Source organism: Stegodyphus dumicola, chromosome X1 (genome assembly GCF_044657685.1).
Source record: "Stegodyphus dumicola isolate Sdum_Otavi_A_Nest chromosome X1, ASM4465768v1".
Lineage (NCBI taxonomy): Eukaryota > Metazoa > Arthropoda > Arachnida > Araneae > Eresidae > Stegodyphus > Stegodyphus dumicola.
The window spans coordinates 34,657,190-34,718,265 of NC_140780.1; the positions used below are offsets into that span (position 1 = coordinate 34,657,190).

General features: G+C 32.0%; 1 protein-coding gene and 1 non-coding gene across 3 annotated transcripts; both read left to right on the top strand.

The window, feature by feature from the left end:
* The first annotated feature begins 6,950 nt into the window (after window positions 1-6,950).
* LOC118189709 (uncharacterized) lies at window positions 6,951-57,791 on the top strand. 2 transcript variants are annotated; one of them, XM_035360367.2, is made up of 12 exons: window positions 6,951-7,100; window positions 7,476-7,559; window positions 14,471-14,490; window positions 19,133-19,178; window positions 19,274-19,449; window positions 27,107-27,235; window positions 27,358-27,507; window positions 33,791-34,121; window positions 37,709-37,810; window positions 46,000-46,167; window positions 47,421-47,474; window positions 53,691-57,791. In XM_035360367.2, the coding sequence occupies exons 2-12, from the start codon at window positions 7,484-7,486 to the stop codon at window positions 53,693-53,695; spliced, it is 1,257 nt and encodes a 418-aa protein (XP_035216258.1). In that variant the 5' UTR covers window positions 6,951-7,100; window positions 7,476-7,483; the 3' UTR covers window positions 53,696-57,791. The 2 variants fall into 2 exon arrangements, with proteins under 2 accessions (XP_035216258.1, XP_035216259.1); XM_035360368.2 differs by having other exon boundaries at window positions 6,993-7,061.
* Window positions 38,699-38,772, top strand: TRNAA-GGC (transfer RNA alanine (anticodon GGC)). Its single transcript has one exon. It is a non-coding gene; the product is annotated as a tRNA-Ala (tRNA).
* Window positions 57,792-61,076: the final 3,285 nt, after the last annotated feature.

Below are 61,076 nucleotides of genomic sequence, written 5' to 3' on the forward strand. Positions count from 1 at the left end.
ACTCTCATTAATAAAACCTCGTATCAAGCGAATCCCAGGGCCATGAATTCTACCTGAAAAAGTTCCATAGCCGGATTTTGGGGAAAGCAGAGATTTTGAGCAGGACTCTCAGGACTTTTATTTATTTAGTTAGTTTTTTTTGTGTGTTATCTATGCTATTGTGTCGCTTGACAAAACCATGGACTAGGAAGCTAAGAATGAAGAAATGATTAGAAGAAAGAACAGTGAAGACGTGATTAAATGACGCGAAAATTATTCGATAATCATAAAAATGAGCTCAACGCGGAAGAGCTATAACAACTTCAGAAGCAGGAACGAGAGATGGTTTGGGATGAAATGTTTTATAAAGTGAAAGGAAGAAAAACGACCCTAGTTTTCTCTGGTCCGAAAAATTTGGGTATGTTGCAAATTTTTCACATGAAGATTTTCTCCTAACGTAGCAGTAGTAAGCTACACCATAAGCATTTGCAGTGCCATTGCTATATCTCACTTTGAAAACATGTAAAAACACAAGTAGTAACAAATGACATTGAGAAAGACTGAGTGAAATAGAGGCCCAAGAGTCTCAAGCAGAATCGAGTGACACGTAGAAACAGAGGCGAGATAAAAGAAGACGTACCCTAGAGATAGTTACCTTATATTTTAATGGAAGGGGATTTCGCATCCAAACAATAACATCTTCCTCATCATTTTCTACTTATGCCGTCCACGCTCCTTTTACAAGCAAAATTAAGTTTTCGGCCATTTTATATGTTTAATATTGTGTTTACTTTTTTTCGTTTTTTTTATTTAATGATTCCATCGGTTTGGGGTTAGAAACTTGTGCACAATATACTCTTATAAAGTTTAAATAAACAGTCACATGTAGTCCAGGAACAAGGTAACCCATTTTACATTAATTCCTAAGGAGAAAATTATTTGATTAATGAACATTTCGGTTTCAGAACTGTCTTCATTAACGAATTAAATTCATGAACCGAGGTTTCACTGTACATTCTAAAGACATTTCTTTTAAACATAAGAAAAGAGGCAAAATATAAAAATCAAATAGATATTTTCCTTTAATTCAAGTAATTATTCTAAAACATGCGTATTTTAGTTTGATAGTTATAGTGCTTTCAATCATTTTAAGCAATATTTGTAAGATCGTATGGCAATTACTAGTTATTATGATTTAAGCCTTTACTATAACTTCTTTTTTCCGAATTCCTCACCAGAATGCAAATTAGGTTTTTGTGTATTTAAGCTGAGGGTTTTGAACTTTTAGTTGAGAGCTTCTTTCAAACCCACCTTACTGTTAGTATTCTCACCAGCTCAGCCTAAAAATGATATTTTTACTTAAGCATTTCACTAGGCGATGTTAAAATACGGACTAGTAAAATATCTGAGTCAATTTATTTTAGTTTATTTAATATGCGGTCTTAATAGACTACGTTATCAAAGTTTGTCTGTTATGATAATTTAAATATCCACAAATGGTGGAAGCTATTAAGCCTATTCGCAGAATTTTAGTTATCCACAATAGCAGAAGTCTTTTCATAAAGCAAACAGAAAATAACTGACAAAGATAGACTATAACAAGAGAAGTGGGAAAAGGAATATTTTGCTGTGCAACATGGACATAGTTCATTAACTTGTTTGTTTTGCCGTGAAAGCTTTACATTAAAAAAACATAATATTGATTATCATTGCATTGCAAAACACAAATTACTCAGGGGTACCGGGTACATCACCTCGCAGTTCTATAATAAGAAGGGAAAATTTACTTTCTTCAAGAAATCTTTGCAGCAGTAACAAAATATAATATCGATGGCGATTTTACGATATTCTGTAGTAACAAGGGCATCATATGTTTACTTGAAATTATTAGAAAATTTTACTGACGTAGGAACTGTGTAAGAATGCTTCATCAGTGCTTCCAATATATTATTTGGTAAATTTAATAATAAAAATCAAATAACTGATCAAAGTAAAATTTGTTATTTACAGATCTTGTTGTGTTAGGTACACTCAAAGTATTGCAAAACACATTTCTGAGTTCACATCGTAGAAAAATTTATACTTTTTTAGCTTGGTCTTTGATTCTAGATAGTGATTTTGACACTTATTTCAGCAAAGATCTTGGTGTAGCAAACAAACTTTAGTTCAGGAAGAATTTTTGAAATTTCTTCCGATGAAGAAACAGATTAGAGCCAAATATTATCTGTATATTATTAGTGCATTTCTGAGAAGAATTATACTGTTATAAAAATAATTTGTGCTGCTTGAAATTTCTTCCGATGAAGAAACAGATCAGAGCCAAATATTATCTGTATATTATTAGTGCATTTCTGGAAAAGAATTATACTGTTATAAAAATAATTTGTGCTGCTGAGACGGATGTAATTAATGACGCGATATAGAAAAATGATTTATTTTCTTATCTAAGCAGAGATATAATTTAACAAAGTCAAACTTTCACTTCATCCTTCACCGAGAAAACTTAGCAGTATGTATCGCTCTGCCTGGACTAGATACTGTGATATAAGCTGTAATAAATGTAGCGAATTTCATCTGTTCATGAGAACAGAGTCATAGAAAACTTTAAAAATTGTTGAAAGAAATTAACTGCAGTGCTAGTGACATTCTGTTGCATATATTAGTGCGGTGGCTAAACAAAGGAAATGCTCTCGATAGTTTTTTTCCCCTTCATGTTAGAAAACTGCAACATGTAAAGAGAACTGAAAAATGATGGGCAGGGGCGGCTTCCCAGTCGATGCAATTTTTGTGGCTGCGCCAAGCAGCAAAATTTATTGGAGGGAGGAGTTTTAGAATTTAATGAAGTGAAGAGAAACAAAATTTAAAGATGGCAAGATTTTTGAAATTTAGAGCAGGCACTGAACAGCAAAATTCAAGGCCCACAGAGACCGAGCCGGGTGGCAAATGCCTAACGCCGGCCCTAATGATGGGTGGTGCTGTCCCCTAGCCATTCTGTGTTATAGCGGACTGTAAACAAATTATTTGCTTTTGAAGAGAAAATAAGCATTTATTATGACGAAATAGAGAAACAAAACCTGCATGAGTTTGCGCCTGCTCAAGAGATAGTTTTCCAAAAGGAAATTTTAGCTATTAAAAAAAATAAAAATTGAAAATAATAATAAATGCTGTCAATTCACGATCCAGTTAGCTTCTATTTCGTTTCTACATACATTAGGGAACTTCAAACAACTTTCTTTAATAGCACAAGAAATCCTTCATTTCCTTCAAGAAAATAACCAAATTAAAATTTCACTTGATTGTGGAAAAGCACATCTGCCATCTCCTTTATTGTATGTATTCTGCTAATTATGCAAAAATTCCTATTTTGCACGACATTAATTTTAAAATTTTCAATAATCGCCCAACTATTTACTGAACGTTATTCCTCGAGCGCAACTATAAATTCTAAAAGTGACTACTTAACTAAAGCCACTTACTCTGAATATAGAGATTAACCTTTAGAAGTTAGCTTTGATGGTTTGCAAGTTATCGCCCCTCTTACTTACTTGCTTACTTACTACGGCTACAAGATAATCCTCACAAGGTGACAGCTATTATAAAAATTAATTTTCCACGGCTTGTAATGGTACAACTAAAAACAGAATAAAACAAACATTTCAACTGCTCGTCTACAGTAGCTCATTGTAAATCTACAATATATTAGGAATCTTACATTTCCAAAAACAATTTAAGCTACAGAAGTGTCGGGTCAGATTCTACACTTATTGAAACATTGACAAGCATCAGGCGTTCACAACCTATTGTGATGGGCACCTCTGTAGGCAAGCAGCAACACCAGTAATCGAGAATTTTACCTCTGAACTACCGGTTATGATTTCATCCCAGTTTTAACCTACGTTACTTGCCTAATAATTTGCATAATCTCTGGATTGACTGAGTACGCGATGAAATAAGGCAAACAGGAAAGACAATCAACACAAAGCTACCTGTTAATAAAATTTAAATCATAAGTAGCACAACTTTAAAATAAATTTTCTGGTAGATTAAAACATTTATTGTATTAATATATATTTTGAGATAATAGCGGAGAATTGCTTACCTCACAATTGTATGAATCCTCAATAAAAACCTCATTTTCACAAAGCTAAAGTTATTTTTGTAGTTTTTACTTTATGCTGCTTGTAAACAACAGAAAGAGGAGCAATACGCGAATCTGTTGTTCTCAAACCGAGATAAAGAGTAATACATTTATTTTACTTTTATAATTCTTATAAGCTCTTGCAGAATTATTTACGTTAATTAGTAGATAGTTGAAAGCCATTTAAATATATTTAGAAAGAAATAATTTTAACAGGATTCTATTTATTACCAAATTAGTTGCAAGTCGAAATGAAATCGGTAGAACCGATTAGTGCCACTTTTCTATTGAGAACAAGCCTTAAAATTTATAAAAACAGATAGCGGAGAAAAATATAGAATTTCAAGGGAAATGTATATGCATTTCATAAGACAAGCTGACGAGGTCTTCCTTCGTCTCGAGCAAGATATTTTTCAATGATATTAAATATAACTGATATGTACTTCTTATGTGCAAAATAAAAAGAGTTAAGAGAAAGAGTAAATACTTATGAGGTAAAGTAGGACATATAGTCTCAGAAAAAGAGAACGGTCTTGATTTATATTTACTCAGTTTATGGTGTATATATTAGTACAATTCGTGGCGATATCTGGCAAATTATTATTTCCCGGATACGGAATTTATATGTTCTCATCGAACAATTAAAGAGCCGCATGATATGGGAATAATTCTAACATTTAAAATAAAATATGGAAGAGATATTGATGGATTTGGAAATGAAATCTGTACTTATGACATTCAAATGCAGTGTGATGGAATACAACGACAACAAATACGACCACTAATTGCTTTACAGTAGCAGTAATTTTATTATAAGAAACAACTGCATACGAAATGATTTATCCCTTGTACCATAGAACTGTAAGCCTCTAAGAATGACCGAAAGTGATTTAAATTCGTTGTCTACAGAAATAAATATTTATGAGGCGTCAGTTAATAACTTCGAATCTCGAAATGAAAAATCCACTATTTTGCACAAAACTGATGTCATCTCGAAGCGAGAGGAATTCTCGTTTTCTGAAATTTTGTGTATGTGTAGAGAATTCATTTGGCAGATAAAGCAATGCGTTGTTTGGCCTCACTGAAGAAATATTTTAATAGGAATTCTCAAAAATACTAAAGAAATACTATTAGCTTTAAAAAATAATAAAAGATTAAGAAAAAATAGCTATGAAACAAAAGAATATATTTTTATAAATTTGCGTGATTTTTATTACTTCACTCTTTTAAGTACTTACACTTCACACTTTTATTACTCACTATTTAGAGTTAAAAGAGTGCACGAAGTTCTTGGTTTCTCAAACCAAATCTCGTAACTTGAAGAAAAAAGTAATTAAAAATTCAGAAATTTTTTAATTTTGAAAAAGCGAAAAATTCGGAATAGCACAATCGGCAGGGTATGTGTAATGAGTCTCGTAAATAGAGATTTTATCAGCATTCTAACTCAATAATATCATTCCGTAAAGCATCCTAACTGTTCAGTTTTCTCTCTCTCTGATGTTAATTTGCAATTATAAATATCTGATGTAACTCACAAGGTCAGGTGTTTCATAGAGTTTCTTAAGATCATTAAGAATTATGAATAATCATATGTATGATAGTTCAGAATTCTTAATTAAAAACCTAACCTAATGCTTTATATCAAATATTTAATATTTTCAGATTCTGTCATCATAGTTGATTGCGGTAACCTCAAAGAGAGTAAAACTGAAAATTTGGGGTACTTTACTGAATTAAGGTATTATTGAATTAAGAAAAATTTTATTGAGAGAATTAGAATAGTTATATAATTACCCTAATTCTGGCAATAAAACTTTCGTAAACAATGCATTAATGAATAAGTGACTTTTTATCGCAAGTCAATTATTATTACTATTTATAATTATTAATTATGATTACTATTATGTATTAATAACACTAATATGATAAGAATTTGCGCTTTATTTTAACTATGCTGTCTGCTTTACTAGTTGAAAGTATTAGTAGATATCATTGAAAATGATAACTTCCTTGACGTGATTAAATGTAACTACAAATAAACGGAACAAGTATTTAACGTTTAAAATTTTTTTTAAAGATATCTACTTTGTATATTTCCTTAAAGAATGGCATTTTTATTTGGCGAAAGTAATGGAAGTCCCCTAAAATTTTTAAAACCTACACTAAGTTTTCGCTTTACCATATGCATACAGTCTGAACTGATAGTTTCTTCTTGTTCAAAATATTTTAATAAAAAGATCAAAAACAGATTTTACTACTGTGTATAACTATATCATGCTTAGCTAATGTTGTCTGTGTGAGATAGATGATTATTATCATGATTTTTTTTAAATATATGGAAGAAAATGTCCACAGCAACAAATTAAAATATATCAACGAAATAATGAAATAATTCATAACGAAATAATTCACAATAGTAATTCAATAATGAAATAATTCATAACGAATTAATTCATCAAAACTCATTAAAATAAAACACACACACACACACACACATATATATATATATGTTTAACAAACGTAATAAAATATATATTCGGAATAGCACAATCGGCATTGATTTATGTATATATATATATATATCACTGGTCTACCTATAACTTTTATAAATATCTACTTTTATGGATTGAGGCTTAAAAGCAATTGTCATACATCTTGAGATTTTAAGAGCTAATATCAACAGAAAGGGCTGTAACGAAGATCATTTCATATACATGTATTTAATGATGTTATCCAACATAATTACAAGCGGAGGATGGGAAGAATTCTGTCCTGATAAATCTGGTCCATGGAATTGATTTTCAGTGATGCGCTATAAACCAATGCGCAGAATTGTGGACTCCTCTCCTTCTTTTACGTCACTGAAAGTGACACTTTTGTGTGGCTTCACTGTGCGGCACTTCTCTATCGTTCGAAGACATCTTTTACAGAAGACTCGAGAAAGGTAGTGAACATTTACCATATTGAACGCGCTTTCAGGCAGGTATGTTTGCTACAGAGTCATGTCTTATCACTTTTTGACTAATTTAATGCAAACTGTAGTGTAATTTATAGAACAGCTGCAATGCAGTACTGTTCTACTGCGTAGTTACTTTCCTATACGTAAGAGATGGCTCTAGAAGCTTTTGTACGCATTGTGCAATATGTGACGTAATACTGAATTTTATATGCATGAAAATGGCATATACTTCATAAAAATATTCAGAATAAATTATCATTTACTTTATAAATTCAGTTTATAAATTCAGAATGTACATTAATTGATTTTTAGCACTTGATATGTTTCACGACAAGATAAATTAAGATTAAAAAATTTATTGCTAAGTTGAAAGGAAATAAATATTTCATTTATTTTCAGAATAAATCATGAAGTATTGGTTTCTGTCGGTGTTAATCATATGCACGAGTTTCCAACAGTATCTGACGTCTCAAGATCCTACAAGTAAGTTTATTTGAAAGTTTCAGAATTCCACATTTATCAAGCATATTGTTCTAATAAAATATACGCAAAAATACTTATTTTCTTATATATCAATATAATTTAGATATCTGAAAAGCAAAATAAGCTTCCTAACAGAAGGAAGTTCATGAAAGTAATTTTTATGACTTTATAAATTATATCTAGCAAAACATTTAAGTTTGATTAACCTGCTATTTCGGTCTAATCATTTTAATCTCAATGCCTTGTTTTTCTAATGCTTATTATACTTTATTTACACTATATATTACATTTACATAATTTCTGTATCATATACGTTAGTTTTATGTATTTTAAATTTGCCGTATCATTTAATAGTTTCATCACTATATAATAAATGTAAGTATCATGATAGTCTATGATCTTTGCGATAACGTAATGAGTGGAATGTTAAAATAAAATTGCAAAATGTTTTCTAATAAGACTCAAAGAAAAATAATTCTAAACCTAAGCATATCATAAAATAATTTAAAGTCTTTTATGAGAAATCCCATACACTTTTCTTTAATAGCTACTACACCAAAAATTAAAATTGTTAATGAGACTTGACTTTCCCAATTATCAAATATATGTAATTCATAAAAATGGCCCGTATGATTTTGTAAAAGAAAGCAAAATGTTGAGACAATGTTAAACAAAGAATGAGTGAAGCATTCTCTTTCCTTTGTAATCCCTAGACTCTAATTCGTCTTTTACTTTACGTAACTTGTAATTTGACGAATATCGAATATCGGCAAACGGGTTCGATGCATGGTCAGATTTTGTGTCTTTCCTCATGTGTAATGTAAGTACGAGCCTTTAAAAAAACGATCTGCATAAAAGCATCTCTTTCCTTAGGCTGATAGCCTTCGTGCGATTTGCAGTACTCAATGAAAGAAACTTTACGTAATCACTTTCCAAATCCTTCACTGATTGAAATTTTAAAAATCGATGTATGTTTTAACGAAATGTTTACGTAAATGAAAACTGCGCCTTCTTATGAAAACATATGGTTTTCATAAGAATACGCAATGGTTAGCTTCCTTTCATTCAACTGCAAAGCAAAACAGACGAATATTCTCTTTGTAAGTAAAATGAAGCAATTTAATGTAAATGCTTTCGAAAAGTTTTAAATCAATTAATGATAAACCGTTAAAAGGGGCTATTTTTAATTAATTTTCTTTTAGTTATTAGAACTATGATCTTAACATTACTAATTTTAAAAACCCTCTTTATTTATCATATAATATTGAGAATATGAGGCTAACTTAACATTTAATAATCCAATTAACTAAAAAAAAGTTTTAGGTACCAGAATGTAACATATTCTGAGAAACTTATGATAGTTTTTTTTTGGGTGGGGGAAAAACTAAATAAATTTAGCATGAATTTCTTACACTTATTCAACAGCCCTATGGGATTTACATCTGGCTAAGAGAAAGTCTTCAGAAATGAATTCAGGTAATAGAACAGTGATTCTACTGAATATAAATGAAATAAAATTTCATTAAAGCTGCACGAAGCTACTGAATCATAAATCAAAACTTAATGAATAAGAAAGTTACCTGTTGTCATTATTTCCTTGATCTGAATAAGGTTAGTCCATAAATCATCACATCTAAAAGAAAGAGTGCATCATCTATCGTTTCTCAAGCACTTGGGCTCCTTGTAAAGGACAACCCGACTTTTACCTGACTCAGTTCAGATTTTGATTGAAAATGTTCGAGAAACGGAATACAAAAATTCTTTCCCGCTCTTCCTCTACCATCAACCTTTCGAGAAGGCATTCATCTCGGTGGATTTTAAGTCGCAAATACACTATACGTTCATAAACATCCATGTCTTCCTTGCCCAACGATCCAACAGGCGGCTTCTCCAACAGCTTAATAACGGAAAGGACAACGATAGCTATTTCTTATAAATTTAGATGCACAATTACATATTTGGCTGCATCCATTGTCCACTGTAAAAAGTAATATACCAGGTGGGCCTGAAGTTTCCATACGTAGGCTAAGGTAATAATTTATCAAGTACAATAAAAAAGAAAATCGTTAGTTCTTGATGTGCAGAAAGTTTTGCTCCACCCTGTGTAATAAGAAATCTTACCGTATTAAATCCAGAGAATACGTCGGAATTCGTTATTATTTCTTGAACTAAAAAACCGTATATGATACTTCCAAAGCTGATGATATTTCAGGATATGCAACGTTGAAAGCTAATAATATATCGTATCCCAAGTCAGAAATTGTTCTTTGTCTCTAAATTAGATTGAGAGACAGGCATAGATGCAAAACATTTACAAGTGGTACATAGATTTTAACAAAAAATTAAATGAAAAAACAGGTTATTCGTTAAATAAGAGAATAAACCAAAACAAAGAAATTTGCGTGCCTGTGGTGTAGTGTTCTTCCGTTCTTCCAAAGTTCTGGTGTTAGAAGTTCCATTCTTAAAAATAACTAACACAACAGTGCTATCATGCTTGGATAACTACTGAGGTGCTCAACTAACTATCCCTTAGAATTCAATATTAATAGACAGTTTTTTACGCATAATATAGGGGGTTTCGTAAATTACCATTGCGACTGGCAAAGACTTTAGCACATTTCAAAAGGTTTGCGAAGAAAGCCTGAAATGCAGTTTTGGTAGAGTATGCCATTAAATGATGGTTACATTAAAAAAGTTCACTACAGAAAAATGAAGGTAAGCAAATTAAAGAATTTACTTAGAACTGTCCTAATTTTTGGAACACTTCAAACGTACTGGCTATGTAAGTGTACTTTGATACGAAATAAAATTTTGCATAATCATATATTTTCTTCTAAGAATTGTTTGTTTACTGAATGATTATCTTGGATATAATTAATTTGTCCTTTACATAATGCTCAGGTTGTAACATTCCAAACCTAGATATAACTGCAATGCGTCTGGAACGTTGAGAACTGGATAAGCAAATAATCGCTTAGTTCAAAATGATAGAAAAGTAAACTTACGAAGGGTTGAATACGATTTATTATTCACAATAATTTAACAGAACGACTCCTTTCTTGGAGTTTGCGATAAAGCCTCCACTTGGGCTTAAACTCAGGAATACTAGGAATTAAAACTTAACTAAACTTAAATAAAAAGATACAGCCGAAGATATCAAGATTCTAACAGAGTTGGGTCTTTAACGCTAACTAACGGCGAAGCTATCAAGGGCCTAAAGTACGGCCGAGAGTAATAATATCTTAAGAGAGAGTAGCCTAAAAGCCTAAAAAGGCGCTCGCGCGCTGCTCAGAATATCTGGCTCTTTCACGAAGTGAATAGAACTTCAAAGTTCAAAGTTAAATACTTCTCCTCATTTGCATTTGACCGGGATTCTGAAAATACGTTCTGGCCGGAAGTTGTTAGCTGAAATTCAGAAAGGACAGGAAAAAAACTAAAAATTAACTGTCAGAGAAATTAAGGTAAACCTTACAGGGTTTCACTTGTAATGCAATAATGAGAGTACTTGAGTATGTTAGAGATGCAATCTTGTGATTTTACGGTCAATATTATTTCCAATAGTTCGCTTCAACCCGCCTAACCATAAATTATTATAAATAAGCAATCAATGTCAGAATAAAGAGAAAGTTATTTTACCTATCTCACTTAAAGTATGTATTTTGACTTTATACTTATCGTAAAAGACACTAGAAATTATTTTTCCCTTTATCCAGATCATTCCCGGATTAGGAATCATTTAAATAAATATCTTTTAAAGGCAGTCTAAAATTATGCAGTAGTAAATTAAGAAACTGAGGAATTTTGCCTTAAATTTCATACTTCCTTTGACTAGCCGTTGAATGGTGTACCGTATAATAATGCTATAATATATTACTCGTGTGAAAAACAATATAGCTTATATCAGTTGAAGAATAGTTGAGTTCAATCAGAGTAAAAGACATTAAATTTCAGACTTCCTCTGAATAGCAAACTACAAGTAATAATATTATACTATATTACTGATGGTGGAAGTAATAAAACTCAGATTAACTGAATTGAAAATATTAAATTTTTTTTATATTATTATCATTAAAATTTATAGAGTGCTCTACATCGGCTTCTTTATAGAAACTGCTTGCACCATTCCAACACTTTCAAAAAAGTGTTGGAAAATTTTTGCAATCTAACGTTATAACATTTTTATATGTATTGCTTTATTTTAATGTGAGTAATATGTTATTTTTAGTATGGAGTTTCTTAGAACAATTGTACTGCATTCAGTTGATGAAGATGCACATTGTCCAAATGAAACTTCTGATATGATTCGATTAATTCTCTGAAGATTAAAATAATAAATATATATATTGTTATTTTTTACCCATATATGGAAGAAAAAAATTTGCTGATTTTCCATAGATAGCTGGTTTGATTGGAATATTATTCAGTTAGATCAGATTTAATAAAGTACAATGAATTATTGCATCTGTATATTGAGAGATACGAGTAAATAACTTATCTAGCCCCCTTTCCCCCCAAAACCATTCACATATATTTGGACATTTTACACTATTACACATACACATACAATATATACATGCAGAAATACTATGTGTATACATATATGTGCAATTTTAATAACCCATTTTAAAATGTTGCGCAAAATTTACTTTTGGAATCATACCTTTCACTGGAAAATCTAGCGCAAATGCAGAATGATTATTCTCTTTAAAAATGCGTGTGTAAAGAACTATTGTAGCTAGTAAAAATATTTATCAAATAAAATAAAAATTAAAAATTCACAAAATAAAAATTATTAAATTATTTTTTTAATTTAAGAATAAAATAATTTTAAAATATTCTTTTGTACAAAATATTTTAAAACAAACTGCGTTTAATTATTCATATACACACATATATACGTATCTTGTTGCATCTTAGAGAATTTAATTACTGCAACAGCCTTCACCAATCTTTGCAGCCATATAAAACGACCTAAGAAAAATTTAAAAATCACAATATCACACTAGAGTAAATTGGCACATGCTGGCAGTCATGGTAATGAGATAGAAGTTCGTCTTGTAGAAGATGCTGCAACGGGAATAACGGCAGATCACTGAGATCTTATAGCTGTATCACAGCTCAAGAAAGCAACTGACACCTTTGTGATTTAGTGATACAAAGACCGAAGAACATATTACCAGACTGCATATTTAGACACACACCGAAATATTAATAACCCGCAGTTAGTAAGATACATCTCGGGGCATGGTCCATCCTCTCTTTATTTTGCACGATTTAGAATCACAAACACAGAAATCTGAAGCTGCGGAGAAAAAGGAAATACAGGCTAAAACTTGACAAGCTGCTCGTTAATCGATAGTCTACATATAAAAATTTCAACAACAAATAAGCAAGCATACATTAATCAAACAGCGGTATTTAGTTGAAAAGGTCACCCAAGCCATAAAAATAAACTATCCGCACTTGGAACAGACTTGTGTCCCACTTCATAATAAGTGTAATATAAAGTACACTTCCTCTGCATTAAAGAAATTTTAAACCGTTTATTATATCAGGACTTTTGAATAACTCTGAAAATATGACTTGGAAAACAACTATTTCACCTATATATTTCACTATATGCATATATGCATATATATATATATATATATATATATATATATATGTATATTTTTTATGAAGATATAGGTAGACGAGGCCAATTAACCATATGGTAGAGAGATGGTGCCCGCGTTCTCCCGTCACTCACTCATTCTAGCTCTAACGATCTATATTCTCTAGCTCTCGAGGCTTTCTAAATGATTCCCAATAGACGTCGACGATATTCTGTACTGACTATGTTGTCAAGATGTACTGACTATAATTAAGACACAATAACACGCCGAATAAATACTCAGAAGTCAAACAACAAAAATCAGCGTTATACCTACAAAATTTTCACAGGACTAGTTTCGATGGTTTTACCGAACCATCATCTTCAGCTGCAAAACCGCGGTTGTTGTTTGACTTCTGAGTATGTACTGACTATGTTCAGGCGTCCTATGTACTGACTATGTACTGACTATGTTCAGGCGTACTGACTATGTTCTGTACTGACTATGTTGTCAAGATGTACTGACTATGTTCAGGCGTTCGCGAGAAGAGAGTTGAATTTGCCGGGGGAGTTCATTTCGCTGCGCGGAGGACACGAAGAACTCATCTAAAGCTCAAACGAGTGAATCCAAATTCCACTGTTGTATACTCTGTTAGTCTCGGTTTACCTAAGTAAGATCCTAGGATAATGTCTGTCAAGGATTTAATACTCCCTCATAGCTATCCGTGTATCTATAGCTCCAGAAGTATCATTAATATAAAATGTCTGAGACGTGGTAGGAATTCAGTTGTAGTCTTCTCCGAATTCTATTGAATTAGCTCACCGGTAAGGAAATTTGTAGCAAAATATCCATTTGTATAGCAACCTGGAAGGGAATTTACGTCTTACTAAAATGCTATCTTCTTTTTTATCATTATCACTTAATAAAATGCTTTTTTGCTTTAAAATTCTAATTATTTGCACATCTACACAAACGATACATTTATGCTTAGTTTTGTAACTGCTACTTAAATGAATTTTATGTCCTGACGCAATCATTTTATTAAAAAATAAAATTAATTCTAAAGCTGATACTTTGTAATTTTTCAGTAACTGCTTTTCTTAGATTCTTATTAATTTCAGTTTTTTATTAACTTATTATTTCTGTATGTAAATAACATTGCTGCAGAAATGAATAACCACAAAAAGAGATTAAAAATGATATTTCTAAGGATTATATGCATTTATAATTTCAAAAATACGTGAATAGGAGTAAATGTGCATGTTTATTTATAACGTTACCATATAATGCTAGTTATGTTTTTCTTTTCTATTGTAGGAAATGATGCAGATCAAGAGGTAAGAATAATTTTTTCTTAGTTTTTAAACTGATAGCTTTTTAGCAAAGAAGAGTCGTACAGAATTCCTCATTTTGTAACATACTGTGCTTAATCATTTAAATCTTTCCTTAAGCTTCTAAGTATTTTTAACAAATATAAAGTTTATTTTAATTTAGGAGAGGTAGCTCTAAACTTCCCGATTAAAGATTCAAAAATTAAGAACGGTTAGGACAATAAGCTGAAGGTAATAATTGTCTTGTGGCTCATGATCTCATTGCATCTCCGGGTTTGCTGAGTTATTTGGTTTCGGAAAAATAGTTGCTATATGTGCCTAAATTTAGAAATAGTTATTCCATCTTATTCCATTAGCAAGGAATTTTGTGTTTATGAACCACTTAACGTGATTTAAACCTTTACTACAATTTCTCCTTTTCGTAGCGCTCACCAGGATGCAAGTCAGTTTGAAGTGTGTTTAAGGCTAGGGTTTTGAATGGTTTAGATACAGAACTTTTGGCAACGGCACTCACAGTTTATTTTCTACCAGACAGCTCTGCTGTTTATATTCTGATTTGAAACATTTTGCTAGACGATGTTAATATGCGCCATTAAAGTTTTGAGTCAGTTCAAGTATGCCAATTTATGAAGCCTCCGACTACAATACTTTAAATTTGAATTTTGTTATTTAAATTCCCTCAGTGGTCGAGTTTTTTTTTGTACTCACAAACTGTGCTTTCTCTTCATTTCAAGAGTTTGTAAAGTCTCAGTCTCTTTCGTAACATGCACTAAGTCAAGACTCTAAGCAGAACTATGCAAATTATCGCTATGTCTAATTAAGCACACAAAAAATATAACAAGGGTATAAAAGACCATTTTATTAAGAACTCAAATAGCTGAACAGAATCCACACCTGGTTCTTAAAAATCCAGCTAGAATTTATGGCGTAAACTGGAAAGCAAATTTTGTTAGCTTAATTAAATGTAATTCAAATTCAAATAAAATCTAAGTATTAAGTTAGTTAAATGCTACGTAGAAATATTCAGTGCGCAATTTGGCTCGAATTTAAACTGGCTTGACAGCGCTATTTGCAAGATTAAAGTAACGCTATAGACAGCAATGCAATCGTAGAATATCAACTTGTAACGTGGCCTTCAGCAGGCGGAACACACTCTATCTTAGGTAATCTAAAATCTTCCTTTATATACTATCTACATCATTTAAATATGCGCGAGCTAAAATTTGTATTCTGGCAGAAAAACGGAAAGGGCGAAGTGACAATAAAAATGCATAACATAAAATACCTGGTTATTTAAAATAAATAAATAGCTTACAAGTTAATAAAAAGAGTTATTTAAAGCCTTCTTATGACTTCGTTGTAATATTTCAGACGAAAAAAAATTCGCTTTAGGATTCTCTGTGTTGATTCAGCTTGTTTGAACTATTTTGTTTTTAATAGATTATTCTGTGTACGTGCTTCCACATTTTTTATAATAATGTTATATGTTTCTGTGAATTACGGATTAAAAAGAATTTTGACGCATTTTATACATCACTTGCATGAATGTAACCTTAAATAGTTCAACTTTGAAGCTCGTTAATGAATAAAGTCTAGTGTTTAAGTCAGTGTAACTCCTTTTTAAGTGTTCTTAAGTCAAACGAAAACTAACTTGGATTTTTAAATGCATTTTTTTAGGTTAGGTAACTTTGACGTAATATGATATCCTAAAAATTTTCTCTTCCCCTAAAATTGTTCTTAAATAAAGTACTTGCTATGTTCTTCTCAAAAAGTATTTATTGCACAAATTATGATTGAGTAATTACAGGAAAAAAAGTTAAAAGTCTTAATTATTGCGAGAGACTAAGATTCTATGTAGTATGTACATTAATGGCAAAATACTTCAAATGTGCTGGTACCGAAAAGCGATAGCGATTACATTGCTGTGCATAGCAGCTGAAAATAAGATATTTTAAGATAGCAATTTATTATTACACCTTACAGATGTTACTTATACATCGAATTTATATAAATATTTTTAAGCATGCCAATATTAAAAAAATTCCAACCAGCTTTAACTTATAATGTTCGTTGATAGAGAATTTATATAAATTTCTAAAACAGCTTTTTGATAATTCCATGTAACAACCTTGAATCAAATCTTTGATAAAGACAACGAAAATTTGAAGCCATTTTCAAGAAAGATTAGTTTTACAGCTACATATTAGTTTATGACAAGCTTATGTACAATATTTTGTTGATAATATATGTTCTATTAATGCTGGGATAAAACATTCTAGTGCCTGAAGTTAGAAGTATCTCTGCCGTCCTTCAATATGCTACTAACTTCGGGGAAGTAATTCAGTTCAATTAAGTTTTTGTGACTTTTGCCTGCCTATCCAGTCTAGAACCTCGGGCGACTGGCCATACAGACTACCCCTTATCCAGCACTGTTTAAGGTAGGCATTGTGTTTCTAGATAGATAGATGTACGGATATTTCAGCTTTTGAAGGAATTAAAAAAAGAAAAAACTCCTTCCGATACAGATTTGATGTCAACTGAAAGTGAAAAAGAGTATGTTATGTTTTTTTAATAAACGAATTCAGGTTTGGTAGATATAGCGAAAAGTGGAGTAACTTTGTAGTTCGAAATCAGGATTATGGGATTCACTAAAATTATCGCAAAAATATTATGACATGTGGAAGGGACAGCAAAAGCAATTTTAACAATATTTAACGGAAATTATTTTTCCGTTAAATATTGCAACAAGCAATTTAACGGAAATTATTTTTCCAGTAACTCCATTAATGTGCATTGATTTAAAAACATGTCTTTGTTAGCTTAATTAAATGCGATGCTCTTGCACAAATTAGAGTGACGATAAGCAAAAGAAATTTGAAAAGTCCTGAGCCATTAAAGAAAATTTAAGCCAAGTTTTAAATAAATGGAATTTTCGTGAGGCATTTATCATAAAACTAATACCCAATGGTATACTTCTGTAAATACTAATCGCTGTCTTCTAATATTAATTTTAAGAATCAAATCCAAATACCGATCACATGTTAATGCTAATTAATATTATTTTGAAGTGTATGATGTTGAATTCAATAAAAGGATAAAAATCAAATCAAATGAAATTTACTAAGCAATTCGTCAAGTTAGAAATTAATAACTCATCTTCAGATCTCAGGTGTAACAGAAGCTGTGTAAAAGTGGCTGGTCTGAAGCATATAGGTTAAAATTTAATTAATCATGACTTAATATGTTCCATAACAAATCTTAATGAACGGTTCATGGAACCCACGTTTCTTTGAACTTGTAATCAATCAATGAATACAAATATTTTAAGAATGAGTTCGCTGCCCAAGTAAGAGAGGAAACTAGATATTAAGTAGCTATAAGTTACTTAAATTATTATTACAACTCAATTTTAACACCCGATTTACTAAACTAAAAATACTTATAAAGCGGTTCTACCGAATCGGAGCAAAATAATTGAATCCCATCATTGCTTGTTACCCTCACTTTATAGACATGAGCTAGCAATGAAAAATATTTCATAGAGAAATCACAAAGGGAGAGGAAACGAGAAAAAAATTAAGATTTTACCATTACCATAACCCAACTCAAATTTTTCATTATTTTCTTTAATCGAAGTAAATTTCAAATACAACTTTAATCGTGTGCTAAAATAAAATAATTCACTTTTTGTATATTATCTGATATGCAACTTGGAATCGAAATGTCTTAAAAAACAGGAGAAAGGAATGACATCCTGGCATATGTAAAATGAGGCAAAAAAGGTTTTGAACTGAAAATAAGGTACTAATTTATCCATGTAAATACTATATACAGTTCTACATTAAATATATTTTACAGCAGTAGGTGCAGTTGTAAGGTTTTAATTTAAACTAACCAAATTTCTTTTTATTTTAAGTTACCCTTTCCTGTAAACTCTTATTTCAACTTTTCCCTTCAGAATGAGCGCGCGGTTCAGCTTTATGCTAATTTGTTTTGGAGCCAAGTTTTTGTATTTACGAGTAAAGGTTAGTGAGAAACTTCTCAAGTGTGAGAGAGTTTTTAGTCTCAGACCACTTCGGCTCGGTGGACGTTCGCCAGACTAGTTAGTATTTAAATTCTTACGCCTTAGCGCTATTACTCTAATACTTATTGAAGTGATTTAACTTACTAGTACTTAGCTAAGGCTTGCTACGCACCAGAGATAGGCCAATCTCGCGTTTAAGCTCTATGAACAGCGACTATTTAAATGTCTACTGAAGCTTTACTTTAAATTGTTTGATTGTTCAGTTTAGACACAAGCGCGGTCATTATTTTTTTTGTTATCACTCCCGAGCTGGGAGTTGCTGTAAATAGTGATTTAAATAAAAGGGTATTTTACACCCTTCTTACGTTGTAGTTCTTCTAGCACTCACAAAAACAAAGCTGCGTTCAGCTCACTGTTCGAGATTAGGACCTTGATACTGTCACCAATATGTTTGCCAAGAGTACGCATAGGACACATAGTCCTGACACAGTTACAATATAAAATAAGCTTAAGTTCATAAATAAAGATATTATTAATTTTGTTAGCTTACTATCTAGACAAAAAAAAAAGGCTGCGTTTATGTGCTAATTATTTCAACAATTCTTGTTTTCTTTTTATTTTTAGGCCTATGATGAAGTAAAAGAACTCGAAAGTCTTAGGAATGAAAACAGTAAGTAATGACAACTTGCATTAATGCTTTTTTATTTCGGATGTATTTCATGCAGTTGAATTTAGGTAATGTACCATTCTATAAAAAATGTTTAGGCAAGCATAACAATACAGAAAGTGGCCCACAAGATAGTGGGAAAGAACAGCAAGCAGTGCAACCAACAGCAACTCCCAATACTGACGAAAGTGATCCGCAACCAAATAGCCGTAGTGCCATTTTTCGTCACAGAGGGATAACACAAGCTAAAAAGAATAAATACTGGAATGCACAGGTCAGTGGATAGCATTTTTATAGTCGAAAGCAAAATGACTTTCTCATTTCATTAATGCTTATCAATAATTCCCATTCTGCAAAAAGTTTCCAAAAGTGATACTAGTTTTTTGCACCTTCATCAAAGAATGTCTCTTACTGTGCACTTTTGAAAAATATATTTGCTTAAACTGTAAAAGATAACTAAACACACGCTATTTGTACAGAATGTCTTTCTTAATTAACATTTACATCATATAATATGAAAATTATTAGCTAAGAATAATTCAATAAAATTAATTGCAAATTATACAGTCATGGTTTAATGAATTTATAAGCAAAAAACAGAGAAATAGTTCATTAACCTCAGAACTGTTGGTAATCAGCTTATAATGTTCCTCAATAGTTTATCTAAATAAATTATAATGTTCCTCAATAGTTTATCTAAATAAATTATAATGTTCCTCAATAGTTTATCTAAATAAATTATAATGTTCCTCAATAGTTTATCTAGATAAATTATAATGTTCCTCAATAGTTTATCTAGATAAATTATAATGTTCCTCAATAGTTTATCTAAATAAATTATAATGTTCCACAATAGTTTATCTAGATAAATTATAATGTTCCTCAATAGTTTATCTAGATAAATTATAATGTTCCTCAATAGTTTATCTAGATAAATTATAATGTTCCTCAATAGTTTATCTAGATAAATTATAATGTTCCTCAATAGTTTATCTAGATAAATTATAATGTTCCTCAATAGTTTATCTAGATAAATTATAATGTTCCTCAATAGTTTATCTAGATAAATTATAATGTTCCTCAATAGTTTATCTAGATAAATTATAATGTTCCTCAATAGTTTATCTAGATAAATTATAATGTTCCTCAATAGTTTATCTAGATAAATTATAATGTTCCTCAATAGTTTATCTAGATAAATTATAATGTTCCTCAATAGTTTATCTAGATAAATTATAATGTTCCTCAATAGTTTATCTAGATAAATTATAATGTTCCTCGATAGTTTATCTAGATAAATTATAATGTTCCTCGATAGTTTATCTAGATAAATTATAATGTTCCTCAATAGTTTATCTAGATAAATTATAATGTTCCTCAATAGTTTATCTAGATAAATTATAATGTTCCTCAATAGTTTATCTAGATAAATTATAATGTTCCTCAATAGTTTATCTAGATAAATTATAATGTTCCTCAATAGTTTATCTAGATAAATTATAATGTTCCTCAATAGTTTATCTAGATAAATTATAATGTTCCTCAATAGTTTATCTAGATAAATTATAATGTTCCTCAATAGTTTATCTAGATAAATTATAATGTTCCTCAATAGTTTATCTAGATAAATTATAATGTTCCTCAATAGTTTATCTAAATAAATTATAATGTTCCTCAATAGTTTATCTAAATAAATTATAATGTTCCTCAATAGTTTATCTAAATAAATTATAATGTTCCTCAATAGTTTATCTAAATAAATTATAATGTTCCTCAATAGTTTATCTAAATAAATTATAATGTTCCTCAATAGTTTATCTAAATAAATTATAATGTTCCTCAATAGTTTATCTAAATAAATTATAATGTTCCTCAATAGTTTATCTAAATAAATTATAATGTTCCTCAATAGTTTATCTAAATAAATTATAATGTTCCTCAATAGTTTATCTAAATAAATTATAATGTTCCTCAATAGTTTATCTAAATAAATTATGTTCCTCAATAGTTTAAATAAATTATAATGTTCCTCAATAGTTTATCTAAATAAATTATAATGTTCCTCAATAGTTTGTCTAGATAAATTATACTGTTCCTCAATAGTTTGTCTGGATAAAATGTCAAGGAACCTAGTGAACTAAGTAGCGAATTATCGCTTAGTTAAAGTAGTTGATACAGAGACTTAAAATACCCCTTTTAATCACTCAAAGAAATAATAACGGATGGGCCCATCTCGGGCTTGTAGGAAAGCCTCCACTTGGCTTTTAAACCAGGATAAGGAAATGAGAAACTAATCTAATTCTAAATTAAATAGACTTAGTCGAAGCTAGACACAAATACCTAACGTAGTTGGCCCTTAAATTAACCTAACCGGCTATTCTCAACAAGCACGTACAATACGGCCGAGTGTAATAGATTCATGAACGAAGTAGCCAGAAGGCAAATACGCGCCATTAAGGACTCCTAAGCACTCTCTCTCAAAGTAAGCTGAACTTTCCTTTAAGTACTTCTTTTAACTCATTTGCATTCAACGCGATTCTAAAAACTCATTTTGGCAGTGGAAAACAAGAATTGGAAGGAAAGGGTTTCAAAATTAAAAATAACTGTTATAAAATTAAAAATAACTGTTATAAAATTAAAATACACCTTACGGGCTACTTGTTAAACAATGGACCTGAAAATTTTGGTAAATGAATCCACCTAGCCTTTATTGTTACAAAACCCGGCTAACTGTGGAATCTGCTTTTGTAAAAAACCATACATTTCATACGTACATAAGAACCGGTTTAAAGTCGTGCAACAAATCACAATTGAGGCATTCCCATACTTTCCAGACATTTTTTCAGACTCAAATGGATTTTCAGAGGAAAATATTGCTCTAAATACTGGAAATCTTGTATAAACTGAAATTGCAGTTCAACAGATGATATATACTATTCATGATGTAATAAAATTTCAAAGCTGAATAGCACATCGTTACATTTTACGCGTTAACAATCGATACGACTGCAAGATAATAACAAAGAAAGGCATGCTTTTTTATTGTAAACTTGTAAATTTCATTAAGGGTGAATGTGAATAGGGAGAGAACAGATCAGGGCCATTTGAAACCTCGAATTCCATGATTATATAATCAGATTCAAAAATCGGAACTTTTCTTCTTTTGTTTGATATTCGATTCTTTCGAAACTAACTTAAAAACCATCAATTTATTTAACTCAAAACCTAGAAAAACTAGTCTTATTGACATCCATAAAATTATTTAAAAAGGGACTCGATTACTGCGCTTCAGCGGATGTGTATCTTCAATATCACCTCACCGTGACTCAAAGTTTCCCCAATCTCTTAATTTTCTAGTGGCCCTTTCCTCTCTATACTTGCATCTGTTGTGACTATTACGTTTTTGGAGCACGAACTGCGAAGTAATCAACTATAGCTTCGTCGGGATTTGAACCATGGATTTTCCACTTACTGACTGGATGTGCTCAAACCCAGAAATTACTAATACCATAAGACCATTCGCTGAGAATCGATAATTTTACATTTTCTCCCACTTAAAAGGTGGCTGAAGAAACCCAGTTGATTAAATGCAGGTGGTGAAGAATTACCGTCCACCATTACTTTAATTTGGACTTCGTTACAGAGATATTTTATCTTTTTCAAAATCCGAAACAGGATTAACCAGCTATGTCCTTACTAGGATTCGAGCTATAGATCTTACATTTACTGTCTGGACTTGTTAACCATTTATATCACGACAGCACACACAGGACAATGCGATAATTTCTTACACATTAATTTAAATAGATCCTGAAATATATTAAAAAATTTGAATGATTACTCAAATGCTTTCTTCAAATTATATTCATGTAACAAACCCCAAATATTTTAATTGTATATTTCATTCGATGAATATAATTTGCACCACCTTAATTAGTATATAAGCATTTTAAAAACTTCGTTCTTAAATTTCACTTTTATGAAACGTAGATTTCAAATTTTATTTTTGGTTAAGGACTTTCAATATTATGCTTAAAGTTTTAAAATTTTTCATTCTTCATTTTTTATTTTCAAGAAAAATTGGAGTACGTTCTAAAATTCGGGTTGAACAAAATTTATGATTCTTCCCAACTTTGCAGCAGATGAAAAAATAAAAGCAACTTCAAGTTCTGTGGTGTATGATGAAATTGGTGCTGCTACCATTGAAGAAATTTTGGAAAATTGGAGTACGTTCTAAAATTCGTGTTGAACAAAATTTATGATTCTTCCCAACTTTGCAGCAGATGAAAAAATAAAAGCAACTTCAAGTTCTGTGGTGTATGATGAAATTGGTGCTGCTACCATTGAAGAAATTTTTTAAGAATTTCAAGAAGCAAAGGATCCCGTTAGAGGAAGCCGCGTTGAATTACTATTTTATATGTATATATGTTTTTGGATATGTCTTTCCGTGACTGATTAACCATCATTAACCTTAGCATTAACTGATTAACTTTGGCACTGAAATCCTTTTGTGAAACTAGATGAAATGCGAGGATTGAAAATGTTAAAACTGTTATCCCAAACTAAAGACTATACCTTAACTGAGGTGAAGCAAAGCCGATCTTAGATTTTCTTATTTCTTGCTGAACAGGAAGATATAAGAAATTTAGAAGGAAAATATCTATAGAGAAGCTTAGAATGAAGAGAGCACAGAGTTTAGATTGGAGAGCAAATATTTTGTGGTTTTTTTTTAAACAAATGCCAGAAGTTGGGGAGTTTCTCCTTCTTAACCAAGTATAATTTAACAAAGAAATGACGGTATTCTTTTAAGTAAAGAATTAGAACATAGCATCTTAAAATTCAAGAGGTTAGCTCTGTATTACAAATTATAACAATTTGGGGTTAGCTCTTTTTTTTTTTCATGCGATTTTGCAGTATTGCATGCTTAAGAGAGTACATATGTGTACTTCTCAATTAAATGAAAATAAAGTGCACACTTAACATTTGTTTAACTGAAATGTTTGCATTTTAATTAACATAATAAGGTGTTTAATTATTACTTATATATGTTTTTAAATTATTTCATTTAGGGGGGAAATCCATGCAATTTAAAATATTATTAATATATGAAAATATTACTAAAGTATATACTTAAATAAAATTACATATTGTATTTATTAAAATACAGTATGATTAGTGATGATAAATTATGCAACTTTCAGAATAGGCAATAAAAAATGAATCACATGAATAAAATTTTAAAGGAAAGCCCAAGTGAAAGCCCGTATAGGCATTCTTCCGGATAGCTCCGAAATTCCTTAAACTGGTCTTGTTGCCTATAATATTTGAGTTTCACGCCAATATCGGTAATACACAGTTGAGCAGTATAAACATGGGCTATCTGCGGTTTTCTGACACCTGAAACGAAATTTTTGCTCGTCCTTTGTAAAGAATTAAATAAAATTAATTATTTAGAAACGTTCCGAGAAAGATTTTATAAAACAGTATATGACTCCTGCAGATGAGCTGAATATAAAAGTGAATCTTTTAACTACGTTGCTATGTTAAGTACAATACGAAATTTTGAGCCAAACCAAATGTATTAGAGCTGCTGTGATTTCAAGAAATAGTATTATCATTAAATGCTTTTAAAAATAAAACATTTTCTATATTTAAGGAAATAAAATATCAAATATGATTAACTCATTACGATGCTTTACAGTTCTTACTGGTACAGGTTATGTACTGTGCAAAAGAACGAGGTATTGAAACAAAGGTGTTCCCAAGTCCAATGTGAGTACTAGCAAGGCTCTCACAAAAAAAAAGTATTTTGGTAGATATCCTTTCCAAAGCAAATAGTCCATGAGGCTTTATTCTAATAAATAACCTGATCGAAATATTCTTGCTTTTTTAGATCTAATTATTTACTTATAATTTTACATTTTTTTTTTTTTTTATTTTTAGTGATGCCTTATAGTGGTCGCCTTCAAATAATTTATATCTGTTAAGATAGAGATATAAATGCTCTTCAGATCTTTTCAATCAATCAAAACTAGTGTAAATAATGCGTTATTAAAGCAACATATTCACCTTGGTGGGCATTAGAAGATAATTGTGTTTTCTATTGAAAATATCTTTAATTTCCACTGTAGAGTCATTAGGATTATTTGGAAGCAGGAAAGATGAAAAATATGCAACCGCCTTCGCCGGGAATCGAACCACGGACCTCTGGAATCCGGCCCAGTGTGCAGAACCACTACACCACGAAGGCTCGCTAGGAAAGTGGGAGAAATACCTTATATACTGCCCTTTTTAAAGGGCGACTAGGGTTTTAGGGGACCTAGTCGCCAAATCCTGGGTGCGGAGAATCATCATCCACAACCATTTTTAGTTCGGGCGCCATTTCTAGAGTCATTAGGATTATTTGGAAGCAGGAAAAATGAAAAATATGCAACCGCCTTCTCCGGGAATCGAACCACGGACCTCTGGAATACCGGCCCAGTGTGCAGAATCACTACACCACGAAGGTTCGCTAGGGAAGTGGGAGAAATACCTTATAACACAATTCTCTGATCTATAGATAAGACTCATACAGATTTATTTCTTGTGTATGGAAAAAAGGATTATTCCCTAGAGCAGTTCTAAAGACTAACTATGCGAAACAATTCTAACAATTAACTGTAATAAGTATTATGATAATAAACTTCGTTATAACTGTATGTCTCAATATCATGAGAATGATGAAATTTTGAAATATGTATAAAAGTTATACGCTTAAGTATCCATATACTTCTTAGGTAGTAGGAAACTGACACTTTATTAGTCAAAATCAAAATTTCTTTGAAAAATGTCCGCCAAATTAGCACAACAAAGAATAATATTGTGGATTTATTTCATCAAGTAGCACAAACTAGTTAAACAAAGTCACAAAACCGTAAAGTTTGCCTTCTTACTGATGCGATGATTTTGAGTCTAAATGAGGATAATCAGGCTAATTTTTTTTACAGGAGATTTCAATATTTTGTGTTCATTCTGGCTGGGTATCTTCACCCTTAAATTAGCTACTGTTTCATTTCAGAGTATCGGGACATTTTTAGACACGATAAAACATTTTAAACATCATTTTCCATAGTATGCATCTAAATGCTGTCATTTATAAATCTTTAGCATAATCGCAAATGAATTTAATTTATTTCCTTGTAATTCTATTTCTCATCCTTAGCAGTAGCAGATTTTAGCGCGCTTAAATAAACTTCATATGTTTAGTTCATTTGATCATATTTAATTTGTAGTAGAAATGTTATTCTGAACAGAATGAAAACTATAAATCTAATTTTAATTATTCGCCAAAGTAACATCATGAACGTATATTAATAAGAATTAAGTGTTTGCTTGCAAAATAAGTAATGAAGACTGTTTGGAGTCATCACCAAGACCCTTCAGCTTAAGTTTAATTTTTAAAACGGTAGAGTGCTAGTGTGACGCACAAACCACTTGAATTTAAATCGACATGAATTAACTACACTGATGAACAGGCCCGCGCCAAGCCTAATTGGCGCCGTCGTGCAAATGTCTATCGAGCGCCTGTATGCAGTGACGATATTAAAGGGAAACTGCTTATGGTTAACACTTAAAATGAAGCATTATTAACATGATAATATGAGAAACAAAAAAATTTCATTTTATCTTTCAGTTTGTCTAAATGTGCAAACATTTTATGCTTTGTTAAAAGCCACACTCAAACATACATATTTATTGAAGAATTACACATATATTTATGTTCTAAAAAAGTGACACTGCGAGCGAAGCGAAATAATACACTAAACGCACTGGAAACCAAATATATTACTGATCAAACTGAATCAAATCCAGTGGTTTTAAATTTTAATGGCTTTTCAATACATTATTATCGAATTCATTGCATTCCTAATGAAGGGTTTCTAAACTTTCAGCCTAATGAAGTATATTCTGGATTTCCTGGTATCCAGTACTCTCCCGCAGACCTCGCTAAGTATGTTATTACCACTGGCGATGAAGAAGGAGTTGCAGTGGCAGTAGAGGAGCTTGTAAGAGAAGGTCTGGTATGTAAAAAAATGTGGCAAACTTGTTGTAGACTATTATACTCATTAATAATATAATAATTTAGAAAACAGTTTTTGTTTAGTTAAATTTGTGTATATGTTATGAACGCATTTTTAAATAGCTCGGTCGTACGGATGCTATAAACTACTTGCAAGATCTAAAACAAATTCTGGAGAGGATGAAAGAACAACAAAATGAGCAACTAAAAAAGACGGAAGAATTTAAAATTCCGACAGCATATCTCCAGATGCAAGTTCCGAAAATGCCAATGGTAAGTTTAAAGTGATAGTTCATTTTCCGCTTTACTGCATACAACCAATTTGCATTATGAGTATCTTTTAGGGATGATATCAAATGGTCATTTCATAAAGTGTTAATGGACAATCGGCAAAATCTTTACACACAGAAATTTCTTATATTCTTGTCTAATGCGTATGCAGAAGAAACAAATTTTAGCTATAGGTTTAGTATTCAGCTCAAGAACTTATACAAACAAGTTCACCAAGACCTTTCAGCTTAAGTTTAATTTTTAAAACGGTAGAGTGCTAGTATGACGCACAAACCACTTGAATTTAAATCGACACGAATTAACTACACTGATGAACAGGCCCGCGCCAAGCCTAATTGGCGCCGTCGTGCAAATGTCTATCGAGCGCCTGTATGCAGTGACGATATTAAAGGGAAACTGCTTATGGTTAACACTTAAAATGAAGCATTATTAACATTATAATATGAGAAACAAAAAAATTACATTTTATCTTTCAGTTTGTCTAAATGTGCAAACATTTTGTGCTTTGTTAAAATCCACGCTCAAACATATTTATTGAAGAATTACACATATATTTATGTTATAAGAAAAGTAACACTGCGAGCAAAGCGAAATAATACACTAAACGCACTGGAAACCAAATATATTACTTAACACTATTTATTATCTTAAAATTAAAAACAAATTAATTTACATAGCTAATAGGTTTGCACCGAATAAATTGTTGTTAGCAGCGTCTTTTACGACAACGTTCAAACTCTGATTACAACAGGACACAAAAAATGCTATAAGGGATACATCCAAAATTCATTTCAACACAACACTATGTTGTTGACAATGATATAGCTTAGAGTTTCAACCGGCGATGCTATACTTTCTTCAGAAGTTTGCAAAAACTGCAGTTCATGTATAAGATCTATACTATTTATATCGGTTTGATTTTTATCAGTTAATGCTTTTTGAAGTTTTTGACATAAGCTGTCTTACGTGATGCTGATGCATATGTAAGGGTAGAAGCCGGTGCCGTAGTCGTGTTCGACAAACTGCTGAATCCTTATTTTGTGTCTACTGTTGCAATCGTAGTAATTTGTGCAACATTTATATATCTCAGAACAAAGGGCGTTAGCACAGAAACTATTAATTTCGTTTTGGCATTTTGCGTCGATTCACTTTTCAAATTGAAGCCACCAAATATTTCAGCCCTGTATTATATTTAAAGAAATTAAATAATGAAGAATCTACATAAATGTATATGTTTCTCGCATTGTGATAAAACAACGGTACGTAAAGCCATCAAATTTTGAATAACGCAATCCTCCAGCGAATCTGGAAGCCCTAATTTGGAATTTGTTTTATTATCTATTTCATACTTTGTCAGACATTAAAGAATTTTTTATTAAGAAACTCAACGATTTCAAAGCGAGAAATGGCATATCTCTGTACGAAGAATAAACATTTTTATCTCCAGCGCGCGAGACTGAAATTCTACAGATATACTGATTTTAAAATAATTTTGCGATATTGCTGTTGAACTGAATTTTATGGTTTAAAGGCGAGGAACATGATATTTAATAAATAAAGGTAACACACAAAACGTTAAAAAAATCCTGAATTTGAAAGCTTTCAGATTTTTTTTGATTGCTTGTTGTTATTATACTTAAAAAAGAAGGGTAAGCGCAGTTACATATTATGTTAAATTTAGGTTGGCTATTCAGAAAAGCGATGTTTTGAGCATAATTACTAGAAAAAAAAATTTTTTTACATGAACCATTTGTTTATTAAACTAAAAACTATCTTTTGAGAAGAAAGGATTGACATATTTACGGAGTACCACTGAATTTAAAATATACCTATTTGAGATTTGAAGTAAAGTAAAAATATACAAGGTATTCTGATATTAAGAATTGCCATTTTCTGATTTTTAGCGCTAAGGAAAACCAAAGGAAAGTGTTTCGTTATTTCATTATATCTTAAATACAAATTTAAATTTGATTTATTTATTTTAATAAACAAAAAGGTACCTCACCTCCTTAAATTATTTGGTATTGATCTAATATATTTTCCCAGAAATAGTTTAAGATATACTCAGTTTCTCAGAAGTAAGGTAAAATATTTCAAACAGTGATTTTCCGAGTGTTTTTAAGAAGTGTTTTATATAATAGTTCTTATTATAGTTATTTTCTACTTTTATTTTTACTTCCACTTGTTCTGCGCCTTCATTTCATTTCAGAATTTAATGAAGAAAAGAAAGCGAGAGGAAGACTTAATAAACCAGAACTTTAAAATTTCTCGGTTCTTCCCAAACCCAAAGAATACCCAAGCTGATAGTATTAGCAATAGTTGTCCATTAACGTCTCAGCTACCATTGAAATTACCAAAGGTACCTAATAACCACAAAGAGTTAGAAGGTGTTTTCACTCGGAAATTACCTTTAATTTCAAAGCTGCCGGTTGAAAAAAACAGAAGAGATACTAGTGAAATTTGCAATTTCTGCAGTAGATACGCATTTGCCTGTGCCTGATGATTCCGGATTATGTTGGATATAATCCATTATTGCTATCCCAAGTTCAAGCCTTAATAGAAAATGGTTCTGGATATTATCGAAACCTGGTTTCCAGTTTTAGTTTCCCCAAAGACAAAAAATAGACCTAAATCTTTTTAGTTGTGTTTATGTCGAATCTTGCCAAACGAAAGAGCAAAAAAGGATTGATTGCTAAATTCTGCTGAAAAAAAATTCTGTTTATCGTTTTTGTTGCAAAATTTTTAACAATTTCAGCAACGTAAAATTTAGTAGTTCTGAATTTAATAAGTGTAACCACTTAAATTAACACTTAAAACTTTATGAAAAAAATAAAATGCATTTCCAGAATCTACAACTTTGGTCCGATTTCTGAGAACGATTGCGAAAGAATAAACCAGTAGTTTTAGAATTTCAGAATTTATTCAAAAAAAAAAAAAAAAAAAAAAGAGACTAAGCATTGGCCCGATGTTACTGAAAGAATTATCTCTGCCATTCAGTTTTTAGCCAAACAAAACTTAGCCTTCCGTGGTACCAGTGCCCACCAGCGGCCGAGCGGTAAAGACGCTGAACACTGGTAGTTCGGTCTGAGGTTCGAATCCCGCGAACGGGCTGGCTGCATGGGCGTTTTCGTGGTTTTCCCCATGTGTAACGTGTATACGAGCCAGTTTCCCTTAGAAAGTCCTCCACGAAAGGCATCCCTCCCTTTAGGCAGATAGCCCTCGTGTGCTTTGCCATAATTAAATACACCAACACCAACACCGTGGTACCAGTAAAAAAAATTATTCAAAAGAAAGATGAATTTTTTAAAGTGTATAAAAATGATGGCAAAATTTGACCCCATCATGTCTGTAATATTAATAAAATTCAAACTTAAAAAATACGTTTCATTACCTTGAAGATAAAATCAAAGTGAAATAATTAGGTTAACAATTAGCAAAAAAGATAAATGCTGCACAAATTACTACGATTGCAATAGAAGACACAAAATAAGGATTAAGCAAATTTGTCGAATACGTCTACGGCGCCGGCGTCTAACTTTACATACGCATCGGCATCACGTATTTTCACTTTCAAATAAGGCAGAAAAGAACACTGGAGACGAACTCCTGCCCTGGTTATAACTTTTCGGTCAAACACGACAGTGTGTTAGAAAGAAGAGGCACTCAGACCTGACAAACGCGAGGCTGCTTTTACACAGTTAAATGCCCCAACCTATCGGTCGAGCCGACGAGCGAAGATTAAGCTGAGTCGACAGGAACCTCAGCAACTCATATTACACCCCCGTCCTGGACCCCGGACAGCAGACCGAAGTCACTTAAACACTGCCAGACAGATCGGGCCACCAATCCGGCCTGTTAACACTACGTCATGGTACTAGACTTCGGTTTTAGGTGCACCCAGGCGGAAACCAAGGAAGGATATGAATATGCAGTTTTGAGGCTCCAGGCGCCCACTGGAAACCTCAAGCAGTTCGTAGAATTCACCAACTCCACCGATTGAGGGGGGGTGTTTCGTCCCGGACAACCATCATATCTGACTAGATAGCTCCACCACAACCAACGGAACCAGCCAAGACAGCATCATATGGTCCCTGTCGAACCTGAGCCAGCCATCTCCAGCAATGACTCCAGTCCTGTAAAGATTTTAAACACCTGTTGCCGAGACTGCCTAGGTTCAGATCATAAGCAGTAGGTTCTCAGCTTTTGCCTGAGTCGACCCTCGGGGAGACGTTCAAATAAGACAAGAATTTTCCTGTTTAGACAGGCAGCGAGACGGCCTCTTGTTTTAATGACTGCCTGGCGCCGTTTTGACTCGGCGCCGTCGTGCGCCGCACGACTCTGCACCTATTGTCGGCGTGGGCCTGCTAATGAATGAGTTTTCATCCTATCTTGACACAAATGAAAACAGTGAAGATATAACAGCAACTCAAATATTTATTAGTACTTCTTCAAGTTTACAGCTAAAGAGAATAACAAAAGTAAACTAGTGACTAAAGAGGAAAACAAAACTAAACCAGGTCACAGTTACATTAGTAGTTCAACATTTACAAATCAATATATTAAAGGCACAAAACAGATTTCAAATACGCATCTGATTAATAATATAAATCAAATCTGTTTTGTATTATTAACATGGCATCTGATTTAACCCGCCTTCTGACGTAACTACAGTTATAAAATTAACTCCGTAATAGTCAGCAGCAGGAAGAACAAAGAGGATAACAATGTTGAAAGCCTAGGTTGTTATATCTGTCACCCTAAATCACAGTATGCGTATTCCCATCGATTATGTACAGTTAGCATTAATTTTCACCCAAGAAATTCTGCAGATTATCTCGCTATTTTACATTGCATGTTAAACTTTCGAGAGACAGCGTATTTGGACAGGAGCTGCAGTTTATGGTAATAGTTAAAAGCCATTAAAGATTCATATGAGGGACACTTAATTCATGCTTGGCATTAAAAATATAACTTTTAAAATGATCTTCAATAAGCAATAGCCAATCAGGTATGACTTTAATTAAGAGCTAATATGATTAATCTTACAAAAATTAAGTATACAAGCCCATTCGAAAGAAAAATCTTGTTTTAGAAGTAGACTGGTTTCATTGATTGCAAGTTGAGGAATTTAAGGGGCAAGATTACGTAGAGTGGTTTGCAAGGTCTGACGTTTTCATATCTGACTGAATTATGGTAAAACACATTTGGGATACCTAACGGGAAGGATATGTCCGTATTTACATTACACATGAGAATCCGACTCGTATTCATGTTATACATGGAAAAAAACACGGAAACTCCCAAGCAATCAGCGTGCTAGCCGGGATTTGAGCCTAGTCCGAACTGATAAATGTTCAACTGTTTTGCCAAATGGCCACAGGGTGATCCACATTATTAACCATCTATTAGGTTTATATACACGATTTGAAAAAAGAAATCTCTTAGATTTAGAACAGTAACAAATGTTCTGTTATCATTTTGGCTCCACGAAAAGCAGTTTTTAGTGGAAATGGCAACTGCACAGTAGAAATTACCTATATGTTGCAGTTTCTGGCACTTCAATCTTTTGTTACTTTCAAGACCAGATTGCTTTATGCTATATATTTGAGTCATCATTAGCTAAGAGTATTTACAAGGCTGCACTGGCATTCCAGAGACAGGATGTACATGTAAAATGCAGGAGGACCATGCGATTGTTTTATTTGATTGTTCAGTCGGTTTAAAGGTTGTAACTTCATCGCTGGTCTTCTGGGTCAACGAATGTTACGCTATGCAACCTTTTCCTTTCAATATGTGCTCAAGTAGGTCCGTCTGTGTTCACTTTGGCACAAGCTTGGGTGATTTAAAAAACTGCATTAAATTTAACTAATAATTTATATTAATATTACAATAATATAAGTTGTTCAGAAGCGAATCTAGAAACATTTATCCTCATACGTTTTTCATACAACGAAAGAAAGTCACATAGGACATTTATAACCAAAATATAGAAATTTCTCTTTTCATTTCTTGTATTATTTGCCACTCCCATGTTTGTAAACTGTAAAGCAAAGCTTTTTTAAAACCGGATTTATCATTCTGAGTAATTTTGTAAATTGGGCGTCAGTAAGGAGCGATTATAAGTTATATTTTAATATACTCTGTTTAAAATTAATTGTTCGCTACATTACATAACTGCACACTTCACGTAAGATACGTCTCCAAGTTCTGAATTTAAGTTCTTCAAGCTTTTATTCATTTATTTTTATGTTTTATTTTTAAACAGAGATTGTCTAATCCTCCACGAGAGCATTTTCTTGCTCAAATGATGAACGATAAGAGAGAATCCAAGGCCATCGAGTCACCTCCAGCCCCTGTCGTCACTACAGAGCATCCCCATCAAGTAGTTATTGCTTCGACTTCTGAGCCTAAAGGACCTACGCATTCAGCAAGTACTACAATGCGTCCTAAAACTGAAGCTTCACCCGTAGAATCGTTTAAAGACGACGACTTCAAGAGGAGAGCGAAGGAAAAGGAAGCTCGTAATTCTTTTGATTTTACCCTGGAAGTCATTTACAAGCTGGCTAAAGATATGTTTTCTCAGAGTATTTTAAGAGGTACAATTATATTTTAATATGTAGTTCAAGGCATCCTTACTTTTTTATAGTTAAATACACAAAATCAGTAATAAGTCTTCTGATAAATGTGTCAAAAATTTCTATGAGATAAAGAAGAGTCTTTTGGGTTGCACCTTACAGTTAGTAACGCATAAGTAACGCTTACTTACAATAACGCTAGTAAGGCAGGTTTGACGTGTCTTGTGATATCCCATGATATGAATAATATATAATAGACATTGGACTGTATGACACGCTTCCTAAATTCAATGCAGAAACATGTTTCATAGAAGCAATATATTTTACACGAGTTATATGAAAAAAAGCTATTTCCTAATTTGGAGATATGAATGTAGGAGTACGCATTCGCTGCAATCTGCTAAATTCTTTCAACTGACCAGATGTATCTACTGTGTGATTAAAAAAATATGTATAAAAAACGTAAAGACAGGTAACAGATACCGAAATGAGCAGGTTTTATAATGGAATGTATGTCTGTTTTGTAATGGAGCTTTGAGACAGTAGAATGGGCTGTTGAGTGGTAAGTAAAAAAGTTCAGCTGGCGTAAATCGTCATTCCCCGTGCACAAGTTCTCCGTAGACAGCACTTATCTTATGAATGGTGTCTGTGTATGACCTCCATCAAAACATAAAAATCTATTCAGCTAAATGCAGAATATGTACACTGTTTGGTCTCACAACCTAAAACTTGTCATTAATGAGCCGTATGTGATTGTAAAGAAATTATATTATTTTTTATATATTACAAAATATATATTTAATCTATTGGAAAAATTGTAAACCGATGTGATTTGCTAATAAATTTTACAGCCGAATCAGTAATATTTTAAAAATAACTAAAATCAACTCGTTGATCAGGCTGGATTACCTCGCTAAATGCAGTAAAATTACGTTATGGGGACATTCTGAAAGTTTTAATTGAAATCCATCTTAAGAGTAATAAAAAAAGTAATAAGAATGGCTGCAGATAAAAAAGAAAAAAAAACTTTGAATTTATTGTTATTGGTATATTTATTCATTAAGTATTAAATGAAATAAATTACATTTAAAAAATATTACACAAAACTAATATATGTCAAAATGAAGTTACGTAATGTTTAAAGAACGCTTGCGTAAATACAAAGAAACTGCGAAATGAATTTGAGCTTATTTTAGCAGAATCGAAATAAATGACCGAAAGTGCAATATTACTTCAGAATTTCTAAGAAAGAAATAAAATAAGATAGAATGCCATTTTGATGAATTTTCAACAATAAATTGAAATTTTCGACATAAATTTCAATTCCGTGAATGTTAAAATGTAGTGAATGCATTTCACTACATTTTAGACATTATTTTAGCACAAAGAAATTATCGATTTATAGGCATGACAGATGTGAGAGAATGATCTGGTTTTATGTGATCTCGTTATGTAAACTGAGTTAATGCAAAAATGTGACAATTTAGTAGATATTTATTCTGAAATACTCACTAGAATTTACAAATTATAAACGCACTACAGTTGCGTAAAGATGACCTTAATAAAAGTATGACCATTCAAGAATCTGAGAATATAATGTTAAAAAAAATACCGTTCATTGGAAAGCGACTCTTGTGAAATGTATACAGTTTAATTTTTGACGATTCCCGTAACTGTTGCTACAGTAGAAAGATAATTTCCTAAGCTAAGAATCATTAAAGATTACAGAAGAAGTAGCTCTGGACAAATACGTTTAAACAATATTTCGCTATCGAGCACTAAAAGGCAAGTAAATTAGACCTGAAAAAAATAATAAATTCTTTTGCCTCAGAAAAGCCCTTAAGCTATATCTCTGATTATGTATTTCATAAATCCATTTACTATTGCAAATATAACTTGATTAGTATTCTTTCTTTTATTTTCAGTTAGTTATAGTTATTAAGATTGCTTCTATTTGGTTCGCTTGTTAATAATTTTTGTTTATTACTAATATAGTCCTGAACTGCTTAATAACATCAAATAAAACTCAATTATTTCACTAAAATGGATTTTCAATTCATAATTATCTGTTAATGTAACATTTTCTGTACATGTAAAATATTAAAAATCTATCTTTCAGAATCTTTCAAATAATAGATTAATAATAGCCCTTTAACTTTCGTCTTCATTCCAAAAATAACAGAGTAATAATTTTCTAACTAAAACTCTCTGCAGTAATGATGCGCAATTATCGATGAAATCTGAACCCAACACCCGGACATTCAACTGTCATTTGATCTGAAGTGGTATAAAAAAGTAATTGCGTCGCAACTTCCCCTTCGCTCTTCACTTCTGCTTTTTTTCGCTGCTGACAGCCAAGCAGGGTTTACTTTTCTAATTGCGTCCATTGCTGTACAAAATTGGGGGGTGCATAGCGCACCCACAGTGATGATGTGCATTATCAAGGAATAAAATTATGCGTGGAATTTATCCTTATGTGTGTTCTTCGAGTGTCATCTTGCTAAGTACGCAGTTTATAATGCGGAGAATCATCGTCAATCCGCTGCAGCTGTCTTTCACCAAGTCATCTTATTACAATAATGGCACAATTATATTAAATACCCTATGTATATTTATTTTTTAAGTTTTGTCTTTTTTTAAGTTAAGTCTATATACACTACTGCCAGCGATGTAACCAGTCCGAAGTTAATTCTTTTCAAGCTTCGTCTGAGTTTTATCTTATTCCGTGTTTTAACTAACTAAACTTTCAAAAAAGATCAAAAGCAGATGATCAGATGGGTTTACAGGTTCTAACGTTTATACGCAAAAAGGATCTAAGTAAGATATTAGTTTTCTTTTCTTAGTTCTAAATGACAGTAAAATTCTCCTGGTTGATATTTTATAACAAAGTGGAATGGTACGCCTTCTTCATTGAAGTCACACCTACAATGTTTTTCAGATTTTAAATAAGTGAGATCGGTATTTAAATACAGCTTTAATTACTTGAACAGAAAATACCATGCTACACTGTATAATGAATGTTTTATCTAAAATTAGTTTTAAGATTGCGCACTATTTTCTCCTTACGAAAGAAGTAAAATTTAATATCTTAGGTAAAATTAAAAACAAAATAAAATTTATATTTAATTCTAGGGACTATCAGTCTCAAGTAAAATATATGTAAAAAGGATTTTGACACAAATTATTTACAAGCGAATGAGCATTTTAAGTACACTTAAAACTGTTTGTCCTCTTTATGCAAGTAATTTTCTAATTTTCTAATTTAGAAAAGAACGAAGACTTAAACCATCTATAAAAACGTAAATAGTCAAAATTTTGTATTCTGATCAAAGGGAAAAAATGCACTTTCATGGAATACATTTCAGAATTTTGCCAATGCAGTTAAGTAAAATGCTGTTATTCGTGTGAATATTATGATATATAATTTAGCTCTTGCTGAAGTACTTGCCTTTATTTATTGCATTTAACTCAAACGTAATTCAGAAAAGGGGACACATGAAATAGATTTATTTCTTATGTGAAGTAAATATTAAAAGTAAGAGAAAATCGTGTAAATGTTAAGAGTAAAATCTTCAAAATTTGAGAGAATTTTTTTCTTTACTTTCCAGATGACCCGACTGCTGAAAATACATTGTCTGGACTTGTTTCTTTTCTGGAAAGCGAAGTTGGAAACAAACGCATCTCTCCCGAAATAAAAGAGAAAGTTTTAGGTAAATAATCCCGTATGTTACATTTTTATCGCATCAAGTAAAGATTCTAAGCAACTCAATCTGAAATTGCTAACAAATATGTTTTCACATTTTCATTATGCTGATATGGCCTTTTTAAAAGCTCTTATATTTATTTTTATTTCAGAGAAAATAATACTGTAAGTATAACACAGAGAAACCACCCCGTAGCAACAAATTATTATATTTGTTGCTATTTATAATACGTATTTACAAAATAATTCTTAAATTCTAAATAATTCTTCTTATTATTATTAGTTCATAAAGTAAGGTATAATTTTTAATTAGAGTTTTGTCTCTGCGATAGTGTTAGCATAACAACACCAGAGTACCGTTTAAGCATAGGCGGAAAAATATGGACAATTTTCAATTAATTTAACGCATCAAAGAGGTGTATTTTTTTTAATTGCAGATAAATCACTATCTGACCAAAACAGCCATTGTTGCCAGCCAGCGAGGAATAAGATACTTAATTTTTCTTTGATACCATGAAAGTGCTTTCTTATTATAGTGTAAGTTAACCACTTAAAACAATCTTAATTTTTCAATAATTTTTAATTAGAGTTTTGTCTCTGCGATAGTGTTAGCATAGCAACACCAGAGTACCGTTTGAACATAGGCGGAAAAATATGGACAATTTTCAATTATTTTAACGCATCAAAGAGGTGTACTTTTTTTAATTGCAAATAAATCACTATCTGACCGAAACAGCCAATGTTGCCAGCCAGGGAGGAATAAGATACTTAATTTTTCTTCGATACCGTGAAAGTGCTTTCTTATTATAGTGTAAGTTAACCACTTAAAAACAATCTTAGCTGTAATATTTTTCAATAAAAGCTATATAGGGTATTTCTCCCACTTTTCTAGCGTGCCTTCGTAGTGTAGTGGTTCTGCACGCTGGGCTGGCATTCCAGAGGTCCGTGGTTCGATTCCCGGCGAAGGCGATTGCTAATTTTTCATCTTTTCTGCTTCCAAAAAATTCTAATGTCTCTACAGCTATACGTATATAGTTTGAGTTCAAAAGGGAATAGAAATTCTTATTATCCTGTCTGAAGAAAAAGGGTGTAGGTAAAGACTAAAGGTGAAAAATTTTTGGTCTAAATTAAAAGTGTTCTAAAAAGACAAGTTACGCTTTTTGTCCGGGAAGTTTGAACTTATTATAACAATTGTGCAATTTTTAAAATTGAAATTACCATAATAGTAGGAAGGAAAAAAATAATACAAATAGCATTGCAAACTGAAAAATTAAAAAAAAAATGATAAAAACGATATATTAATCACCCCTTTTTAATGATTCAAATAGAACTTGTCAAAGGATGACTATCTGAGGCATTAAACTGGATCGATTAATGAGTGCCGAATAACATGTTTCGTTCCGCTCGACAATGTGAGACAACGGTTTTAAATAAATTTCCTTTTTGAAAAATAAAATCAGAGTGTCAAATCTTAATAATAAACTCTTTTTTGAGGAAAATTAGACTGAAATTGAGTTTCTAAATTCTAAGATCCGTCTTAAATTTTGTTCAGATTTTTAAAGTCATTACGTTTATTTAGAAGCAAGAAACATGAAAAGTCAACAATGCCCTAGCTGGGATTCGAAGTGCGGACCTCCAATATGTAGCCCATCGGGCTTCCAATTTTATCATGAAAGGCATACAATAAGAGAAATTTATTCACAGTTTTGATTTTTAAATTGTAATGCAAAGTTTTTTTAGAACGGAGTAAAATGATATATGAATGCATAGATCATTAAAAAGGAAGTTATAATTAATGTTTCCTGTAGTTAAATTAGCAACTTAAATTACCGAATGTATTAATTAAGATGTAAGAAGATAATTATTTTTTGCATCAGACGAAGAAATATGTTGAAAAATAATTTCTGGTTTGCCTTTTCTGATACTATTAAAATAATAATTGTTGCTTGCATTTTATTTGTTGGATTTAAATTTTTTATGGAGTCATACTGTGGCGTCAGATTTCAGTGCGACGGAATGATATTTACTTACTATGTAATTGAAATGTTCGTTATATCAGATTGCACAAATGACGTTGTTACGTTTAGTGCATTCATTTAAAGCTTTCATAAAGCCACAGAATTGTGTACATAGCTCTTTTGTCCTACAATACAATATTGCTTCATTCCTCAATAGGTCAGAGAATTTTAGCTTGTATATTTGATTTACTAGTTACCATGTCGTCAGCAACTTAGATGGAATACAGAGATTAATCCTGAAGTTTCTTGAAATTTCTATTTTTTTCAGTCGTTAACATAGATAGTCCCAGTTACTCACACAGGTTAGTTTAAGGCGAAAAAGGGCTTGTTTCGGGACAAGATTTCTATCATATAACCTTTTCCTTTTAGAAGTATCTGCACCCTTTTGATTTAAAGGTATAATCGCGTGTTTTATCGTCTGAGTTAGAGCAATGCTCGCTTCCAATTTCTTAATTTTCATTTATTTGTTATGAGCCGGATGTCTTTGAAATATTCTAATAGTCTCTTTAGCCCAAAGGGGAATTAGCCCAGAAGGGATATTAGTCTCAAAACGGCATTTTGCTTCGAATCACTAAACGGCCGCATCATTTTTCAAATTGTTGCCACCAAACATTACCGCCCTGTGTTATATTTAAAGAAATTAAATAATGAAGAATCTGCATGGATGTATGTATGTTTCTCGCATTGTGATGAAACAACAGTACCTAGAGCCATCAAATTTTGAATAATGTAATTTTCCACTGAATATGGGCATCTGGAAGCCCGAATTTGGAAACTAAAATTTGTTTTGTTATCGATTTCATATTTTGTAACACTTTAATGAACTTAAACTCAACGATTTCAAAACGAGCAATGGCAACGCACTGTACGAAATAAAATATTTTTATCTCCAGGGCGCAAGACTGTCTATCAGAAATTCTAAAGATGTGCTGCTTTTAAATATTTTTAACCCAAGGAGGAGTTAGCCCAAATGCTCTCGAAACGTGTGTGTATGTGTAAATGCAAAAAAATGCTCCTATGTGCGTAATATTAAATCTGAAAACTTTCAGATTATTTTATTATTTTTTAATTATTATTATTATTTAAGGCAGGAAATGTGCACTTCCAAATCATGTCCAAAGGAAACAGATTCACGGAGATTCATGATGGCTGATTTTTCTTGACTCTTGTGCCAACAAAACCTAATAATTTAAAGAAATAAATAAACCAAAAAGAATAAAACTTTTAAGAATGACATTTTATCGTTACACAAGCTGTATTTTTCTTTGATTAACATTATAAAAGACTTTCTCTATACATCGATTCTAATACTATGTCCGTTGTTTTGTTCTAAAAACTATGTACTAAAGCCATTGTCTTTAAACTAGAACTAGAAGAGAAACACGCTAATGTGACAATCAAAATCGTAAAAAACAACCTTGTATTTAGCGTAGGTATAATGAAACACTCAATCGATTTCGAGGGCAGCTAAAGGTCCCTCCTCATCAGGAGAAAGAAATACATAGAAAGAAGAAAATAGGAGAAGGAGTCACAGAAACACGTGGTCCTTATCAGCACTGCACGTGGTTATAACTAGATTTTTAATCAGAGTTGCACTGGCCGCCTACTTTTACTGAGCCAGGATATCTGATCAAGCATAAAGAAATATTAGCGAAGTTAAAATAGGGAGCGAGGGGCAAATGCACCTTACGCTCAAAATCTGAACTTCAAATAATGGAAAGCAACCACTGAAAGGATTTTTATACCCTCTGGTAGTACCAAACGCGAGGAGGTAACGCCATCTATCGGCAAATATAACTGAATTAAGATATTAGAATTTTAAAGGCATTAGGAAGGACTGGATTGGACAAATCATTAACTAAACTTGCTAAATCTTTGTGAATGTGAAAAGTCTCAAGAAAATCCAATTCACCTATGGAAGAAGTCTTTTGGATGATTTTTGCAGACCCAAAATCAAAATTATGGTTAAAAGTCCAACTATGATACGCTATTGAAGACTTGTTAATTTCGCCTTTTTTGACATAAGATTCATGTTCCTTGAAACGAAACTTCAACGCTCTTTTTGTTTAGTCAATATATCTTAAACCACACTGACACGATATACTATAAATTCCCCAAGAATTCAAGACAGAAACGCAATCATTTAGAATCGAAGGGTGAATTTTATTAATAGGGGAGAAACCGACTTGAAAATTGAATTTCTGGAGAATCCGTGCAATTTTATAGCTAACAGAAGGATAAAATGGAAGCACGACAAGGTCATTAATATTATTTCTAACAGTGGAATGTCTTCTTTGATGGGAATCTGAAAATTTTTTAACGGCTTTATCAATAATCACGGGAGAAAATCCACGGTCAATCGCAACTGCTCTCAAATAATTAAGTTCATTTCTGGAGAATCCGTGCAATTTTATAGCTAACAGAAGGATAAAATGGAAGCACGACTTATGAACTTTATTTGAGAGCAGTTGCGATTGACCGTGGATTTTCTCCCGTGATTATTGATAAAGCCGTTAAAAAATTTTCAGATTCCCATCAAAGAAGACATTCCACTGTTAGAAATAATATTAATGACCTTGTCGTGCTTCCATTTTATCCTTCTGTTAGCTATAAAATTGCACGGATTCTCCAGAAATTCAATTTTCAAGTCGGTTTCTCCCCTATTAATAAAATTCACCCTTCGATTCTAAATGATTGCGTTTCTGTCTTGAATTCTTGGGGAATTTATAGTATATCGTGTCAGTGTGGTTTAAGATATATTGACTAAACAAAAAGAGCGTTGAAGTTTCGTTTCAAGGAACATGAATCTTATGTCAAAAAAGGCGAAATTAACAAGTCTTCAATAGCGTATCATAGTTGGACTTTTAACCATAATTTTGATTTTGGGTCTGCAAAAATCATCCAAAAGACTTCTTCCATAGGTGAATTGGATTTTCTTGAGACTTTTCACATTCACAAAGATTTAGCAAGTTTAGTTAATGATTTGAAGTCCAATCCAGTCCTTCCTAATGCCTTTAAAATTCTAATATCTTAATTCAGTTATATTTGCCGATAGATGGCGTTACCTCCTCGCGTTTGGTACTACCAGAGGGTATAAAAATCCTTTCAGTGGTTGCTTTCCATTATTTGAAGTTCAGATTTTGAGCGTAAGGTGCATTTGCCCCTCGCTCCCTATTTTAACTTCGCTAATATTTCTTTATGCTTGATCAGATATCCTGGCTCAGTAAAAGTAGGCGGCCAGTGCAACTCTGATTAAAAATCTAGTTATAACCACGTGCAGTGCTGATAAGGACCACGTGTTTCTGTGACTCCTTCTCCTATTTTCTTCTTTCTATGTATTTCTTTCTCCTGATGAGGAGGGACCTTTAGCTGCCCTCGAAATCGATTGAGTGTTTCATTATACCTACGCTAAATACAAGGTTGTTTTTTACGATTTTTCCATTGTCTTTAACTTGTTTCTTTGTTAAATAGTGAAGGCCGGTGACCTTAAAGCCGACAGTTAAAAAACATCATATACTTTACACTTTAAATCATATCATTTAAATGTAAATTCAAAAACAGATACAATCCCTCTGCATAATAGTTTTTTAGTTTTTTTTTCCTTTCTACTTTACTGCAATCAATGTCTTTCTTTAAATGAGGCCTTGAATTTGCATGCTCAAAGAGGTGCTTGGAAACAGTAATTCAAGTTTTATGAAGTCAAATACGAATTTCTACATACGCAGTGAAATGAAAACGCATTTAGTGATGTATAGGGCAACTAAAATCAATACTGTGTATAGGCTGAAGATTTAATAATTTCAAAATACAACTGATACTTGCTTTTATTCTTGAGGTATCAACATTGCTTTGGAAGTGATAGCTGTGTTAAATTTTGCTTGGTTTTCTTATCATGAAAAAGAATTCAAACAGAAACGTTTTGTTTCAAAAGTTCATATAAGGATAGATTTCTTCAAAATTAAAGAGGTTAACTGTAAACCGTGTATATGAAGGTACTTTTTCTCAGTCGGTCTGTCCACTTTTTCAGTTCAAATGTTTCAGTCTTAAAAATATTTCAGTTCTGAAGGAGATTTTGATACTAGTATTTTAAATCTACTTGGAGACTTTCCACCCATAGTCTGTACTCTCAGGAATTATTACTAAATTCTGAATGTTGCATGCAACAAGATGTTATATCTCTGGCTATGAAATTGTGTAAGTTTTAAGCAGCTTAATATAGTATTCCAAGATGTTCATTGGTCCTATTAACGGTCTCTAAGACGCACACAGACCTATCTCCACAGGACGACACCTTTACGATTCATCTCAAAACTGAGACAGCATTCTTATCACCGAGGAACATTTTAGTGGGCCAGATATGAAATGCATCACCAAGGTCTGCTCTTTATGTTGGGAAACCGGCCATAGCTTGGCCGAAAGTCTCTGAATACTGGTAGTTCGGTCCGGAGTTCGGATCCCGGCGAACTAGCTGGACGCATGGGCATTTACATGGTTTTCCAATGCGTAACCATATATGCGAGCCAATTTCCATTAGAAAGACCTCTCTGAAGGCCTACTTTCCCTTAATAGGCCAAGTATGTTTTGCCGCAGTCAGCTAAACCAAACCAAAGCTTTTCTTTTTGAGCATGATATCGGTACATCCTATAAACCCTACATCCCTATGTTACACTCTTTACAGCTTTCTCAGTAATGGCATGACAAAATGACCTATAAACTCGGTCATATTTCCAAACAAAAATAAAGCGACACTTTATGCTAGAACAATATCAATAAAATGTTTATAGCATACCAAAAATTAGTTTCTCGTAGTAAAATACACATACTTTTCATAAGCTTTTATGTTTTAAACTCCAGGCACATAAATGCAACTTAAAAGACAAAGCTGTATTAAACAAAGAGAAATAAGATTTTGTAACAATAACTGCTGTTTTCACAATCAATTGCTGTTCAGATTTCAGTTCCTGGAAATTCCTGACAGAAAGGAGTATACAATCTTTCTTCAGTGCATTTCGTAACTGACTTACTTCGTTATTGATTTAAACAGTTTTATGTATAGTATTTTGATGTAACGGAATAGTTATACAGATTTTTATAAGGCAATTTTCATACGACCTTAAAAGCGATAAAAGCATGCATGGGATAAGGAATTTATTCACGTTGTAGAGACATAAGTAATTTTTGGAAGCAGGCAAGATGAAAAATTAGCAACGTCTTGGCCGGGAATCGAACCACGGACCTCTGGAATACCTGCCCAGCGTGCAGAACCACTACACCACGAAGGCACTCTAGGAAAGTGGGAGAAATACCTTATAACGTTAAACTACATATATATACATAGCCTAAATTTGGGATTTCCATGTTTTAAATTTATCAAAAACAAATAAATAAAGAGAACACAGCATTTAAAGTGACTGCAACAACATAAATTGAAAAGATAACGTAAATGATCTGCCCTGTTAAACTGGAAAACTTCCCTCATAGATAGAGTTTTGCGTAAATTTTGATAACAAAGTTTACATTTAAGCTAATGCTTCACTTGGTTTCTGATACAGTTTATAAAATTGCTCATAAAAGAGTTTCGGGTTTAAAATTGTTTTTAATTGCTTTCACTACAATTGTCAAGCTTACCGAATCCCAAATTGTACCAATTGTTACCTTTTCTATGCATCTACGTATGTATGCTGCTATCTGTTTTCGATGATGAATTTTTCAGCATAAGCGCAATCCCCTTATGAATTTAACTTAAGATATTTGCTATCTAAGAGCTGGAGTTTCTTCCGTATCGCAAAAGAGAGACGTTCAAATTTCGAAGAAGGAAAGTAGCATTTTCATCATTTACGCTTCATTTTACACCGCAGGTGTTTTTTTGTCATGATTTAAATGTTCTTTGCTTAGCTTGAAAACCTTATGAAACTATCAACTCTTTCCGATCGTCAGATAAGGAAAAACAAGCGACAAATATAAAAAATAACTACTTCATCTTAAAATTTTGTGAAAATATAGACTTTCTTGTCAGGTACATAAGTTTTATAAAAGCTAACTCTATGTCATTAATTTATTAATTAAAATAATTCAGGAATAACTCATTATTTTCATGTATAATAATGTTGCAATATCAAAAATTATTCTGTATGGACCAAAGCCTGAATATTCTTCATAAAAATTATTTTTTATTTAGAGGTTGTTTTGGCCGCTTTAGTTGCCAGTCTTCATGAATACCAGAGCATGTTTCCTGAAAACCAAGCTCTACCATTTGATGAATCTGGTTTGTACCGGCATTTAGCTGAACAGAATGGGCCTTCATCCAGCAAAGGCATTCCGGAAGTTTATCGCAAGTTAGCTGCTGGTAAGATTTTGAATATTACAGTTCTGCTAATTATTATTCATTAACAGTACGCATGCAAGAGTTTTCAGACATGGTAGTTGTAAGTTTTCAGTGTTTACTTAGAGTTAATTCAAAGTTCAATGATAAAAGGTAAAGGAGTACATGGAAATATTGAAATCGTGTTAATACGTTCTAAGTACGGAACAAGTAATTAAAAATTTCGGAAAGAAAACTGCTTTTCTATTCAATGATGTACCTTCTTTAAAATATTACTGTATAAAGACAGTTTTCTATATCACTCTATAAAATAAGACAGTTTTTTATTTGTAATCAAATAATTTATTTCTACGCTGATAAATAATGAACTTAACTACACCTCTAGTACTTCAGAGCACAAAGTGTTGATATTCTGTTGTACGCATCATATCTTATAAAGATAATTAGTAAATTTGATACACGAAATATATCAAACTTCCGAATAATGTTTCGAAGAGTTTCCACACTTATTTATATAAAAAGTATTTGAAAACGAGTTTATTGTTTCAGTGCTATGGTAGGTATTAAATTAAAAACATGCTTCACTTTTATTTTGGTTAAAATTAACACAAATAGCGAATTTATTTGTGACGTAATAACTTTTAAATGACGAGTATTAGCATAGATTTTGCACATTATAGAATAATTTCAAAACTCTCAGTCTTTTTTGTTGACTTTATTCTTTCTATAAATATTCGGCACTATGTAAATATTCGAAAATTACAATTAGAATGTAGAAATGGGAAGTCTAATTTTCTATGAATGCGATTTTTTACGTACGATGTAGTTTAAACATCAATTGTGGTTACAGATGAACTTTCAGAAACCTTCTTTATAATTTCAAAATGAGACTTATACATAAAATGCCTCTGTTAATTTGATTTTTTTAAATTCTACGTATATTAAAATACCTTTTTCTCCTTGTATCTTAAATTTCTTATCGTAAATAACCGTAAATTAAACGTAAAGTGTGTAGTATCTTAAGGTAAAAGTCATAATGTAAAGTCCAATTTAATAATAAATAAAGTCCAATTTATAACAATTAATTTGCTTTTAGGTAATATTTACTCAACTTAATAACATAGTTATTGAATATTCAAAGGCAATAAGAAGATTTGTTTCAAGACTCATTTGGTTAATTTTAATGATTTTAACACTGAGTATACCTGCATATAACTAAAATGTTTTATTAAAGTGAATTACTATATTATTGACTTACAAAAACTATCTTTCTTTAGGTCATGAAAATAGCATGCTCCAACTGGCTTCCAAGAGTAATAGACCAAAATCAAGTGAGTTTTATTTTGTATTGCTCTTATTGATTTGGTTAAACCAAAAGGAGATGATTGAGCTAAAATTTTCTTCATGAAGAAGTAGAATAATCCTTCATTTTCAAATATAACCTTGATCTTATCGGGTATTATTTGAGAGAACTAGGTTCCTGACTTCACACAACGAGGAACAACAATGTGCAGTTGCGCGTTATGTAGCACTTGTTCTTCTTCAGTCTTACGACACTGTTTGATCATATGAAGCTTAAAAAAGGTGCTTCAGCTCTCAAATTCTTCATTAGTTGACAACCATGTGCTTTTTATTGGCCGAAGGCAAAAAGCTGATTGGTTTTTATAGGGGAATACTCGAGTGTATGGAGAAATTTGCATTTCATGAAAAAGCGCCCAAATGTGGAATGCCCGTTTCCTTCAAGGTTGTGAACGCTTCTTGAAAATTCAAGACCTGGTGAATCGCAGAATTGAAAAAATGTTTGAATGAATCAAATACAGTTACCAACTGACTGAAGGTGAACCAACACTACATGTTACGCGAGTGCACTTTGTAATTCTGTCTGAAATCACTATTCAGCTTTTCTTTCTCAACATCCGGTAAGATTAAGGCTATATTTGAAAAAAAAAATTGGCTGTGCTATATCGTTACGGGGAAATATTTTATTGCTGTCATCACCTTACTATTTGAATAAGCCAAATATTTTCTATAAAAAATTTTAAAGAAATGATTTTAGAATGAATGCTAAATTTATGGGCAACACTACGTGAAGACTACAACTTATATCGATACCTTAATGATAACGATAAAAAAATGGAGCAGCATTGCTAAAGATAAGTAGAAACTCTCTTTGCGGGCAACAAAAAAAAGCTTCCCTGAACCCGGACAAGAGATTCCCCCCCCCCAGATAACTGAATTTTTATTTGGATAACTTACTTGTTTATTTAGTTTTTCAAATATTGTGGTGCCATCATAGAAATTTCAGCAAAAGAAGCCCTTTGATTTTGATTTTCGATTCACCTACCGCAGTTAAATAAACGGAAAAAAAGAATCCTGCGTATTTTTTAACTCAAAAAAAGCACATATGCGTAACTTTATATTTCACAAAATCAAACCTTAAACAGCATTTAAAAATTATAGAACATATGACAGTTGTGAATTTTTTAGTGGGAAGGCACAACTTAGTTACGAATGTCTGCCATCTTATTAAATTGTCTTTAGAATTTAAAAAATTCATTGCTTATTCGCTGACTTTTTCTTAACGCCATATAATGATACAGATGAAAATTTCTCAGTAAATCTTGTTAAAATCTACAATTCTTCGTCAGTTTTCTTCCACATAACTTTCTTAATCTGAGCGCAGTCGTCCACATCTTCATCTCCCCCCTTTTCATATTTTTTCACCTTTCATAGAGCATGTTCGAGTATTTGCTCATCATGAAGACGGAACGAAGAAAGGATTAAGAGGGGAAAGAACGGAACTGTCTACACCTATTCTAAGGCTGCATCTCCTGTTCTCTAATAATAATCTTCTCCGATCACGTCTCTAAATCCAAGATTTCGAACAAGAAACAAATTTTTAAATGTTTAAAGTCTTCATCGCTTCACTATCCATTTCACGCACTATATAAAATTAACATCAACGCAATAATCTCTATATTCTGTCAGGCAAAAGTAAAGTAAATGCAAGGTCTTTAATGCAAAAATTTTCTGAAAACCTTGGACAAAATGTTCAAATTTTACACATCAATGGATAAAAAGAGAGCTATAATTTATCTTTGTATTCATTTTTATACTCCTTAATTTATTGTCTGGAAAAGGTTTCTTACATTGGATAGCAGAAACAATTAACTTTCCAACCGGGGAATAGACGTTACAGTCTAGAGTCGCTCAGCTAAAGTATTTTCTTTTTCTTGGTCTAGTGATAAAAAACCCACTTTTTTAAATGCTTCTTCACACTGGCGATAAAAAACCTACAAAACTGTTCTTTAAATGTTTCACAATGCATCTAGGTGTTCTTTTATGTCTCACAAGCCTCTACACGGCCAGCCTACGTCTGGCTTTTAAATGTACCGGAAAAATGCCTGTAGGGAACACCAAACATTAAATTAAAAAACTGCACAGAATATTACTCTGCAGAAGATCTTTATAAAAAAAATCAATAAAAATGTATTATATATATAAAAAATGACAATGAAATATGCCAATCTCTTAAAAACAGTGGCATAAGAAATACGATGAAAAATTGTTGCCAAACCCATATTTCTAAAAGAATGAAAGTACTCAAAATGATGCGATTTCATCAAAAATCTATCAACAACAATAAGAAAGGAAAATTGTTGCCAAAATCACATTTTTAAAGATGTGAGATGTACTAGGAAGTTTCATTTAAAATTTTTTTTTAAAATACAAAATATTATCATTTTTACAAAATTCTTTTTGTAAAAGCAGTCGCAAGGAGGAAAGTTTAACGTGTCCAAAAATAAAAAAAAAAAAATAAATAAATAAATAAATAAATAAATAAATAAATAAATAAAAAATAAATAAATAAAAAATAAAAAATAAACTGTACATTTTTAAAAATAAACTTTTTTTAGAAAAAATCCCGTTGAAAAGGTGTTAAGCTCATTTTGTCAAATAAATTCGTATTTAATCGATATATTTAAACACGAAATTTATTTTAAGTTCGTAAAATAGCTACGTGCCTACGTTTCATGACGATGTGAAAATGGAGTATGTAGAGTAAAATCTCGCTTTCCTATAGCCCATTATGTCTGAAAATGACGCGATTTCGTCACAAAACATGAAATAAAAAAAATTCGAATTCGAATTTCGAAAAAATCGCTTTGAGGTGCACTGGCTCTTGTCTAGATGCACCTATGTACCAAATTTCGTAGCCGTGGGTCTATTAGCTTACGCGCAACGCGAACGAAAGACACACACACAAACAGACGGACTCTTCCTTTTATTATTTGTAGAGAAGAGATAATGGATGGGCAGATTTTTCAGATTTTTAAAGCATTGTGGATTGCAAAACTTGCTTATCACTTTGCTCGCACGTGCAACATTTGTGCATATCCCCAGTCAAGCTTTCTTTATTCTGCTTAAAGTTTTCCGATCGGATCGAAGGACTGAGACAAGATATTTTCATAGCAATCCAATCTGATCGACATAATATACTTATTTCTTCTGCTATCAGATTACATTTCTTTAGCAATATTCTTGAAATGTTCAATAAGATCGTCCGTGTACACTTCTATTTTCACCGGACACTTTCAGCTGACAAGGACTAGAAGGCTTAATTTAATCGGTTAAATCACCTGACGGGAAAAAACTACGCACACTTTGCATCTTCATTTTCCCATGTAATCCTTTCTCTTTTTCTTGCAATCATCTATTGAGGAAGTGGATGCTTCCTCTACTATTCTCGGGTCAAATCATTCGTATAACACAGGATTTAAATCTTCATATTGAGAATAATGCAGATCCAATTCTTTTAAGTTATTTCTATTTATAGGCATTATGAATATCTAGAGAGTATACCATCTTGTTTATTTAAGTGTAAACCTGAACTTTATGTTCCTCCATTAATTTCTTTCTGCTAATTCATCTCTCAGTTTTCTTCGGTCGAGTTTTAATGTGGCAGTGAAAATATTTCTTTTATTTTCGCAGTAGTAGCCATAGGGACAACACATGGACTACGAGCAAGCAGTATAAAGGCATATATTTTCGTTATGTGACACAGAAAAAGCATCGTTGTGATCTAATTTAGCCATTGAAATGCTGGGAGCATTATGTAAAACATAACGATCAGGAGACGGGCGTTTTAAGTATCTGGGTTCCATATATGCCAGAATGTAAATCTATTGCTCGTTTTTATCTCACAGGCTTAAGTTTTGTTTAAATGCAGACCTTCAAAGTTCCATTGCTCTGAATGCCTGTTTATTAGGTACCACTTGTGTTATTTTATTGTAACTGTACTAAATGAATAATGAAATTCTAAATGCTTTTAATTTTGGAATCCCTTTTTAAAAATTACTATGATTACAGCTGAATAAACTAACATTTACTCCCAATTATTGGTACATGTTATGTGCATGATAGTGATCAAATGCATCTGTCAGCTTCTGAGTCGGAAATATTAAGTGGACCATTAGGTAAGAAGTGCCAAATATAGCCGACTTTCCTTTTGCCATGTATTTTGATCCAAATATGAAAAAGAATTGTAATAAATATTTACTTCTAATTTATATAAATTAGGACACTATATTTTCAGAAATTATCGGCTTCCTGTTTTATTTTTAACATTCAGAGTGAAATAGGGAGTTAATTTGTTATATTTCCTTTGGATTTCAGTACCTTTCCTTTCTTCGTATAAGAAAAAAATGCATTTACATCCTATTACCATCATGCACTGGCTCATTAATTAGCAACAAAATAAAACTAACTTTGAATTAAAATCTCACATTTTCACTAATAGCTACCGAATTAAATTAAAAGCTGAATTTTCACCTTTAATTACATTTCATTAGGCAAAAATAATTTTCTACAACTCTAAATTTTTAAAATATAACTTTAATTGATTATTTTACTTTTTTGTTATGTTTTGAGATACATGTACATTTGTTACGATGAAACACCGAAATCTGGAGAATGTCGACTTTCACCGGTGAATGTCAACATCCACATAGTCTCCTGGTGTATGTCCGAAATATTTTCCAAATACTCTTATTTCTGACTTACACCGGTGAATGTTGACATTCACCATGTACTAATGGTGAATGTTGAACATATAACAATATTATACCGTATTTATGCGAATCTAATGCGCATCGTTTTTGGCCAAATGTAGTATTCAAAATTGGGGTGCGCATTAGATTCGATGGCGCATTAAATTCGAGTGCAAAGTTCGCCGATGACGTCAGCAGTTCGCTGATGGCGTCAACCAAATTTAAATCGTAACAACGAATTACTGTATTTCTCGACTACATTTACCGTTACATTTATCGTTGACACATTATTGCATAGAGGATACAAACTGCAGAGTACGTAGTCACGAAATGGAGGGCAAACAGAAGAATGTCATATGACGCTACTTTCAAACATAAAGTAATTCTTTGTGCTTAAAAAATGGCAATAGAAAGGCAGGGAGAGAGTTCAACGTAGCTGAGAGCAATGTTCGCTTGTGGCGGCAACAGAAATTGGCACTGTTTGCAACTAAAGCTAGTAGAAAGAAATTCACTGGCCCTCGCAAAGGAAGACACCCTAAAACTGAAGAAAAAGTTTTGGAATTTGTACGTGAAAGGAGGAAGAATGGACAACCTGTGACTAGTGACACCATGAGAAATAAAGCAAAAGAGGAGGATGAAGTTCTTGGAATACCGAAACAAGAGTTTAAGGCTAGCCGTGGATGGATATACGGTAGTAGTAATTAACAATGATTGTTTCACATAACAATTGCCCATTAATAGGTTAATTCTATGTTCTGCTACTTTATGTATAAATCCATTGTTGTATAAAATATGGTATCTAAATTTAAATAAAATTATCATACCATTAATTGATAGTTTATATACAAATCCATTGTTGTATAAAATAAGATTCAATAAATTCCTCATATCATTGATGCGCATTACATTCGCCGACAAACAATTTTTTTATTATTTAAAGTTTTAAAATGGGGATGCGCATTAGATTCGATGGCGCATTAGATTCGCATAAATACGGTATTTTCTTCTCCGTAATTCAGTCGCGAATAAACGCACTTGAGCCTTGAAATAAGAACTTAAGAACATGAGAAACTAAAACACACAATACATTCAAAATGAAAAATGAGAAAGGAAAATAATAGAAGTTAAAAACTTACTTAATTATACAGTACGTTCTAAATGAGAAAATAAAATAACAGTTATAAAAAACTTTCTAAATTATGTGATTCAAATCTTATTTATTGCAACAACTTAAACTATTATGGCACTTTATGACCTCTCTTTTCGACTTTCACCAGAGCATATCTGTAATTGTCGACATACGCCAGTGAGGGTCCGAATATACAAGAATGTAGTGAAATATTCGGTCTTTCACCTACGTATTTGGTGAATGTTGATATTCTCCGGTGAAAGTCGACATTCTCCAATTTCGGTCTTTCACGGTAACATATTCATTATAATATTATTTATATAATTTCCTTCTTGAATTTAACAATCCACTATTCCTTTCATTTTCAGGCTAATAGGACGGAAAAAAGAGGACCATGAATCGGCAAGATTTTCAAGACTGCAAAAGGCTGTTCAATACAAAAGTGTTCCCTCCCTTTTTCCCTGTCACATTCCTTACATGAAATTCCAACCCCCTTGCACGTAGCTCGTATTTGTCAACACATAATATTTATATTTGTGTTCATTATTCTCTCCCGAATGTAAACACTTGTAATCTGTCGATATATGTCCATTACAATGTATGATCTTAAAGGAGAGACTGTCACTGAAAGTATATGCAACTTAGTGTAAATTAATTCTTAAGCTTTCTGTACTATGATGCATTTACAAGTTTTTCAACGTTTCACGACCATTCTGTATCAACCTAAGGAAAACTAAATATTGTAATCAATATTATCCAGTATCAAACCGTAATTTTGACATCTACAGGTCTTCCACAGTTTCTAGAACAATAGATAAATGTAGTCATTCTGAGAACATAACATTCAGGTTTAAAGTAGTGGTATTCAGTTTTGTTCGCCTAAAATATCAATTAAGTCCCACTGAAGGGAAAGCTCGTTGATACCAGGTCCATGTGTATAATATCTGACTTAAATGTCTGGTTCATGGTAGTAGAGAATAAAACAGAATTACTATATTGTAAATATAGAGGCTTTGTCAATGGTAGTATATGGAGGTGGATATTAACCATGTTTTTGCCCCAAAATACCGTTTAATTGCTTGAACTATATAAATATATAAAAAGGCGAAGTAAATGGTTTCGGAAGAGCTGAAAAACATATAATTAAAAAATAATACCTGAGCAGAAATTTCTTATGTTTAATATTTTAGTATTAATTCATTAACGCTTGCAAATGAATTTTCTTTTTATTATGTTCATTTTCTGCATTTTTCTCCGCTTTTCTACAAAATGCTAAAGAATTTACCTTTATTTGAAACAACTTTACTTTACTGTATTATAATTCTGGGAACTGCTTCATAATTTAAGGAAAAGTTATAAGTATTTTCAACCGTGCTGCAAAATTACGATCTTTCATTCTAATTCCATATTCAAGTTTAAGTGCAGTTAATCCAGATAAAATATTCTTTCTCCTCCTCTATGTATAACTATTTCAGAGCTATGAATGAGAGTGTATTTAGTAAACTGTATTATGTAGAACAAGTATAGGACAAGAGAATGTAAATAACTGAAGTATATCTTTTACGTTTAGCGTTTGAACTGTGTTTGATACTATGACTAAATCAAAAATACTTGCTTTATTGTATTATTGTACAGAAGATAGCTTATCGTCCATCATTAAAAAGATACGGTTCCAAGCTTGTAAATTGTGTATTTAATAAATATATCTATTGTACTTTAGATCACTGAGGGTTCATAATACGCAACTGTACCATATTTTACGACTACAATGTCGAAAGCTGCATGAAATATTTCAGCTATCGGAGTTTTCAGAGGAGTCCCCGAACTGCACTTTGTAAAAATGATAAATATTAATCGTTTGTTTTTGCACTTCTATGATAGATAGTAGATTCAAGATATGCCTCACTATGATAGTGCTTAAAGATGAATATAGAATAAAATAACGGATATTTTTATGATACAATAGATTTTAAATACCGAAAAACATGATGCACCTAGTATGTTTTAATAGTGGAGTGGTACTGGGAAACTGCGTGCAACCCAAACCTATTTAGGGTGTACGTATTTATTTGTAGTTTCACTTCCACTTGTGCGAAATTTCAAATAAATTGTTTTATGTAAAGTATGCTGGTATTATTATTTCCAAATTAATTTCGAGTTAATTACTTCATAATTTTTTTCTTACATTGGGAATAATTTTGTATTTGAAAATCCATGTAATATTTGAAACAATAATAGTGATTAACAATAATAATAACAATGCATTTTTTTTCACTTAAGACAGTAATTAAGTAATTATTGAAAACATTATTGAAAGATGACCAATACAAGGAATAGTTGTGCAGAATTTATTAAAATTGGGTTAACGAATAAGTATTTATCATAGCGTAACTTTAAAATATTAGAAAAACTCTTTAAGTTATGGTTACTTACAAAAGTACTCCTCTTTTATCCCAACATCACGTGCAGCAGGTTTGTAATCTGAGTATAGTTGTTTCCTTTAAATATTTTTTAAAGCTAAAAACAGCCATAAATATATATAGTTTTTGTTATTCCTTTCATAACTATTCTTTGATTCTTTCCATAATTATAGAGAAATTTAAACCAAGGGAACATACATATAGCATGCTTTAAAGTACCTTCAAATGCATGACTCTAATTTTTTTATTGAATAATTGGTAATTTTATGCTCATTATAGGATAAAATTCATGTACGTTGCAGTTAAGGCCAGATGAAATTAGAAACATATAAATAATTTGCGGCATGATAATATATTCATAATTTCTTCAGTCGGTAGTTAGTTTGCTAAGCTGATTTAAAATCTTAAGCATACGTTTTGTGCTCAAGCTTACAACAGATTACACTTATATATAAAATGAAGAATTTCTATTGTACATTTAGAGTCTAAATACGTGTTTGAAAAATAAATTAAGATAATTTTCTGGTAGTTTCTTATGAACAAATTAAAAAGTAGAGTAAATTCCTAAAGGTTTAGATAAAGGAGAGTTTCCCAAAAATATTCACATATAACATACTTTCTATTAAGATTTTCAAATATTTACTAAGCTCCGTTCGTTTTTAAATACCATCAGAAACTACTCAATTTATTATTTTAAAATCATTTTTGGGACATTTAGTTATTTTCTATTTAGCAGTTCAACATCCAAAAAAATCTTTAAAAAAATTATAGTTTTGAAAGCTATTCTCAAATTTTAATTGATACGTGAAACAAAAGTTACATTTTAAGGTTTAAAACAGATATTAAGTTCATTTGTACATTTCGGGGTTCTAAAAAAATCTGGGTATATGAGGTTTGTATCTTATTTAATCTGATTATTAATTACTATAAACATATCATAAGGTAAGGAACCCTATCCTACTTAGCACGAACTAATTAGAAAATTTACTTACGTTCACCCAACTAATAATGAGCAAATGTAACAGAAAACTTATTTTCTCACATGAAAGTCTGTTTTCTGTCATTTTCCCTTAAAATACAGAAATTATGCGGATTAAAATCGATAGAAAATATAAATTAAATTTATAAATGCTGTAGCTACAGTACGTCTTCATCTATTCTTATTTTAGTAGCAACGAGATATTCAAATAGCGAAATAAGTAAGGAAAGTTAGGATGAGTCTTACTCGCAGATGACAGAGCCTGATTCTGGAAAATTAAATTGAATTTTATTAGTGTTTTAATTTTTAATTTTTTTTTTTGATGAGAATATAGGTAGTTTATGCATTGTCTTCTGTTTATTCTTGAAACTAACTTCAGAATTATGTGATTTTTAATTAAATTTGTTGAAAAATGATGTTCCTTAAAATGTAATATTAAATATGTTAGGAGAGATCAAACAATAAATGATTAAAATGTGAAGCTACGTGTGACATTAATAATTCAAAAAGAAAAGACGTGCTATAAGCAGTTCAAAAGTAATGTAACAAATGACAACGTAATTCTTAGATTGTTTAGGGGAAAAAACAAGAACTTATTTTGACGTCAAATCAGTTTACAACTAAAATAAATTTTTCTTTTATTAAGGATAAATAATATTATATTTGTAGCCTGCAAAACATATTTCTCTAAAAGAGTTTTATTTAACAATTATAGTTACAGTAATGGGAAAATATATAAGAATCGAAAAGATATTACAAGGTCTAACTCTTTTGCAATATTTATTCAAAGAAAACGAAAGCCAGGTTTACGAGTTATTTTGGATGATATTTTCTTTCATTTTTTTGTTTTAAAGATTTTTATGAGAGATTTGAAATTATATATTATTATTTCTGTAGTTTATGCTTTTGTATTATGTGGGATGTACTGTATCTGAACTTTTGCTGTATTGAAAAGCATTTCTTTCCGTCATGTAATATACATGAACGACTTATGTGCACAACCTTTGTAACTGCATTTATTAACTAAGTGTATAAATTGTAGATTGCATTTATAAACTGCCTAACAACTGTGTCGAGATGCTTTAATTTGCTGTACGCATGTTGAAAAATAAAATTTTCTACAACTAGAAACGGCATTAACGGGTCATAAAGACTAAATTGAAAATACATGCTTTGCATGAGTAGAATTGATTTGTAATATTCTGTGTAGAAATGCATAAAAAAATTATAGAATATCTACTAAACCTTTCACATTCGCCATTCGAAAAAATTCCATTCATCAACTAAACACAAATTATTTGAGTAAGTATAAAATCTCCATAGTTTGCAAAAATATTATCTCATCATAAGCTTAGTATTAAAATTCAATAACACACTGATTTACATCTGCACGTCAGCTTGTTATTGAATTCTATATGAATTTTTTATCTGAGAGACCGAGGAATAATATATTTACATACGTACCCAGAACTTGACAAGGAGCATCATTTTACGATATTCTCACAGCAGAATCTGACAAATTAAATTGTTGTGATTTGCAGATGTAAAATTTTCGCAGTAGAAGGGCGATGAATATATAGATTCCCTATTCTTGTGTTTAAGGATTTTGTAGTAACACGAAAGCAGGTCAAAACGAAACGAATTGCATCTATGAAATCCCTTTGCCAAAAATAATAATTATACAAACATAAAATTTTTCTTATATCTCAAAGACATCATTTCGATAATATTACATAAGGTTTATAGGAAAGTTGGAAGAAGGCCTCACATTCGTCAAAGCTGCAGTGGAGCTTAGAATCGTCTAAAGGCTGCTTCCAGTTTTGGGCAGTGTTTCAGACAATAGGAATATGTTCCGGATCTACTGAAGGAGGTCGTCCTTACTCTATGACTATAATAAAATAAATGACGTTTAACAGTAGTAAAACTAATCAAAATCTACGCTGTAGAATCAGCCAACAAACCGCTTCTATCACCGCACAAGAACGAGAACATCCCGGGACTCGCTGTTGAATTACATAAAACTAGCTGTTCGACCATCGATTTTTTGAGCAGTGCTTTCTAGCGAGCAAGGGCATTTGCGATGGAGTCATTTCCACTGAAATTGTATGTTTAAATAATGAACTAATGTCTTGTTTTCCAACGACAGTCGATTCAGATTTTAGACACTCATCTGTCATGAAAAGGATAAAACTTGCCAGCCGAAAAATATTTTTTATTGGTAGAGTTAAGGTACTGTGTGGTAACTGATTGACCTATGTTCAAAACTGCAGGTTGTAACAGACGACCGCTATTGTAAAAAGATTTCTAAATGCCATATTTACTTGTTCAGTGGGGCCATTCCTGAAACCTCTCTTCTTGTAGATGATAACATGTTTCATCAATATTTTACATCCTCTGATTCGTTACATCTGGAACGATATCCGAGGAAAAACAAGATCATTAGTTCGTCAGCCTTCCTGAAATCAAGCGGCTTTGACGACAGACACAGTGCAGAACGCTAAAATCTCTTGACACTGGTCGTGAAGTTATGTTTATTGTACTCTACCGGAAAGAATTATTGCGTCTGCGATGTCAGAACTGGTCGTCTTACCCATCGTAACAGCTTGAAAACGTTGACTTGTGGGGGGTACACACATAATTTTCTCATCTCTGTGTGGTCCGTCTCAGGTAATTTATTTCCTTTTGTAAAATGTCTGTGTAAATAATGCAAAAATTAAAATTATTTTTGTGTCTACAAAAGAGGATACCACAGAATTTCGAAACACGCATTTTTTTCTAAACACCCCGGAGGCAAATTTTTAAAAGAATACAAAAATCAAAGAAAGTACGTTGACTTTAATTAATTACTATGATGACTAAGCTCATTTATGAAGGTGCTTGCAGTGTCTCATTATAAAGGACAAAAAATGAGGTTTTCTGTACCTAGTCTGATTACAATCTGTGCAATGCGTACAATGTGAAATTTAATTAAAGCAGAAATTAATGTACATATATTGAGGTCATTAAAATGTTTTGGACCTGGAAACATAAATATCAGTTTATTCTCCTCCTCGGGGTTAGAACCAAGGATCTCTCAGGTCCTAGCTAGCCATGGGAAAATGCGAATACCATGCCATGAAAGCATGGTAAAAAACAGACAGAGCTTTGTACACAGATAGATAATAAAGTACTTAATGATTTAATTTTCAAAGATGTACATCAATACACGTAGATTTACAGGAAGTCGGTAAGATATTTCGGCATCATTTCGGACAATACATTTTCGAACACCTTGTTACACTGAACCAATGAGCATCTGAAATATGCCCCGTGGTATCGTGCAGCACGCGTTGTTGATATGATCCAACTGTTCATTTTCATTTTGTGGAGGAGAGGAGGTATTCAACCGACAACTAATCAAGCTTCGTAAATTCTGGGCTGGAAGAATCGGAATATTGGGATGGTAAAGAGAGTATTAACCCACCTTGCAATGCATTCAAGGCAAGCAGTACATATATGGGCGTTATCTTTGTTGAAGCCCTGAATATTTGGAAGAAGTCCAAGGTGCAGCACTTTATCATCATCATGATCATCAATCGTAACGTCCCGTTAATGTGCTTATAATGAGCACTAGATATGAAAGGTTGTAAGCACTAATGGCATCCCAAACCATTATTCCAAGTTACGAGTTATGTGTCGCTCGAAATGGTAAAGGAATCCGCTTGGCGGGCATGTCTTCACTACACTTTCGCATGCCGAGGCAGAAGCGACATTCATTGTTAAAAGCTATAACATCTCATTCATACTTCACTCAACTATACTACGACACTATTGCAAACGTTATAGGCGAAGACTCTCTGTTAATGGAAGTCTTCACAAAGGACAGTTAAACAAAAAAAGCTACATTTGCCAATCATTGTGAAACTGTCCTCGTCAATATTGGAGCAGCAGGAACATCCTATACAGTTCGCGAAATGTCTCCAACAGTAGACCGTGGGTGAGATACGACGTGACACCATATGCAGTGATTAGTGAGCTGTGTTGTTATCTCTTTCCTCCGAGGCCTCTATGGCACTGAACATATCTTTTCTGGTTCCATTGTTGCCAAATTCGATCAACAGTTTGGGCATCAATCTGCGACTCCTCCGCGATACAACGCTAAGACCAATCATTTGTACAGAAGCCTAACATGAAGCCCCTCTTGAACTCATCCGTATATTTATACTGAGTACAACAACATCTTAAAGGCAAAATATGTCATATTTGTTCACCAAACTCGAGACCAGGGAAACAATTTTCAAAAGCCGTAACGGAGCCCAAATTGATGATTTCGCGCCTTCTCTGGTTGCTTATATACAACGTGCTAATAGTCTGAT

Bases quoted from the DNA above. Each gene is read 5' to 3' on its own strand.
- LOC118189709 (XM_035360367.2), top strand. From the start codon at position 7,484: ATGAAGTATTGGTTTCTGTCGGTGTTAATCATATGCACGAGTTTCCAA. The intron at 7,560-14,470 runs GTAAGTTTATTT...TTTCTATTGTAG, and splicing joins GACGTCTCAAGATCCTACAA to GAAATGATGCAGATCAAGAG. The intron at 14,491-19,132 runs GTAAGAATAATT...TTTTATTTTTAG, and splicing joins GAAATGATGCAGATCAAGAG to GCCTATGATGAAGTAAAAGA.